This window comes from Dermochelys coriacea, chromosome 6 (genome assembly GCF_009764565.3).
Source record: "Dermochelys coriacea isolate rDerCor1 chromosome 6, rDerCor1.pri.v4, whole genome shotgun sequence".
Lineage (NCBI taxonomy): Eukaryota > Metazoa > Chordata > Testudines > Dermochelyidae > Dermochelys > Dermochelys coriacea.
The window spans coordinates 47,827,999-47,883,917 of NC_050073.1; the positions used below are offsets into that span (position 1 = coordinate 47,827,999).

Consider the following 55,919-nt stretch of genomic DNA (forward strand, 5'->3'; position numbering starts at 1 on the left):
TGTGTCTGCTTTTGCTCATAAAGCTAAAATTTTTATACAGAATTGTTTTTGAAACATGCAGTTCTATTGCAGCCCTAAGGGAACTTGTATTTCCAACCCCACTGCCTGCCAGCCTGTTATCTTTTTAACACATGGGGTGTAGTCCTGACCCTACTGCAGCCATTGACAAAACTCCCATTGATCTCAGTGGAATGAGGTGTTCACCCTCTGGGGTTAGAATGAAACTTAACCTAGTACAGCAGGCCCTTGTAATGGCCCTGCTCTGGATCACCTAAAGCTGACCTGCAAAGGACATAAATTGGCCTTGGACCTTTCTGGTACGAAGAATACTTAAGGGTTCATTGTTTATGGGCTGGTGCTGAACAAGACAGAGTCAACCCCCCTTATGCAAGATGCATTGGAAGAGCCAGAGAAGATCAGCTGGTGTTAATCAGCATTGTTCTGTTGAAATGAAGAGTGATAACCTGACTCAAAGGAGCCGAGGATCTGGCCTTTTTTCATCTAGTTGTAATTCTCCCCTTGAAGGAATGGAAAGGGCATCTCTGGGGCTAGGGTTTGTCAGGCACCCTCCCTCTCCCCACTTTGGGAACATCTAGTGGTTCCATGCAGGGAGAGTGGGAGGTGGGTTTGGGGTTGGTACCATACATGGAGTGAAGGGGACATCAGTTGCCACAACAGTCTGGCTGAAAGCCAAAGTGGAGTTGGAAAGGGAGGGTGAGGACTGTAAATGGTGGGGAAGGTGATTTGGAGGAGGAAGGGGGGGCAACAATGATCCTTTTAGCAGCTGTACCTGGGCTTGAGGCAGTAGCCAGGAGCAAAGCACTGCATATTTTTTTTCATAGACTCTTTCAGCACCTCGTATAGTCACATAGTTGCTGCTTGACAAATGCCAGCTCTTTCTGCACTTCTCTGGAAGGGCTCCATGGGCCTTGCCAGCAGCCCTTAGTTGACACGTAGGACATAGGGGAGGGGGTGTTTGTGTGTCCCAGGTGGTGGTGAAGCATCTACATTGCTCCTGCTGCTTAGATGTCACTGTCAGGGGCTCACTAATAAATTTTTAGCTTTACCATTCACATCCTCCTTGCAGCTGCCTCAGAGCAGTATGAGGAAGTGCTGCCTCGTATTTTGGAGTTCAGCTCCAGCTGTTGCTGCTGGCTGGTGTTGTTGACTCGGTCAGTGTATGTTTGTTTGAAGCTAGAGCCATTTTGGTAATCGCTACTTCCTGTGAAAAACAACTTGTCAGCAGAGTTCAGGAAACTCGTGATAGAGAGTGGAAAACAAGCCCTTTTCTAACACAAAAATGTGTCAGGAAGGACCTGGAGGTGGCGTTAGCTGCCCAAGTCTGACATTCTCATTGTAACTTAACTCAAAGGCACCCACAGAGTCACATTGCTGCTTTCAACCAACCAACCCCCCATTACATTCAGGGACTTTCCTAGAGTGCAGCGTTCCTGTAGCCCTCAGGGTTAGCCTCAGCCTAGAGCCCATGAAGTCAATGGAATTTTGACCGTTAATTCAAGAGGAGCAAAACAAAGGCACTGCTGAATGCTTTTGAAAAGCTCACCCCGCTGGGCCTCCTGGGCTGTCCTCAGCCCAGTGTGGATAATCAGATTCTTTGCCTTCATTTGGAAAAGGCAGGTGGGCCACCCTTTGAAAGAGTGATGGTTGCATGGCCACCCCCCAATGCATTTCACAGAGCACCTGCCCTCCTCTCTAACAGCCTTGGATTGACGATAGCAAGTGACTAGCTGGCCAAACACTGAGAAAATAATTACTAGGGTTTAGCACATGGAGCTGAGGGGTGGCAGCCCCGCTGGTCCACCAGCAATTTGACAGTCACAGTTTGAGAAGTGGTGCCCTATATTATTTTATGTTCTAAATGCCCTTTGTAAAGCAACAGCCAGCTTCGACTCTAGAGCTGGCTGCATTCCCTTGTTAAAGGGTGAAGGGAGAGTGCAGCTGCTGTAGACTCCTCAGCTATCACATACCCATGGCAGCTATCTTTAGTGCGTTCACTGGCCTGAGTGGGGTTTTTCCCTTCTAAAAGGGTCAGCATGTACCCTTTGTTGGGCCCACTGCAGCATGTGGCTTCCTCCCCACCATTTTCACCTATGTCACTTATGTACGCTGTAATAAATGGGATGGTGTTTTTGGTGAGTGCTGCCCTGCTTGTAATTCCTTCCCTTAGGAGGGTCCTGATAATGCACTTTGCCTGACCATCATAGGTCCCACAGCTGTAGCAGCTTGGTTGTATTATAGGGCTCAGCTGGTACTCTGAGGCCTAAGCCAATCCCAGCATTGCAAAGCTGAGTAATATTAGGAGAGTTGAAAATTACTGTCATGATGTGGAGAGTTATTGGCCTTCCATAAAAATTTCAAGTTGACCTGTGTGATCTGCCTCTGGGGAGGTGATACACAAGCTGAGTCAGCTGAGCAGCTGCATGCTGTCTCATCACATAATGATAGAGAAGGAAGATGGGTAACTATAGATCAGTTACAGCTGTTAAACTGGTCTCTACCCATAGTCCCTACATTAAAGGGAAAGAAAAATCCAGCTAATATAGTACCTTGAATGCTTTCAGATGGAAGGTGGAGCAATATCTCTTCCCCCACTCTTGTAAAAGAGCTATAGGATTTGGCTAGAACAATTAGCGGGTTTCCTGTTCATAGAATATCAGGGTTAGAAGAGACCTCAGGAGGTCATCTAGTCCAACCTGCTGCTCAAAGCAGGACCAATCCCCAGATCTCTAAATGGCCTCCTCAAGGATTGAACTCACAACCTTAGATTTAGCAGGCCAATGCTCAAACCACTGAGCTATCCCTCCCTTGACCCCAAGGTTGTAGCTCTAGTCAGGAGGCTTGAGAATTAATTCCCCATGAAGCTCAATGGGCTTCATCTCTATCCTCCAGTAAGTGGTGAGGCTGTAAAGCAGTAACCTGTCCTAGGTAGGCCATTAGGTGAGATGACAGTAGTCCCTGTTGCTTTTAAAATTGTAACCTAGAGCAGTTCCCTTCAGTACCCATAAGCACTACATTATTACTTTTGTAAAATGAAACCTTAAGTTTGTATAAAGGTGATAGGATTCCTAACAACACTGAGAGGCCCCCATGCTCAGAACTAAATCCAACACCTGTATGAGTAAACAAACCGATACTATTCCCCTTTGGCAGATGCATTTCATGGCTTACTGTGGAAGTGTATTTGCACTAACAAACTTCAGAGAACAGAATGAAAATTCAAGCTGCTGAAGTAAGAGCTCTTCAAACCTCTGTAGAACGTGAAGGGTTTGTGTGGGCTAGCCTAAGCAGACTTCATTTGAGAGCTGGAGAGATGCTGCCCCCTGCAGGCAGACAGTTCCTGCATCTCTCTGAGCAGAACAAGCCTTTGTTGTTTACTGGAACCTTGCCTCACTGGGTGACTGCAATGCACAGTAAGTACAGATCCAACAGCTGTTGCTGCTGCTCTGCCTAGGAACCTGTAGTTTTAACGCTAATTAAAATGGGTTAAAAGAAAAGGAGTACTTGTGGCACCTTAGAGACTAACAAATTTATTAGAGCATAAGCTTTCGTGAGCTACAGCTCACTTCATCGGATGCATTTCGTAGAAAATGCATCTGATGAAGTGAGCTGTAGCTCACGAAAGCTTATGCTCTAATAAATTTGTTAGTCTCTAAGGTGCCACAAGTACTCCTTTTCTTTTTGCGAATACAGACTAACACGGCTGCTACTCTGAAACCTGTTAAAATGGGTTAGTAGCCCATCCTTAATATTCTGGCATTAAAATACGACAGCAGTTGAAGAGCTCTCAAGTTATCTAATTGCTCCTCTGCTGAAGGAAGATTATCCCCTACTGTATGTCACTGATTGGCACAGAGTGCCTGTTTTACACTATTACATATCCACAGAATTGGTGTTACACCCCCACCTTTGGAAAAGTCTTGAGGAGGAACCAGTGCACCAGAGCCCAAGCGCTCTCACTCTTCCCGCACAGGGTAGGACAGATGGCTTCACTGCCTCCTTACACGGGATCCCTGCTTCACCCTGTAAGCTCTCTCAATTGGACTTGCTGAACAGACGCCTGATACATGCTTCAGGGATTAATGCACCTCACCCAGCATTTGCAGTAATGCTCAACAGGGTATATTAGTCACCTGGAACACAAAACACACAAAGTCCTTAGGTTAGCATAGGGAACTGAAGGTTAAAGCGGTTGTCCATTCTGGTTAGCCCAGAGCCCAGTCATGCTTTGGAGAACCCCTGCAGTCAAGCTCTGTCTCTTAATCTGACCTCCTTAGTCAGGTGACACCCCTTAGCCCCTACCTCACACCTTTCCAGTCCTTTGTTCTGGAGCTGGCATCTTTGTAAAACAGCTTTCCTGCTGAGACATAGGGAAATCCATCTCCCTCTGGGCCACTGGTTGCTAGGGTCAATGTCCTGCTCATTGGCTTTCCCATTGTTTTCTCAGATTCTCCATTGATATGAGAGGTTTCAGAATAGCAGCCGTGTTAGTCTGTATTCGCAAAAAGAAAAGGAGTACTTGTGGCACCTTAGAGACTAACACATTTATTAAAGCATAGGCTTTCGTGAGCTACAGCTCACTTCATACTCACGAAAGCTTATGCTCTAATAAATTTGTTAGTCTCTAAGGTGCCACAAGTACTCCTTTTCTTTTTTCATTGATATGAGGTCAGTCTCAGCCAGTCCTATTTTAAATGACTTGTTCAGACTCAGATAGCTAGGTCACATTCATACCTCTATCTCTTAGGCTATGTTACACTACCACCCATGTCCCTCAGGGGTGTGAATATTCCACCCCCCCAATGACAAATTATGCCAGCAGACCTTCTCTTGCTGACATAGGTACTGCTGCTTCATGGGAGTGGTTTAATTATGTTGATGGAAAAGCTCTCTCCATCGGCACAGAGTGGCTACATGAGAGATCTTTCAGCGACGCAGCTGCATTGGTACAGCCGTGCTGCTGTAAGCTCTCTAGTGCAAACATAGCTGTAGTCTGTTCTGAAAGCAAACAGTCTTTTCTCCCCTCACTGAGGTTCCCATGAAAAAAATATAGGAGAAACTGAGGCACACATAGGATTCATAGAAGTATGCCAGAGAATTCTCACTCTCTCTCACACACCACAACCACCTTTCTCCAGACAAAGAACAGCCCATCTGTCAAAACTGACGCTCCCCTAAATCTAAATCCATTCCTGTCCATTCCCTGACCTCTGTAAGACCGCCCCCCCCCCCCCGCCCAAAAGCGCAGCCCTTCCCAATTCACTGCCTAAACAGTGGGAGTAGTCTTACAATTCCATTCCCTTTAAAGCATCATCAATAAAATTAACATAGCTCAAACTGGAGGGCCCAATTCTGCCCTAGTGACACTTGCACAGCCAACATGGACCTCTGCACATGTGGCTCCCTTTGGCTTCAGTGGAAGTCAAATGCTCAGCACCTGTGAAAAATAGAAAGTAAATATCCAAATAAGAAAAGGAGTACTTGTGGCAAATTTGTTAGTCTCTAAAGTGCCACAAATACTCCTTTTCTTTTTGCAAATACAGACTAACACAGCTGCTACTCTGAAAGCTATCCTAATAAGGATATCCAACAACTGAGATGCTCAAAAATTATAATCCACTCTTGCAAACATAGGCATTCATAAACCAATTGAAAACAAGGGGTTACAAAAGGTGTAACTAGGTACAGAATTTATCCTGCAGGAAGAATGGTTACTTACCCTACGACAACTGTGGTCATTAGAGATGTGTCATCCACTTGGATTAAACTCTAGGTGCACATGAGCCCCACGCATGCGAGATGGGATTGTTTGGGCCAGCAAACAACTGTGACCTACATATCCTTGCATACCACTTGCCCCTCAAGCTTATAAGAGATAGAGTGGGCCCAACTGTCTTTCAGTTGCTTTGCCAGTACAGAATCCCAGAGTTAAGGGACTGCAGTAGCAGCAGAGAAGGAGAATAGCTTCTGGGATCCAAATGGGCCACACATCTCAAAGAACCAGTTGCTGTAAGATAAATAACTGTTGTTTTTAGAGTAATTGCACACATGGCTCCCACTCTAGGTGTCTGGCTAGCAATTGTCTCCCTGAGGAGGTGGCTGTTATAAGTTCTATGTAAATAAAGACTGCAGGACTGCCCTATCAAACAAGGCAGCAGATCTAGTAGCTGCAACCAGCACATGGTACTGAATAGAAGTATACTCTATGTGGCTGCTCTGCAAAGTTCTGATACAGGGACATTCAAGTGTGCCAAGGAGGTTATGTGGACCATAGAAGAATGTGGAGCTCATTTATTTAGTTAATAGGAGATTTTAATGCATTCTTATGTGTTGAGCATCTCTGCGTCAAAATTGCTTTGTTGCTAAATTCTATGAAGAATGTGAATGACTTGTACAAGGGCTTGTTCTATGGAGGTAGCAGGAGAGTGCCCTCAAGACACTGAGCATGTGAAGTCTTGCTTCTCCAAGAGTCAAATGAGGTTTGCGGGGAAAACCCTGGAAGACACACACACACTGACTCAAACGAAAGTCTGAGACCACTCTGGGTAAGAACTTAGGGTGAGGACTGAGAATCACCTTGTCTTTGTGTAAGAAGGTCCTGCCATTAATGCCTGAATCTCTCACCCTTAATGCAGAAGTAGCAGCCGCCAAAAGTGCTGTCTTGATGGAGAGGTGGTATGAAAGAGCACAATGCTCAAGACTCAAAAGGGGATCCATTAGGATCGGAAGGTCAAACTGCAGAGCCCCGGGAAGGGAAAAATCCCTCACTGGAGGAAATCCATGGATTAGATCTTTCAAGAATGTAGACATTGTTGGATGTGAGAACATAGTGTGACCTTGAACTGGAGGTTGACAGGCAGATATTGCAGCTCAATGAACCCTAATCAAGTTGATTAAGAATCTTGAATGTTTCAAGGACAATAGTCCATGGCTACCCCTCTGATAATACTCCAGAATGATGTCTCAGAGTTGAAGGTCACCCTGAACAGCCCCAGGAGAAAATCATTTCCATTTGGGTCTATACATTAGTCTTGCTTGGAATCAGAATGTCTTGTACCTCAGTGAAGCAGCTCCTATCTATAACACTTAATCAGCTAGCACCTATGTTGTCAGATGTAAAGATAAGGAGTCTGATTATAGGATGAAGCCCAGATTCTGTAAAACAACGTATGGGACAGCTGGAAGAGCCGAGCTGATAGAGCTTTCAGTTCTGAATGGCATGCTGGTGCTAGCCATCATAGCAGGGTTTGTCCAGTCTCACTTCTGTGAGGACTCCGGGGATACATCAGTTCTCTGTTCCACTGGATTTGGAATGGCTTTGACAAGGAGCCTGGGCTCCTGCCTCTTCAGGAGCAAAATGGCTGGCACTTCATGTTCAAATTGGTGGGAGAGAGGTCTGTGGTGCAAAGACCCCATCTGAGGAAGATTTGACTGAGGACAGAGTCTTTGAGGGTCCATTCATGACTAATGAAACATTACCAGCTGAGTTGGACTGCCAGGTTGTTCTGAAGATCTTGTTAGAGTAGAACTGTGAGATTGTCATGGTGTTACATGCATCAATCCTACAGATGAACCATTTCCTGACAGAGAGGGATGAGCTTGCTACACCTTGTCTGTTAAGGAAGTGCATCGCTCTAGCATTGTCTGTCAGGACTCGAATGGTGATCCCTTTGAGGAGTGGCAGGAAAGCTCTGCATACTAAACATGGCTCTGAGTTCAAACAGATTTATCTGCAGATAAGAATCTGTTACGAACCACCAGCCTTGAGTGTGAAGATGGTCCAGGTGTGCTCACAAGTCCTGTTTGGAAGCATCCATTACGAGAGTGTGGATGGCAAGGCGAATGGGATACCTCTGCAGACTTCTTGTGAATCCTTTCACCAGAGTAGCAAGGATAAAATATGTGGGGGAACTAAAACCTGCAAATTTCTGTTGTGCCTGCCAGGTTGATAAACTGATTTTAACCACGCTTGAAGAGCTGAAGGACAAGTCTGGTATCAGGCCTGATGAAAATGCACGTGTCCCAACAACCTGATACTCTCGTTCGCTGAAGTATCCCGATGATGGCAGAGATTTCAAATGAGGTGCATCATGATGCAAAGTCAGTCCCTCTGGAAATAAGTTCTCAGTAAGCTCAAATAGAAAATTGCTTTTAGGAATCCTTTTGTTAGAGAGAGTGTGAGTGGACGTCGCTTGATTGATCTTGAGTCCTCGTGAGAAGAGGTGGAGAACCATTCATACTGCATCCAAATCTGTCAGTCATTGAGGTACGGCTAAATGTGGAAGCTCTATCTTATGTTGAAAGTACCAGTGTAGCTGGTGCTGATATAGAAAGGTTGGCAACCAACCTCAATTGGCATAGTACCACAGAGTGTGTATCAGGCACCAGGGTTTATCCGTGGTGTGGGTCAGGCTTTGAAGAAAGTACCAAGATGAAATTAGAACTCTTCAGCTTTCTTTTTGATGATAGCGGGAAAAGTAATCAATGCCATGTGTGTGTCTTAGAACGGTGTTCCCTTCTGCCACAATCAGCAAAAGGAGACTGACTGACTCATGGATGTTGTACTGATTGTTCTCTACCTCTATGTGGCATCTGAGGCCTTTGGTAGCTGCAGAGATGTGGATACTAGGGGTAGCATCCCGGCTTACTGGAGCACTGGCTAAATGCTGTTTATGAGAAGATGAACAAGCTTTCAACTCAGCATTCTCTGAGTCAAAAGTGCCCTTCAATGATCGTTCAGGTTAGCTTTGTGGGCTTTCTGGGTCCATGTGGAGAAAGATCTACAGCTGGAGCACTCATCAGGAATGTGGCCATCTCCAAGGCAAAAAAGGCATTTAGAATGCCCATCATTCAGGGGCACTGCCACCACATAGTGAGGGCAGGACACAAAGGCTGGAGACTTTGCCTCAGCCAGGCAGTCGATGCACAAGTACAAGAATCCACAGATTTTCCAAATATTCATGTTGCCAACCGGCTAAATAAAATGTTAACATATTAATACTAATAAAGGAGAGCTACGAGGCTATAAGTGGACACCACTAAGATCTATCTAGCTACCATAGACAGCAAGAAGAGTGGGTTGAGCCTGCCCTATCCTTTACACTCTCCTGTGGAAGGGGAGTGAGGACATATATAGTGTGTCAACACAGCAGTGGGGAGGGTGTTTCTTGATACAGGCACACAGACACATGCTAGCTCTGTTCGAGTCATTGGCCACAGTGGCATGGTAAATGGCTCGGGCTAGCCACCAGAGTACAATCCCACCCAACCCACAATGTACATACTTCAGAAGCTAGCCCAAGCAGTTGACCATGCCGAGACACACCCTTCCAGCTGCTGTGTAGCCATGCCTACAGAGTGCAGGTATGGCTCCAGCAGACCCTGCTGGCCAAAAGAATCTAATCTCACATGCATGCAGTGCATGTGAACCAAGACTGGGATCCATGTGGACAGATACAAGAAGTATCTTTATTAGAGGTGCTAGTGGAAGAAATCCAGCTAGATTTTCTGATTCTAGGTTGAGGACATAAACCTAAAACCATATGTAACATCCACGTTTTCAATGGGATGCCATAAATCCTAGGAGTGCTGATCTTGATTTAAGGAGAATTAAAGAACAGCTGCCAGCCTGAACTATTTCTCTTATGTAGAAGGATGCAATAGAAACAAACCTGTTGTGTGGGAAACAAACACTAGCAAGCAGGAAAGAAATAAAAATAAAATAAAAGTAATATAAAATAAAAGTGTTGAGCCCTGTCAGGGTTCCCTCCCCACTCTGAACTCTAGGGTACAGATATGGGGACATGCATGAAAGACCCCCTAAGCTTATTTTTACCAGCTTAGGTTAAAAACTTCCCCAAGGTACAAACTTTGCCTTGTCCTTGAACCCTAGGCTGCCACCACCAGGTGTGTTAAACAAAGAACAGGGAAAGAGCCCACTTGGAGATGTCTTCCCCCCAAAATATCCCCCCAAGCCCTACACCCCCTTTCCTGGGGAAGACTTGATAAAAATCCTCACCCATTTGCATAGGTGAACACAGACCCAAACCCTTGGATCTTGGTAGCAATGAAAAAGCAATCAGGTTCTTAAAAGAAGAATTTTAATTAAAGAAAAAGTAAAAGAATCACCTCTGTAAAATCAGGATGGTAAATACCTTACAGGGTAATCAGATTCAAAACAGAGAATCCCGCTAGACAAAACCTTAAGTTACAAAAAGACATAAAACCAGGAATATACATTCCATCCAGCACAGCTTATTTTACCAGACATTAAACAAAAGGAAATTGAACGCATTTCTAGCTAGCTTACTTACTAACTTAAGGAGTTATGAAGAGCATTCCTGATCTATTCCTGGCAAAAGCATCACACAGACAGACAGACAGACCGACCCTTTGTTTTTCCCTGCCCTGCAGCTTTGAAAGTATCTTGTCTCATTAGTCATTTTGGTCAGGTGCCAGCGAGGTTATCTTAGCTTCTTAACCCTTTACAGGTGAAAGGGTTTTGCCTCTGGCCAGGAGGGATTTTATAGTTCTGTATACAGAAAGGTGGTTACCCTTCCCTTTACATTCATGACAAGCCCACACATACTATCCCAGGGTTTGAAAGAATCCACTCCTCTACTTGAGATTGAGGAATGGGATTTATTGGAGGCACTCCAGTGGCTGAAAGCATACATTTCTGCAGAATGTACATCATGGTTACCAGGTGAGCTGTGCCATAGAGTACTTTTGGTCACTTGAGTGCACCATCCTGTGCCTCACTCTGGGTGGAACCACATACTCCAACCATTCAGACTGGGTCTCTGGGCTGCAGCCCCTTGTTTACAGAACCATGTTATTCCAACAGGCCCGACTGTGTTGGGCACCTGTAACAGCAGCTGATTAAAGTGACTCAAAAACAGCATCATCAAAACATAGTAGTATTTAATTGCTCAAGGAAACACAGCATTTAGGAAAATGGGTTAATACAGAGTCCTACACACATGTCCTTACTAAGGTTAACCTCTCTAGTCATAGCTCAGGTAAACCCATCTCTGGCTGGGAGAAACAGTCTTCTTGCAAGCCTGACAACAGTAACTGACTCACTTGGCAATCCCCCACTCCTTCCCAAGGCCAGTATCTGTAAAGGTTTATAGTTCCATTTAATCCTAGGCTGTCAGGTTTTGGAAGAGGAAACTATGCTAGCCTGGTGGGAGCCAAGCAGGTGGCTTCTTCCCAATCAATGGCCCAGCCTTTGTTATCTTAACTCCTCTGTAGCTGTTCATTGCCAGGTATCTTATCTTTGCCATTATTTGGTTTTCTATTTGTTTTCCCCTCCACTATTGACTGAACGCTGGCAGTCAGGTAGGTTAGCAGATAACCTGTGGGCAAAAAGGACATTTATAAAAAACAACACATAACTCCTTTTTTCTCCACACTTTGCAAGCATCCACAAAGAAGAGCATCTAGTTCTCATGGTAGTAAAGAAAAGCTACCGAACACAGCCCTGCTGCAGTGTTAGAATTTTCCGAGTGTTCAGACAACTCCAGTGCTTCAGCTAATGGCATCTCTAAGCAGCAGCCAAAGACTCTTGTCCATTTCTTTTAGTCTATTGAGAAAGCAATAGATCAGTGGGTCTTAAGCTTTTTTCCCATTTGCCGACCCCTAAAAAATTTCAAATGGAGGAGCAGACCCCTTGGTTTTGTCTGTTCGTATAGTTGTCTTACGTTCAGTCAGTTTTCAGGCTTAAATTTTTTGCAGACCCCTTAGACCTAGTCCACGGACCAGAGGTTAAGAACCACTGCAATAGATGGTTAACAAAGAAATTAACATGGAAGGCATCTTCACTATGCTGGGGAAAGCAGAACAGCAGCAGTTGTAGGCACTAGAGGATTCACATTTTTCAGAGCTAGTGTATTCTCGTAGCAGGGCTTTACTCATTTTTGAGTGAGCAGAAAGTGGGGGAATTTAATGGATTGTCTGCAGCTGTGAACACCCTGTAATTGATGAATCGCAAGAGTATTTATGCATATTACTGCTCCAAACTTTCAAGGGAGACTAGACTGTCATGGCAAACTACCAAAGAATGTTCAAGTAGAGCGTACATCCATATCACCACAGGCTATTACATAGCCAGGTCTCAATCTAAGTAGGGCGATACTGGTAATACTCAGATGAGAAACTCACAAGGAGAGTTACAGGAGAAACTCACAGTAACAGACGTCAAAGCAGTAGGTGTACATAAGTACATAAAGTATTGAACTGGATGGCACTTTGCTGAAGGTGTTCATTCAGATGTGGTGGTAACGCCCATCCTCCCACACAGGCTCATTACTTTTCATCCTTCCAATGCACTTCTTCTGTGAAGCCCACAAACTGTGAGCGTATAAACGCAACAATGATCTAAGTTAGAACCTGCTGGGTCTCCAGAGTGAGTGTTATGCTATGACTACTGTAAATTCTGCAGAAGAACTGATGCCACACAAGTACACTAGTGGCACTTCCCCCTGACCTTCTGTATGCTGCTCACAGGTTCAGTAACAGGCTAAATAATCACTTTATATAGTTCCTTTCATCCAACTCATTTGATAGTTACATGGCAAAGTGGGTCACAGAACAAGAGCTGGAGCCTGCACAGCATGAAACTCCTTGGCGTGTGGTAACCTAATAACTAACACCAAAAAGCAGCTAGCTCTGGGGCTTCAGTTAAAGACCTTATTTTGACAGAAAGCAAGTAGGCACCAGCACCAGCCTCTCCAACAGCTGAGCTGAAATCACCATATGCTACCCCCTACAGCTCAGAGAGCTGCAGGTTATATTGGTTTATGGATTAGCAAGAATAGCAAACTGGGTAGGGGATGACTCCACAATTCAAGGCTTGGACAGCAAAAAAAAATAATAATAATAATAAATAAAATAAAATAAAAAAAAATGAGTTTCAGCTTTAGAAAGCACTTTTGGGCCAAGACTGAGGGCAGAGGCATGCATATACACAATGTGGGTGCATAAACATTATTTGCACACAGGCTAGGGAATATGTACATGTAACTGCCTGTCTCTTTACCCGAAAAATGGCTAGATACAGATGCATGCATCATATTTTACTGCAAAAAAGTGATTATATTTCTCTTCCATCTACCTAAAGGTATATTATTACACATTTCCAAGTATGGGCAAAGGAAATAATGCAACAGATGAAGGTATCTGGAACCCCATTTCTGTAATAAGCAAATTTGACCTCCCCTTTTTATTACAGTTTGACAACGACTGGCTTTCTAGGTATATGATCATTTACAATTACATAGATAATGTCACATTAAATACTACATTTATAGTAATCAGTATGTTTCTTGCTAACAGTTTCTAGGACTCTTAAAGACAGATGCATTCTTCCAAAGAGGACAAACTTTAGAACCATTTTAGTATTTTAAAATGTTGAAAGTAGAATAATCTCCCCCATCCACCTTGAAATAAAGATGAGGAAATTTAGCATTCATGCAGAGATTAGGAGCACTGGTTTGAGCAAAGCATAAAGCAAACAGGCTGTGTCCACTTTGAAGTTTGGTGTCAAGGCTCCGCATAACGAACCAATCTCCATGATCTCTCAGAGCTGGGTCTCTGCAGTTGAAGTGCTTATCACTAAGCCTAACACAGGCTCACTTTCGTTTTAGCCCAGGATGTTCGCCTATAGGTTAAAGGTTAATTGCCTAAAGTAGGGCTGACCGTAACATTTTTCATAGCTCAACCCACATCAGAAAAAGGATGCCCAAGGCATGAGAAAAATACACAATTAGTACTGGAAAAGTTTAATGAGTTTATTTTAAAAAAGTTGTTTGAATGAAATAAGCTTGTGCATTAGTTACAAAATATATTAATCTATTGACACATTAGTGAAATCAGAGTGTGCGCGTTGTGTTCAAATGCAGATCAGAGCGCATCTTCAGTAACACTGACTAGAGTACTTGTTGTGCACCAAAGCACTAGTGCACATTTGATGAGAAAAAGAATGTCTCCTAGTAAGGCAAACAAAGGCCAACCATTTTGTTTACTACCAGATTTAAATTATTCAATAGGTAGGACCACTTGCTACCTAGCCAGCCCAGAGAATGAGTTTTTCCATCTCACAAATGTAATTGCCTGCATATACATCATGTGCTGACAATTTTTAAAAAGAGTTACTCCCCCTGCCCTGCAGGGGGACACTGAGCTAAAAAGGAGTCCCACATGCAATATATTATACTCAGAGAATTCTGAGAGCAGTAACCTTGCAAGTATACCCATACATAAAGAATACATAGCGGGTATAAGGGAGAGACAAGAGAGAACAAGTGGGTGTGTGGGGATGGGAGGGGAGGGAGGGGCGGGGAAATCAAATAAGTATCTTAGATGTCTGTACATTAATGTAAGAAGTATAGGGAATAAGCAGGAAGAACTAGAAAAGCTAGTTATTGAAAACAACTATGACATACTTGGCATCATAGACTTGGTGGGATACTACATGACTGGTGTATTGGTACAGATTGCTCAGGAAGGACAGGCAGGTGAAAAAGGGAGGAGATGTTGCTTTGTGTATATATTAAATGTACACACTTGGAAATAAGGTATGGATTTGCTGAAAGTCTCCTGGCAAGGATAAAAGGGATAAAAAACATAAGTGATGTCATGGCAAAGATTTACTACAGACCATCTAACCAGGAAGAAGGGGTGGGTAAGACTTTTTTTTAAACTAACAAAATCATTCAAAACACAGGACTTGGTGGTGATGGCAGACTTCACTACCCAAACATATGTCAGAAACATAACACAACAGGGCACAGATTATCCAACAAGTTCTTGGAATGTATTAAGCGATTTTTTTTATTTCAGAAGGTAGAGAAAACTACTAGGGGAGAAGCTGTTCCAGATTTGGACAAATATGGAGGAACTGGCTGAGCATTTGAAAGTGGAAAGCAGTTTGGGTGAAAGTGATCATGAAATGGTAGAGTTTGTAATTCTAAAGAATGGTAGAAGGGAAAACAGCACAATAAAGATAATGGATTTTAAGAAAGGCAGACTTTAGCAAACTCAGGGAGTTGGTAGGTAAGATCCCATAGGAAGCAAGTCTAAGGGGGAAAATGGGGGACTGGACTAGAAGATCTTTTGAGGTCCCTTTCAGTCCTACAACTTCATTATTCTAAGACTGTTTGACACAGGTAATAGAAATTTAATTTAAAAAATAGAAGAGGAAAGTAAACATAAGATCTGATTTTACACACACACACACACACACACACACACACACACACACACACACACTCTCTCTCTCTCTCTCTCTCGCAAAAGGACCAAGAGTCACAGAGAAAGAACTATACACAAAACCTAAATTCAGCACTTCCCTTAAAAAGTTAACAATTGGAAACTAGGCTAATCATTGCAACTCCACATTTGTTTTAGATTGCTTTATTCCAGAAATTTTCATAAATCTGTGGCAGTTGTGATCCATAATCCATTCTCCTTTTAAGTATTTTTCAAGATCATTCTTCAACTGTCATAGCATAATGATTTCTTAAAAGAGAAGAAAAACAGACTTCTAGGGGAAAAGGTGAAGCAAATACACTATAAAGCTGTATTTTATCATGGAAATTGAACTCTCAAACAATGCCAACCTCAAAGAGATTAAATAAAATAACATTAACAACTGAGATTGTACATACCTGGATGGCAACTCAATCCAGCATTTAAATTCTACAAATTTCTTTCCGTCAGCTGAAATTACATTCCCACATGTGTGATGTGACAGACAATTCTGGAACTGCACTGGTAGCAAAGATAATTTGAAAAAAAAAATAAGTAGTTGAGCGAGGTCTTCATAGATAAGTACATAAGGTTAGTAAGACAGCATACATTTGGCTGATATTTAACATATCAGCTCAGAAAGTCTCCCATGTAAGCTTTGTGGTTAAATCAGCTTGGTATTGGGTTAGAATTCCATAATGCAACCTTTAATAAGTACAAAAATATATACAATATCACCAGCAGCTAAAACTGTTAATGTTACAGTGGCAGAAAAAAATATGTAACATGCACCAACTTTTCTATTTCCTATTAGCCTGCGCTATTTTACATTATCCCAATTTAAATAATAAAATCTTACGTATACTACAGGGCTGCCACCACGCTGAATTTCATTTCAAGTCAAAAGTAGACTAGATTGAGATTTTTAAAAAGCAGATAGCTGTGCCTGGGAATTGACAGGCTTTTGTAAAAACAAATCTTAAGGATTTTGAAAGGGTAATGAAAATGGAACTCCTAGAGGTGTTAAGTTGGCACTTCAAAGACCCATATATAGAGGACAGGCAGATGGCTTTTTAAAATGATGCACTGTACAATTTACATGAAGAGGGGGATAGAGGAAGTAAGAGGCACCTGAATAAGTTAGAAGTTACCCCTTCTTTCTCCCCCGTCCCCAGAAAGAGAATCTGATTTTATTTCCTACACAATAAAAAGAGGAGGAAAGTGAGAAGCAAGTCTGTCCTTGGAAAAGAACGACAGTCTGAAAAGGAAGCGGAGAATTGGTATGTGTGTAAGTGACGATGCAACACCAAAAAACGCTTTACAAAGGTATATGACATAGGCCAGGGGACGGCAACCTTTCAGAAGTGATGTGCCGAGTCTTCATTTATTCACTTTAAGGTTTCGTGTGACAGTAATGCATTTTAACGTTTTAGAAGGTCTCTTTCCATAAGTCTTTAATCTATAACTAAACTATTGTTGTATGTAAAGTAAATAAGGTTTTTAGAATGTTTAAGAAGCTTCATTTAAAATTAAATTAAAATGCTGAGCCCCCCGGACTGGTGGCCAGGACCCAGGCAGTGTGAGTGCCACCGAAAATCAGCTTGCCTTTGGAGGGCATGCCATAGGTTGCCTACCCTGACATAGGCACATAAGCCTAGCGTTAAGAATGCTTCAGCTTTGTCTAAATACGGTTCTTGCTAAACTGTTTGGTAACATCATGGGCAAGAACAGATTTTGTCCCTTAAGCAGCAAACCCCATACATGCAGACACTCAATTCAAACAAGTCTGTGCTCACATTTGTCAGTATTTTCCATGGAGAAGGTGGTCTAGATGTGCAGAGTATAGCCACTCAGCCTGCAAAATAACATTCTCTCCCACACTCCATTCACATTACTGATTTTAGTAGACTGGGATGCCATGAAAACTGTGGTCTTCCAGGGCATAGTACATTTATGATCCCATGCATGTGGGCAAAACCAACCAACCAACCAACCAACCAAAAAGACCTGTTATAACATGGTGCTCCGACAATGAAGTTTGTAACAGACCGGGCCTTTGTATGTTAACTGTCCTCCCTCCCATTGTTGGTCCTTGCTGGGCTGCTTAGAAGGGGACTGATACTTGGGCTGCCCCGTAGCAATATTTACGCAACTACAGGTGAGGCAAACCACACTTGCCAGCTTCTCAACTCAGAAAAATACTCTATGCTGACTGGGAGATATTCATACATTTATGCATGGCCTGGTTCCATATTTTCTGTATCAGATTGTCTATATGCCTACCACTGGTAGCAGGACAAATAAGGCTTTTTTTTTGTGCTTTAAAAAAGTAATCTCTGTGTTTACATACCAACCTGAAGATACTGTAGAATTGAAAAGAATTCTATACATTAAAATCCATTATTTTTCTATTAGCAGCAGTGAGTTTGGACTAACCAGCTTCTAATGCACAAGACTACAACATTAACATAGGATGCAGACAATCAGTTTAGAAAAGCCAAGAAATAGGCACAGGAATCTCCAGGATTTTTTTTTTTTTGTTTTAAGTCAATGTAGTATTTGTGAAAGATGACACTATAGAAACTAGAATGTGCTTGTTTATTATAAGGACACATAGCAATGCAAGTTCACCAACACTGCCCTATTAGCGGGCTACCATCCTGTTCTTTTCTAGGTGGTGAGGGTGGCTAACCTACTATGTCCCGGAGCTCTCTAGTTCAACAAGCAACCATCACTTTGGGCACTATGTGGACAAATGTCTACTGAGAACTAGTGATAGACCCTCCACCACATTTCACACAGTGTCATTTGACAGGAATGATTTTAGATCTCTGGTAAGTTTGGCACAAGTCAGGTATGACCAAGAGGTAAAAGTTTCCATGATCCCTGAACCACCTAGTATATATCTTCTTCCTCTCTGTCGAACGTATCTCACACTAATATGATCTACCAATGCAGAACTTTAACCCATCCAACACTACCTTAGTTATAGTGGAAGAATGTCAGCCATGTTTTTACACAATTGCAAACAAGGTGAACACACACATTTTGTGAGGGGGGAAAAAAAATAAATAAGTTACAGGGAGGCCTAAAAGCCATAGTTTCTATCAGCATTTCTGCCGTGATCTCAGCACATTCAACAGAAATATTTGTTTAGCCTTCTCTGGGGCTGTATTGCATGGGTTTTGCAGAATGCTTTTCAGAAGTCCAAGATTGATTCATCATCATCATGCGGGTTCCTGTTTGAATGTTCCTGAACATAATTCCCTGGGAGGAAAAAGATAGAGAGACCGACAGATATCTAGGGACTGTGGACTAAGTCCTAACCTTACTTCATATTACAAAAGGAGCATGGTAAATTCAAAGTGCTGGAGTTTCCCTTGTTGCGCATTCCCTGGCTAAGCTATAAAGGCACTAAAATAGTCTGTATTTTTGTTTCCTTCCTCTATTCTTGCCATTTGGATTTAAGTCCATTTATAAACTGTCTATATTCTGAGGTGAATATCTCCTGAATCTGTAGCACGAAAGCACCTTCTATAGTTGAGCTAGTTCACTTCCACTACAGTATGGGCGTTGCATTCCCCTGGGCAGTGGTGTAGTCAAACTGGATCATCATTCTGGTACTATTAAGCAGCAGCTGTGGCAATGAAGTCGATCCACCTCTCTAGATTGCAGAGGAAACCCTCACTCTGAACTGTCTCCCTGTGAGCAGCCCTATGACACCGCCACATGTGGGGCCAGTCTGCTCACCAACCCCGCCCTGCTCAGCCCCTGCTCCCTACCATGTTCCTGCTTCTCTAAGAGTTTCTGCTGCCTTGCAGCAGCTGGTCACAATGGGAAGTGCTTTTCACGCTCCAGCCACTTGGTGCCTATCCCATTGCTGGCAGCCTCCTGGCAGCTTCATATCGATTTTAGTTAAAGCAGATGCTCAGCAGGGATGGTGGCAGGAGGTGCAGGGCAGCTCAGATGCTCCCAGGGACAAGAGACTGCTGTGCCTGGCCAGGAGCCCTCAGCAGCAGCAGCAGAGTTTTGACCCTGGTGCTTCAAGCCTCTGGCTGTGATAGGTGAGAAGGAGAGGGATAGACAAAGGGACAAACCAGCTGAGGCTGAAGGGCAGATGGGCAGAGAGCAGGACCTACGGGGGGGAAGGTCTATGGGGTAGGAGCACAAGAGGTCAATCAGGAAGACAGATGCACTTAGGCAGGTGCACAGGCACAGAATGGCTCCCACTGGACAAAGGGGCAGACAGGCATATACAAAGTGGTCAGCGGGGGCAGCTGCTAGTTAGCCTCAAGGAAGGGCAGGGAGGAGGATGGTCTCAGAGCACCAGATGAAATTGGGGCCAGAAGCGGGAGGTGCCATTTCCCAGGAGCAAACAGGAGAAACTTCCCAGGGATTCTGGGTCCTGCTGCGTTAACTCCCCAGGGAGATGCGACCTGGAGCAGACTGAACTAGTTGTACCTCTCTCTCATCCTGCCTGTGCTCTGGCACTTAGTTCCCCTATGCTAGACACTGCTAGCCTGAGCCCCAGATAATCCCCCTGCTTTATCCTCTACCACCCCCACATGACCACCACTCCTCCCACTTGCTTCCCCATCCTCATCCCCTGCTCCCTGCCCCTTTTAGTGGCTTTCCAATACTTTCATATTTAGGATACCTGGGGCATTCCGCTTCAATGCTCCACTTTCTCAGAGACTTCTAGAAGTGGAATTTGACCCAACCTCCCCCAGTGTAGGAAGAGAGCTGCTTCAATAAATTCTTACTGAAGAATTTCACCTTTGATAACACAGCAATACTTCCCTCAGTTAGCTTTATGCATTAACAGAGAACAGTAAGAAATATTTAATACATGACCCACAAACAGAGAAAAAGCTTGTATACCAAAGGCATCAAATTCTATTCAGTCAAATCAGCTGTATTAGCCTGCAGAATAGCATTGTTCAACCCAGATAACTGCTCTTATCATGAAGCTTTTCCCCTCTGGAAAATCCCTGCATTCATGCGCTGGTCCTTCCAATCTGTTGTGAAAGAACAATAGTGCGGGACTCCCAGACTATACAGCTCCATCAGTACTGCGAGGTTGAAAGCCCTCTCTCCGTACACTGTTCAAGTCTAAACGTGTTACAACCTCACAGCGCACCAGGAGAGTATCATCTTTTACATAGGTTCTTTGCTTCAAAGCTTGCAGGTGCATGAATGTCACATAACCAAAACCTTTTGGGTTGCGCTGGATTGCTGGTCTCTGAAAGGCTAGAAGCTCAGGTTTGGCTTCCATGACTTCTTCGTGATTTTGCCTTAAATGTCCCTCTGATTGATCCAAAATAGAAAGTCGTATGGTGCCCTGAAATGGCCAAGGCAGATGACTGTCATATTCTCCTTGCATAGTATGGACAAAGAGGGATATAAAGTTAGCACAGCGCTGAGAATTTGGTAACTGGATATGTAGGCGCAAACACAGTTTGTAGCCTGGTTTCCCAGTGTAGAAGCCAGAGCTGTGGATCACAACAGGTTTCTCTTCTTCTTGGGCTCTCAGATATGTGCTGAAGTTCTCAATCTTCCAGATATAAATGCCGTTACATTGTTGTGCCTCCATTTCAGTAATTTTTTCCTCTAGATTTTGGATAGTGCGTTTGAGGTCTCCCACGTGAGCGCTCTGAGTCTCCATTTTAGCAATAAGCTCTCTGATTTGGTGATCTTGTCTTACCAGGCGACCTTCCAACTGCTGAATGGTTTCCTTGAAGTTCTCAACTTCTGGGTTGCAGTCATATGTGGCAGGTGGGACATGTGAGAAGAGAGACGGCTCAAAGGATAGACCACTGAGGTAGGACATGGGAGTTGTAGTAACACTAATACTCCGGAGAGTCTGAGCCATCATTCTCATGTGAACTTGAGTGTACTCTTGCATATGATGTGCCAACTCATTCCTCTGCATCTAGAATTTAAAGAGACATGGCATCATAAACTCTTGAGCAGCAAAAACATTTCCTGAAACTAAACAACAAAATATTGGGCTTCAAAGATGAACTGCAGTACATAATAGAAATGGCTTTAGCTAACACAGATTAGCTGGAACAAGAACTAAGACAAAACAAGTGATGTGACAAAGTCAAGTCAAGTCCAGTCCAATTGAGGGGACTTTGTTTTGGACCAACTGTAAGATCAGACAACTCAGAAAAATAACCAGTTCAGGTGTCTGTAGAGACAAATAGCATTTAGGTCAAAATGGTTTGTTAAAATCATGATGTAAAAGGTAACAGAATTCCTGCACTACTTTGCATATATTTAATACTGCCACTATCCTGTTTGCAATCAGCAATGTATTCCCTACATTGCACAGCAGTAGTGGCACCAGAGCCCCGAATATGACAGTGTATTCAGGAAAGGCAAGGAGAGCAATCGGTTAAAGGTGAGAGAAACTTATCATTAAAAGGAAGTACTGTAATTAGAAAACTTGGAACTTCCCCCAAAATTAGCACTGTTTCACCAAAAATCATGAGTTTGAGGATCATGTGGATTTGAAGAATTTGCCAATTGTTTGCCCTAAACTACAAGAGTTACATACCTGGCATTTAAAAACTTTCATAAGGCAATATTACAGAAGACAATTGGTATTTAAGCTTAAAATCAACACGGGTAAGAACAGCAAAATAAAACCACCCCAGAAAACTATTAGATTTAGGGTGGACTTTGCTAAAGCACCCGGGCACTTGTCTAATCAAATTCTCATTACCTTCAACAGAAGCTGAGTCAGGTCAATGCTGGCAGCTTTTGAAAGTCAAACTGTAAAAATCAAGCCCGGGAAATTTGTGACATAGATTAGATGAGAGGTACTGAGGAGAGTTCTTCGTATTGATGTGCATAAAAGAAAGATTTACCTTTTCAGGACATCCAAAGGCACTGTATGTACATGGTACTGGGGCGGTAGGGCAGTCATTATTATAATGATTAGGCAACTAAAACCAAAATGAGAGTTAAGATTAATTTTTCTTTAAGATGAATAGTTTACATTCTCCTCTTTAGATCAAAGTCTTCTTTTTCAGAAAAGAAATTATGCCATTCGATCACAGAATATGATGAAAGAATTAGCGACTGTGTGTGTTAAGCACACAGCAATGTTCCAACTCTCAGGATCCAGCCGAAACACATGGCTGTATTTAAATACGACAGATTTCAACATTTTAATAGAATAATGAGCAACCACACACCACTAATTTGCACTTGAATAGGCACTAAATGTTAAAGGCCATTTAATAAATTATGCAAGGTAATGCAGCAACATCACTGCAAGTCACACCAATGTAATATTCCTTGATAATTATTATTCACCGTAAATTTGAGACTCCAGGAAAGACTGTGGTTCGCCGTTCCAGGCCAATGGGAGCTGTGGGAAGCGGCAGGGCCAAGGAAGCCCCAGGCAACTGCCCTGCTTTTTACCCCTTAACGAAAGCCATGGCTTTTATATGGAGAAAAGCATTTATTGTGGCACCGGTGGGCCATGGAGTTTTTAAATAGAATGCTGGGGGGACCTCAGAAGGAAAAAGATTGAGAACCTCAGATTTAGAGGAAGTTTGACATGTGAGGGCTCAGACACTTACATGGGTTACCATAAAATCTTAAAATGTTTGCACTAGATAGGTTAAATATTATTTATGATGCACTCCAACCTGACAGGCAGACATATGGCGAAAAGGTAGGCTCTTACCTGTTCTCTGATGAGCATTGTATTGCAATATTCACAAAACACATTTGCAAGTGGACAATTCTGGTCATGAAGCTTCATTTTTTGAAAAGGAAATAAAATAAGAACTATTAGTAACAATTAAATGATTATTAAAAGAGAAGAGAGTATTGATTAGCCTGTGTTCTAGATGTCTATGTAAAATTCTTGATCATTTATTTTTTAAGTTTCAAGCTTTGTATCTTTCTGGGTTTAAACGGGAAAATACCCCCATTCTGATTCCTGAATGAGTCTTTTCATTTTCTGAATTTTATTCTTGTCTCATCAGAAATTCAGTGATAAGTCCTATTTCTGATACTACAAAATTCTGATTCTGAAGTTGCCCAAGACATTTGTGACGTTTGGGTTTAATTAATTGTATTAAGGATGTAAACATTTTAAAGAATTTTCTTGTGAAATTGATACTAATGCATATATTAAGGAGTCTTAACATTTGACAAAAAGGGTCACAAACATGATGTGCATTAACCTGGGAATTTTCAATGGCACATTTTGAAGTGCTTTTCAGATAAGCCTAATATACGATAGATTATGTCTATCTACAGAGATAAGGAAATGAAAGCTCAACATACAGAAGCCAGATACTCAACGTCACCCAGGAGTCAGAATCAGAGCGAAGAACAGAATCCAGAAGTTTTGCTCCAACTCTCTTGTTCGAAGGAGAGATTTAGGTATTGGAGCACAGCTCTCCCTCTCTGCACCCATCCATGTTTCCAGCAGGTAACGGGTTTGTGAGCAGAACAAGAAAGCCCACCACACACCAGTATTTTTGTCCTATCCTGTTATTCTAGCCCCTCCCCTTTTTCTTTTTAAGGTCATTGTGGGATGCTAATGCTGCCATCTCTCTTTGTAAGGTCAAAAATTAAAGGTCCCTCTTATGCCAACTCTTTCACCTCCCCATGCACCCTAGGGTCTCCAAAAAAGGTTTAACCAAGCATGACCCCATCTTGACCCAAAAAAAGGGGGGAGCTAGTCTTCACCTGCCCAAGAGAGGACAATCCAGAGGTCACAACCTCCTAATGTCCAGCACAGCAGCAAAGAAAGCTGTTTCTGGATCAATTTACTATCCTGATGAACACCCTCCCTTGATATTGCATTAACAATTGAGGACAAATGTTACAGTATTTTTCATCCACTCTAATATTTTTCAGCACGTGCCTCTTTATCTTCATAAGCCATAGATGTGGCACAGTTTGGACAGCAGACCTGCCGCCGTGGGCATTCCAGCGTCATGTGGTTTTGAAGCTGGTTCTTCTGGAAGGAGCCCTGGCATTGTAGGCATTCCACAGAGCAGAAGTCACAATTCAACTGATGCTCCTGCAAAAGGGCAACAAGAGAACATGGTATTAGAAACCCCAAAAAGTGTTCCAGGTACCAGCTATTCATACATCTCCAAGATGGCACAAAATGGCTCCAAGAGGAATACAACTGGCAACTTCAATATTCTTTCACGCCCCAATCCTGCAAAAGCATTTGCCTGCATAAGCCCTTAAACCCAGAACCTCAATGACTTTAATTGCAGTCCATATGGAAGAGCTCCATAGCAGAACCAGGATTTGAATAGGACTATAAATTCAAAGCTCTGCACAAACATTAATACTGAAGAGTCATCATAGGGCTACTTTTTACAGCTTAACACACTCTTTAATTGGACAACTTCCAGGACTACTTAAAAATTGTTTATGTTTTATCCAGATTGCTTTGAGCAGGTATAAACTGGCATTTTGGACACTGGATATAGAAAGCTCAAATTTATAGCATATGGTTGGTCAAAATTACATGTGACAAAGACAGGCCAAAGGGAGACTAAAATGATGAAACTAATACCACTATTAACATTATAGGCACTATCGTTTGCTGTATGCAAGCTGTGACATATGGCTTGGGCTAAGGTAACTAAGATCAGCCACTTATTTCTTTCAGTTAGAGAAACAGAACCAGCTTTGATCAAATGAACAGTGGATTTGAAACCACAACCACCAATAAGATGAAGACCATCTTCAGAAAGTCATTTTGGAGATTTTTTTAATATTTCAAAATGGGAAACTATTTTCCATTTTTCAATGATCCTTACCTCTAGATGTCTCAGCTCCATCTTTAGAAGACAGCCCTTGTTGGGACATCTCACCTTCAATGAGAGGATTTCCCGTTTGGCAAAGTTGTCAGGGAAGAGTTGGTTTTCGAGTAGAATTTCATTGTCTACTGGACATTTGTGACCTGCATCTCTACCATAAAAAGAAGAGGATGAGGTGATATGTACACCCAAGAGGAAAAAATATCTAGCAAATCTCAGACTTCTTTCCCTACCCTTATTTTAAAGCCTTCTCTTACACTAATGAAAATTTCATAATAAAGTGTTAAGGCAGTCACTGAAAATAATGGCAGTTACACAGCAACTAGCACAAATTATACCATAAAATATCCTGATAACTAACGTTACCAGAATACTACATGTATGTAGCTTTCAAAATAATTCCATTTGTAGCAGCGTTCCTTTGGGTTAGAATAGTGTTATATTTGCTCAGATCCAGCTGGATGATTGCACTGGTAAGCATTCTGGGAATAAATCTGCAAGGAGGATACAGAAAGGCTAATAATTTAGGTTTCCATTTCTGCAGCCATTTCATGAACAATTCCTATTGAAGTTAATGGGTGTTTGTTCCACACACAAGAGAGATTTGGAATCAGACATTTAAAGAGTTCTGCAACTTTTGTCCCTTCTCCTCTCGCTTTTTTTTTTTAAATGTGAAAACATACCATTGTTACAAGTAACACCCACGATTACCATAATTAGAAATTGAGAAGCAAGTATTTCTATTTTTTCCAGTTTACTTTATATTTGACAGCACTTTTGTTTAGTCAGTTTCCCTATTACCTCTGTATAATCAGTTAGTCTCCTTTATTTTGGGTCTCTCACATAGCAACAGGAATGAGAAAAGCCACCAGTAAGAAGTCTTAAAAAAATGCTCAAGACTTAAAAACGAGGAGGGATTTGGGGCAGGTGTATCTGAAGCAATTTTAAGAAAAGAAATTGAAATTGACTAGATTTCAAGTGGTGCCCCTTAAAAGTTTAATGTATCATTTTCCTTGTTTTACTCTCATATATGCACAGGACACATTTAAAAAAAGAGCCACTATGTAATGCAATTCAAATAGGTATCCACCCACACTGTCCCCCATTCCCCAATTTTTGTCTGGAACAGCAGAGATTACCTGGTACCTGTTGCCTTCAGGTGTGAACCAACACATTCATATGGGAATGTACAAAGTTAAATAATATAGTTAAACAGAAGAATTCTGAATTTTGGTGCTAATGGACAATACTGCTAGTGTGAAAAAACGTGGATTAACAATACTCTGAGCAGGTTGAGAGTCAAAGGGCCTTTGCGGTTCAAAGATCATTGGATTTGGGGGTGGAGAGAGGTAGATAAATAGTATTGTTCATTTGACAAGAAATCTTTGGCCAGCACCTACTTTGTTAGCATTACTGCAACAGAAAAGGGAGGTAAGTTTAGACTTTAGAAAGAGACCATGACCTTTCTTTTTCTGGTTTTGCTTTCAGGAGATGGTTTGCCACAAGAATCTCACTCCTAAACAAACGGAAAAAAACAAAGCAGTGGCCTGCAGTTTCAGCTCTCATAGCTCCCCAGTCCAAACAGTGCTCTCAGTGTCACAATACATAAACATTCATTCTACTTACAACCTACAACTGGAAGCTGGTTGTTACAGGTATAATGTAGTGTAGTGCATTACAAACTTTCTGCTTATAATTAAGTTCATAGTTAGCAGCTGAACCACATTAAATAAAAATCAGCAATTTTTCATGGCCAGGGGAATGGGAATTGCCTCAGCTGTAAAATGGGGATAACACCCACCCACCCCTTTACAGTGACGGGATAAGGATTAGCTAATCAATGACTGTAAAGTAATATATAAATGCCAATTATTTACAACAAATATTTTAAGTAATGTATTCATGAATATGATGCACTTAACTGTTTGTGAATGTGACATCAAGACTGGTTAGAGCCAGGCTTAGTGTAGAAAGATGCTATACACACTTCCCACACACAGTTCAATATATGCACCCAGTACCAATTTGTACTGCTTGTTATTCCAGATTGGGGGCTTTCATGCAGAGACACTGACTTTCCGAGTTCCCTGGGGGTGCTCAACCCCTGGCTCCGCCCCCACTGCACCTCTTCCCGCCCCCTCCCCGGCCTCTGCCTGCTCCCGCTGCTCCTCCCCACCCAATGCCTCTTGCACACCGTTCAACAGCTGATCACTGGTGGGTGGGAGGCGCTGGGGCCATCAGTGGGTAGGAGGTGCTGGGGGAGGGGGAGGAGCTGGGGCCCACCAATGGACAGGAGGTGCTGTGGGGGCAGGGGAGGAGCTGATCAGTGAGGCTGCCAATGGGTGCTGAGTACTCATTATTGTTTTTTCATGAGTGCTCTAGGCCCAGAGCACCCACAGATTCAGCGCCTATGCTTTCCTGAACAATGACTGAGAATCATGGTAAGTTGTGCCACAATGAGTGATTCTTGTGATATGGACAAGAATCTACTAGCAAGTACATTGAGAATATTATATTCACTAGTGATCTAAATCCAAAGCCACAGCACCATCTAGCCTCTAAAAATTGCTCAACAAAGCTTTGCATGTCTTAGCAGCTTAACTGAGAAGTATAATGGTGACTCTGTACATAATTGCTTTATTCTGATTGTATCTTACATATGCCTATCAATGAATATTTACAGGAGGAAGACAGAAAGTGAACTAGCCTAAATAGCCATTGCTACTAAGGAAAGCTCAGTAAGATATTCAATGGCAAAAGTTAATTGGAGAAACGTGAAAAAGAGAAAAGGTAAGATTTACTTCATCCTCATCTTGCTATTTAAGAGAGTAGCCTGTTTAAGATTTTTTTTTTTTAAGCCCCAGTCACGTTCTGCTTAGGTCACAGATTTCCTTGACAATGGTTTTCCTAACACCACAGGCAGGCAGGCCCCTCACCTACAGCAGTAATTGAAACGTTAGGATTTTCAGTGAAGTTACTGAGTTAAAAACATTTTTAAAACTCTTCAGTGTTTTAAATGTCACTAGTAAAAAGTAGAAGCATTGTGTGTATTACACATTCAGATTCCTTGAGGAGTTTTAGATTAGCTTCTAAAGAGATTTTACGACTATTGCTATTATAGCTCCAGATTGGATAATATGGATGGATGCACTGACCAAGTTAGGCACGTCCCTTGAAGTACAGTCCCATATTAAGGATGTGCAAGAACATTTTAATCCTAAATTCCAGATGTTTTGTGGATGGGCTCTTGGACAATGTGAGCAATGATGCTGCACTGGAACACCTATAGGCTTGACAGCTTTGGTTTGCTGAATCCCCTTTGTTATTTTGCCCTATAAATAAAAACTATATGGTATGACCCCCTAACTTCTAGTGCTAGTCAAATATTTGCAAGTCATTTGATTAATTTTTCCTTTCAGCTGCTGAATGCATTATTTGCAGATATCTTTTTTCCTACTGTGCAGCTCTACAGATTGTTGGCAATTATTAGTCAAGTTATTTGCTGCTTTTGCTGGCAGTTTTTCAACCAGCTGTAGTGGCTGTTTCAGAGATGGCCTCTCTTTTCCTGTAGTATCACAGCACGTATAATCAGCCAAAATGCTTCTGCTTATGGTCCCCCAAACTGAAACAGGAGGGAAAGTGGAGGCACAGTGTTTTTCCAGTGAGGGGCATTTGACTGTAGAACTCAAGCCACTCATTTCTGTTGGTCCATCAGATGTATCATACATCAAATGTCAGAAAACTCCTCAAGTGCTACGCAAGTTTTGGCCTGATGAGATTATAAGGGACAGAAAACTGGAGTTATGTTTTATTTTTTAAATATTATATTGGTGCTTATAGATTGTTTTTGGTTAGCAAATTTTAGAAGTAAAAATAAAAGCTAATACCTCTAGTGTGGAAACACGCACTAACAGTCACCTAAAGAAGCAATTTTCTTTACTATTGTAGGTCAAATAATCCAACCCTGAATAGTACCTAAAGGTGTTTTCTAAGGCTTTATTTACAAAAAAGCCAACACTTTTTGAGAAGCAATGTAATTTACTGCGATCCAACCCACATGATGTATTTGTAGCCTACATGATGTAATTTAAAGTTCATTTTTAAAAGCTTCTAGCCCTAGATGCAGAGATAGTTTTCTAAATGTGAATTAAATGTAACCAAAGCAGTAACATCTTCCCAAGTCTGCAGAAAGCTTGAAACAATGCACTGAGATTTGAACTCCTCTGCCCCTTACTAACTGGATTAGAGTATTAATTCTAAAGCCCAATGATGGCACTTCAGTATCAACATTAACTCAGATGCACAGAAAAGGGAAAAACAGAGATGGGGAAGGACAAGAAAGAAAAGACAGAAATAGAGACGGCTTAAAGGGGAACAGATTTTCCCACTGAGTGATGACTCTGACAATCACGTACTAAACAGTTGCTATATAAAAGTCAGTTCTTCCCTTGAGCTCTGTGGGAGCCTCCTGTTGATATCAGTAAACAATGTGCTGTGGAAAGTATGCACCCTGAATTAATACCTTGACTGATGGGCCACAATTAAGCATGGAATTCAGCCCTGTCCTCCAAATGTTTGACACTTGCACTGCAAACCCCCTATTTTCACTGTCACTACTCCCCACTCAAACCACAGAGACAAAGTTCAATAGCAATGAATCAGAGAGGGATTACTGATAAAACTCAAAATATTATGGGGATGATCTGCAGTTTCCCAGATCTAAAAGATCTGGCACCTCTGTTTGATATTCACCGAAATAGTCAGTGCTGAAATGAAAGGAGATAGAAGTAGGAATTTAGTTTTCTGTGAAATAAAAGCCTTTTGTTATTAGTACCCTCTTACAGGTCAGTTTATACTGAGCAACTGCACTGTAGCTACAAAGAAGAGAAAACAATTCCCATGCACTGAGGTTTAGAATGGAAGTTTCTCCACCTGCCAGTAAATGTGTTTTCTTTTGAACACCTTATTTCCCCTAGTTCCACATTAAGCAATATGATGGCAAGCACCTATTAAAAAACAGAATTTGCGGTACAGTCATTAAGTGGTAGACTATAAAAGCACTTCAAGAGCAGAAGGATTGGAAAATAACCATTTTAGGTATGTAAGAATCCCAAAGTAAAGCGAATATGAAGAACCTCTCACCAAGTGAGAATATTTTTATGATTCCTATGCACGCCTCAGTTTCAGTATGTATTTTCAAAAAGAAAAGGAGTACTTGTGGCACCTTAGAGACTAACAAATTTATTAGAGCATAAGCTTTCGTGAGCTACAGCTCACTTCATCGGATGCATTTGGTGGAAAAAACAGAGGAGAGATTTATATACACACACACAGAGAACATGAAACAATGGGTTTATCATACACACTGTAAGGAGAGTGATCACTTAAGATAAGCCATCACCAACAGCAGGGGGGGGAAGGAGGAAAACCTTTCATGGTGACAAGCAGGTAGGCTAATTCCAGCAGTTAACAAGAATATCAGAGGAACAGTGGGGGGTGGGGTGGGAGGGAGAAATACCATGGGGAAATAGTTTTACTTTGTGTAATGACTCATCCATTCCCAGTCTCTATTCAAGCCTAAGTTAATTGTATCCAGTTTGCAAATTAATTCCAATTCAGCAGTCTCTCGTTGGAGTCTGTTTTTGAAGCTTTTTTGTTGAAGTATAGCCACTCTTAGGTCTGTGATCGAGTGACCAGAGAGATTGAAGTGTTCTCCAACTGGTTTTTGAATGTTATAATTCTTGACGTCTGATTTGTGTCCATTCATTCTTTTACGTAGAGACTGTCCAGTTTGGCCAATGTACATGGCAGAGGGGCATTGCTGGCACATGATGGCATATATCACATTGGTAGATGCACAGGTGAACGAGCCTCTGATGGTGTGGCTGATGTGATTAGGCCCTATGATGGTATCCCCTGAATAGATATGTGGACAGAGTTGGCAACGGGCTTTGTTGCAAGGATAGGTTCCTGGGTTAGTGGTTCTGTTGTGTGGTGTGTGGTTGCTGGTGAGTATTTGCTTCAGAGTGGGGGGCTGTCTGTAAGCAAGGACTGGTCTGTCTCCCAAGATCTGAGAGAGCGATGGCTCGTCCTTCAGGATAGGTTGTAGATCCTTGATGATGCGTTGGAGGGGTTTTAGTTGGGGGCTGAAGGTGATGGCTAGTGGCGTTCTGTTGTTTTCTTTGTAGGGCCTGTCCTGTAGTAGGTGACTTCTGGGTACTCTTCTGGCTCTGTCAATCTGTTTCTTCACTTCAGCAGGTGGGTACTGTAGTTGTAGGAATGCATGATAGAGATCTTGTAGGTGTTTGTCTCTGTCTGAGGGGTTGGAGCAAATGCGGTTATATCGTAGCGCTTGGCTGTAGACAATGGATCGAGTGGTATGATCTGGATGAAAGCTAGAGGCATGTATCGGAAACCTACTGACCGCTATTCCTACCTACATGCCTCTAGCTTTCATCCAGATCATACCACTCGATCCATTGTCTACAGCCAAGCGCTACGATATAACCGCATTTGCTCCAACCCCTCAGACAGAGACAAACACCTACAAGATCTCTATCATGCATTCCTACAACTACAGTACCCACCTGCTGAAGTGAAGAAACAGATTGACAGAGCCAGAAGAGTACCCAGAAGTCACCTACTACAGGACAGGCCCAACAAAGAAAACAACAGAACGCCACTAGCCATCACCTTCAGCCCCCAACTAAAACCCCTCCAACGCATCATCAAGGATCTACAACCTATCCTGAAGGACGAGCCATCGCTCTCTCAGATCTTGGGAGACAGACCAGTCCTTGCTTACAGACAGCCCCCCAATCTGAAGCAAATACTCACCAGCAACCACACACCACACAACAGAACCACTAACCCAGGAACCTATCCTTGCAACAAAGCCCGTTGCCAACTCTGTCCACATATCTATTCAGGGGATACCATCATAGGGCCTAATCACATCAGCCACACCATCAGAGGCTCGTTCACCTGTGCATCTACCAATGTGATATATGCCATCATGTGCCAGCAATGCCCCTCTGCCATGTACATTGGCCAAACTGGACAGTCTCTACGTAAAAGAATGAATGGACACAAATCAGACGTCAAGAATTATAACATTCAAAAACCAGTTGGAGAACACTTCAGTCTCTCTGGTCACTCGATCACAGACCTAAGAGTGGCTATACTTCAACAAAAAAGCTTCAAAAACAGACTCCAACGAGAGACTGCTGAATTGGAATTAATTTGCAAACTGGATACAATTAACTTAGGCTTGAATAGAGACTGGGAATGGATGAGTCATTACACAAAGTAAAACTATTTCCCCATGGTATTTCTCCCTCCCACCCCACCCCCCACTGTTCCTCTGATATTCTTGTTAACTGCTGGAATTAGCCTACCTTGCTTGTCACCATGAAAGGTTTTCCTCCTTTCCCCCCCCGCTGCTGGTGATGGCTTATGTTAAGTGATCACTCTCCTTACAGTGTGTATGATAAACCCATTGTTTCATGTTCTCTGTGTGTGTGTGTGTATATAAATCTCTCCTCTGTTTTTTCCACCAAATGCATCCGATGAAGTGAGCTGTAGCTCACGAAAGCTTATGCTCTAATAAATTTGTTAGTCTCTAAGGTGCCACAAGTACTCCTTTTCTTTTTGCGAATACAGACTAACACGGCTGCTACTCTGAAAAAAGTATGTATTTTGTATCGTTATCTGGGGATACAAAAGGGTTAAACACATGAGCTGCTGGGTCACCTAGCTGTCTGGGGTGGAATGAATGGGTTATTAAAGGACTGGCTGAAACCAACCTATATCAATGGAGAATGGAAACACAATGGAAGCCTGGAACCCTCAAGGACTAAGCAACTGACACTTGTGGGAATCTCTGGCAGGCAGAGCTTGTAAACTCAAAGCGGGCTAACAAGCTCTGGATAAGAGTTGGCTTTTGGGACGGGTTCAGCAGCTCTCACCTGGGAATGACCATGAGACAGAGCCACCCAGAGCCAGAAGCAGATTCCACAGCAGCTTGGCCAGATGGAAAGCTGACTTGATCAGAGTGGCCTATGTTTTAACCTTTATTTCTCTATGCTAACCTAAGGACTTCCTCATGCTGTGTTCCAGCTGGTTAATAAATCCGACTCTGTTTTGAAAGGCTGCCAGATGTCACTGCAAATACTTCCTGAGGTGCACTGGTCCCTGAAGAGCATAAAATTCTGACAAGAAGTCTCTCTGTTGGATTCACTGAGCAGAGCTCACAATGTGAAACAGCAGTGCTGAGTCCATGTGGCCTACCCTCAAGAGTGAGACCTCTCGAGGGTCTGACACACAGTGGTTCCTCCAAGGGTCCTGTTTAAAAGCTGGGACATAGCGGAGCTCTTGTGTATCCGTGACAGTGTATCCATGACAGAACTCCACTGAAAGAAAATTTTAATTAAAAAATTCTGCCTTTTTAATCAGTGAAGTTGTTTTTTCCTTGAAGTGGTTGGGAGACTAAGGCATTTCTAAAGCTCCATATACACTTTAGCATCTAGGTGACCTGCTTGCAAGATCAACAGATACTACATCCTCTTTAAGTGTTTTGATTTCTTGTGCAAACTTATTCATAAAATCCTAAGATTAGTTTAAGCAGAGAATATGTGCTGGGGCTACTGCACACAAGAAGACAGGCAGAAATAGATCCTGGAGTCCTGACTCCCAGTAGCCTGGCCTAAGTTCATATAAAAGCCTGGTATCGAAGACTTATAAGTTATCCAGGTATGTATTGGATAACAAACTCCGTTCTAGTGTGAATTGTATACTATATATAAATTGCACACAAGAACTACATTAAAAAAATTAAGATTGCAAACTCATGCACCCAAAAGCAAAAGAAGTAAGGCGTAAAGTATTGACAGTGAAGGTAATTAACCTTTGGGGCAATTTACCAAAGGTCAGGGTGGATTTTCCATCCATCATTGGTAATTTTAAAATCAAGACTGGATGTTTTTCTAAAAGCTATGCTCTAGAAATTATTTTTGGGGAAATCCTATGGTCTAAATTATGCAGGAAGTCAGACTAGATGATCACAACGGTCCCTTCTGGCCTTGGGATCTATGAAAAAAAAGCAAGTATTAGAATTAAGGTTATCTCTGCAACTTTGCATTATAAAACAGTCTTTAATTACATGGTCATATAGTCCCCGCTCCCGCACATCCATAAGTCCCTGCCATATTCAGTGCACAGGACTATCTGTGCTCATTTAATGAGCAGCTATTCAATATTTCATTTTATACCCGTTTACTGCTCACCATTCAAGTTCTGTTATGAATACAGAATTAAATTCTTCATGGCTTTTCTATGACTATCACCACTATAGTCCGAGTGCTTCACACACATTAATGCATCTATCTTCATAACAAATCAAAAGTATCCACTAATTTTGGGTGCCAAGTTTGAAAAGTGACTAGGATCTGATTTTTTCAGAGTTCTTGGAACTTTACACATTCAAATACAAATACAATGGACTTCAGTTGCAGCTGTGAGCATTCAACATTCTTGCAAATCAGATCCCAGGGTCTCAAGTCAGGCATCCAGAAAATGAGAGAAACAGTCAGTAGCCACCTGTGAAAAGTCTGGTTTAAGTAACTTAACCATTGTCACATAGGAACTCTAGCAGAGATAGGGATAGAATCCAAGTCTCAAGGGCAGCATTCAACTGCCTAAGCCATGAGACCATCCTTTCTCTCCCTGTAATCCCCCACCCCATTCACTATACACTTCCAACTTCTACAAGGAGTGAGGCCAGACAACAGCCTCATATTGCAACACAACTGATTAATTCCATGAGCATTGTCTATCCCATGCACAGAATGGGGCAGGGAACCTGCGGGAAAGACTGTATGTGATCATGTAATTAAAGACTGTATCATAATGCGTGCACACGAGGGTGACAAATTAAGGTGGCACAGGCAATCTTAATTCTGGCATTTACTAACTTCTGAGTGCTTGACTTTGCATTTTAATGTAGTTTTTATGGATGTTATTTCATAGGTTTTTTAAAAAACTAAAAAAATCCAGAAATTCTATCAGGTGGAAGCCCACTGATTTTTACAGGGTCATCTAAAGGTACTAACCCTGCTGATTCACAGCAAGGAGCTCAGCTACTCACTTTGCTTGGTGGCAGAGAGCAGTAGTAGTTTGTCATCCTCTATGTAGGATGGGCATATTTTACTAATTACTACTGTGACCAAAAGCACCCCTGTGTTCACACTCTACACACTGTGTTCACACCCTACACACCTTGTGAGATATCGTTTGAAAACTAATTACTTGCTGCTCAAGAATATTGTGAAATGTGTGTAGCAACATTATATGTAAAGTTATGAATTCCTCCTGTGTGATGGTGTTAGCACATGTTCAAACTCTCACAGCCGTGACTAGGCAAAAGTTGTTACGCAAGTCTATCCTAAACAAAGATATGTAAATTCAGGTAAATACACATTCAAGTAGTAAACAGGGTCCTTGAGCCAGCTAGAGGGGGAAATGGCAGGAGACAACCATACACAGGGGAGAAGAAAGAGCATGCAGCCACCTTCACACCATCAGCCTCAATGTTGCCTTCTTTACTGTTTGAATAAACTTTGCTTTGATGGGTAATCCTCAGAAGGGTGGCTGAACTACAAAACTGAGGGGCAAAACACCCCAAGGCATCTCTCCCTATCTCTCTCTTTTACCTAATATGACAAAGGAACTAGCCCCTGGACTTTGGGGTAGATCCTGACCTGAGAATTTGGTAAGCAATATTGTTGGGAACATAACGGTAAGGATTTTACCTTGTACTAAGTCTAGCTTGTTAAGTTTTAGCTATCAGAAAGCATTTTATCTTTATTTCTCTTGTAATCATTTCTGACTTTAATACCTCATATTTGTACTCACTTAAAATCTCTTTAAAAATAAAAAAATTATTTAGCTACAATCTAAACTAATCCAATGTTGTGTTTCAACTGAGCTGTTTGGTAATTTCAGTTAAAGTAGCCAACTGTTGACTATTGACCTGTCACATGGGCAATGGACCTCTAATGTCTGAACTGTTCAGGAGAGGGCTGTACAGTGCAGAACACAGTTTTGAGGGAAAATTTTGGACTGGGAGTGTGTTGGGGTCACCCAGCAAGTAGTAACCAAGGCTTCTGGAAGCCAGAATGTGGCTGGTGAGTTGCTGACAGGCTGCTGGGGTCAGAGTTGCTGGGTCAGGGCTGTACAGACACTCAGCGTGTGACCTGCATGCTGGTAGGCTGTTTCTGAGCAGCCCAGCAAAGCACTGTGAGGCACCCTAGGTTGCAGGGAAAGTGACAACTTCTCATTGGTCTGGACTGCACCCCGGAACGTGACAGTTCCACAGTTACTAGCTGATAGAGGAATACTGAGACTCAGGAATTCCGAGTTCTATTTCAGGTTCTAAGGCAAGTGTATTCTAATAGAAACAGGTTTCAGAGTAGCAGCCGTGTTAGTCTGTATTCGCAAAAAGAAAAGGAGTACTTGTGGCACCTTAGAGACTAACAAATTTATTAGAGCATAAGCTTTCATGAGCTACAGCTCACTTCATCGGATGCATTTGGTGGAAAAAACAGAGGAGAGATTTATATACACACACACAGAGAACATGAAACAATGGGTTTATCATACACACTGTAAGGAGAGTGATCACTTAAGATAAGCCATCACCAGCAGCAGGGGGGGAAAGGAGGAAAACCTTTCATGGTGACAAGCAAGGTAGGCTAATTCCAGCAGTTAACAAGAATATCAGAGGAACAGTGGGGGGTGCGGTGGGAGGGAGAAATACCATGGGGAAATAGGTTTCAGAGTAGCAGCCGTGTTAGTCTGTATTCGCAAAAAGAAAAGGAGTACTTGAGTACTTGTGGCACCTTAGAGACCTTAGAAATGCATCCGATGAAGTGAGCTGTAGCTCACGAAAGCTTATGCTCTAATAAATTTGTTAGTCTCTAAGGTGCCACAAGTACTCCTTTTCTTCATGGGGAAATAGTTTTACTTTGTGTAATGACTCATCCATTCCCAGTCTCTATTCAAGACTAAGTTAATTGTATCCAGTTTGCAAATTAATTCCAATTCAGCAGTCTCTCGTTGGAGTCTGTTTTTGAAGCTTTTTTGTTGAAGTATAGCCACTCTTAGGTCTGTGATCGAGTGACCAGAGAGATTGAAGTGTTCTCCAACTGGTTTTTGAATGTTATAATTCTTGACGTCTGATTTGTGTCCATTCATTCTTTTACGTAGAGACTGTCCAGTTTGGCCAATGTACATGGCAGAGGGGCATTGCTGGCACATGATGGCATATATCACATTGGTAGATGCGCAGGTGAACGAGCCTCTGATAGTGTGGCTGATGTGATCAGGCCCTATGATGGTATCCCCTGAATAGATATGTGGACAGAGTTGGCAACGGGATTTGTTGCAAGGATAGGTTCCTGGGTTAGTGGTTCTGTTGTGTGGTGTGTGGTTGCTGGAGAGTATTTGCTTCAGATTGGGGGGCTGTCTGTAAGCAAGGACTGGCCTGTCTCCCAAGATCTGTGAGAGTGATGGGTCGTCCTTCAGGATAGGTTGTAGATCCTTGATGATGCGTTGGAGAGGTTTTAGTTGGGGGCTGAAGGTGATGGCTAGTGGCGTTCTGTTGTTTTCTTTGTTGGGCCTGTCCTGTAGTAGGTGACTTCTGGGTACTCTTCTGGCTCTGTCAATCTGTTTCTTCACTTCAGCAGGTGGGTATTGTAGTTGTAGGAATGCATGATAGAGATCTTGTAGGTGTTTGTCTCTGTCTGAGGGGTTGGAGCAAATGCGGTTATATCGTAGCGCTTGGCTGTAGACAATGGATCGAGTGGTATGATCTGGATGAAAGCTAGAGGCATGTAGGTAGGAATAGCGGTCAGTAGGTTTCCGATATAGGGTGGTGTTTGTTTATGTGACCATCGCTTATTAGCACCGTAGTGTCCAGGAAGTGGATCTCTTGTGTGGACTGGTCCAGGCTGAGGTTGATGGTGGGATCAAGATCTACAACCTATCCTGAAGGACGAGCCATCACTCTCACAGATCTTGGGAGACAGACCAGTCCTTGCTTACAGACAGCCCCCCAATCTGAAGCAAATGCTCACCAGCAACCACACACCACACAACAGAACCACTAACCCAGGAACCTATCCTTGCAACAAAGCCCGTTGCCAACTCTGTCCACATATCTATTCAGGGGATACCATCATAGGGCCTGATCACATCAGCCACACTATCAGAGGCTCGTTCACCTGCGCATCTACCAATGTGATATATGCCATCATGTGCCAGCAATGCCCCTCTGCCATGTACATTGGCCAAACTGGACAGTCTCTACGTAAAAGAATGAATGGACACAAATCAGACGTCAAGAATTATAACATTCAAAAACCAGTTGGAGAACACTTCAATCTCTCTGGTCACTCGATCACAGACCTAAGAGTGGCTATACTTCAACAAAAAAGCTTCAAAAACAGACTCCAACAAGCGACTGCTGAATTGGAATTAATTTGCAAACTGGATACAATTAACTTAGGCTTGAATAGAGACTGGGAATGGATGAGTCATTACACAAAGTAAAACTATTTCCCCATGGTATTTCTCCCTCCCACCCCACCCCCCACTGTTCCTCTGATATTCTTGTTAACTGCTGGAATTAGCCTACCTTGCTTGTCACCATGAAAGGTTTTCCTCCTTTCCCCCCCCCGCTGCTGGTGATGGCTTATCTTAAGTGATCACTCTCCTTACAGTGTGTATGATAAACCCATTGTTTCATGTTCTCTGTGTGTGTGTGTATATAAATCTCTCCTCTGTTTTTTCCACCAAATGCATCCGATGAAGTGAGCTGTAGCTCACGAAAGCTTATGCTCTAATAAATTTGTTAGTCTCTAAGGTGCCACAAGTACTCCTTTTCTTTTTGCTAATAGAAACAGACTCCCCTGCCCTACTTCCTGCCCCCCAGCCCCAGCTTCCTTTTGTTCCAGTCCTTCCCACCCCCTAACTCGTCATCTAAATCCCCCAATGGCTTTGTCCCAGCCTGTTTTCTCACCACTCCCCATCCTTATCCCTCTGCATTCCAGGCAGGCAGCATCCTTCTCCTCCTCCTCCTCTCCTCCTCACTGCCTGGGTACCAGTGTTGGATGGGAGGGGTCAGGCACTGAAAGCAAAGTCATCTTCCTGCTCAATTCCTGTACCTGGTGTCACAGTGGCCCTTGACTATAGGAAGGAACTGCAAGTCCTACTCAGCCTCACAGCATGCATAACGCAGATGAAATCAGAATTTACTTGCCAAAGAAGTTTCTATTGAGCTTGTACAAACAGATTTTCAGAAGCTCATAACTTGGTCAAAATGGGCAAATGTTCACAGGGATGGCAAAAAGCATATCCATGACTCCAGGGTGACCTCTGTGCCAAATTTCAAGTCCTTGCTCCAAGGCAAGGAGGCTCTAGAGTTTCTCAACAAATTCTGAAGCTCATGGCCTAAACATCTTATTTTCCCCCCTAACCTTGTTCTGAGAAACAGCTGAATTGTTTTTACTCAAAGTTTCCAAAAACTTCATTCTGAGGCAGACACCAAATATGGAAAATTTCAGCCTGAACAGGTAAAGTCTGGAAAAGATATAAGCAACTAAAAATAGGGGCAACATTAACTATAGGCATTGCTAACTAGGCCATCCATAATATAGCATCTTCAAAGATGCTCAGTCATAACACACTGAAAATATAGCAGCAATAAGACACATAATTTGTCCTCACAAGTTGCACTTAGTTATGTTGCCAGAAAGCTATTACACTCAGGTCAACATTCTTCCTAAAATCAATTCCCATGAGCACTCCTTTACCTTATTGATTTGACAATGCAGCCTTTGCAAAACCGGTGTCCGCATGGCGTCTGCACTGCTTCCCGTAGAGCCATCAAACAGATTGGACATTCATATTTACTTTCCAGGGGGGGATCAAACTCCACATCATATCCTTGAGTCTCCTCCGTGAAGGAGTTGGGAAGGTTTCCAGTCCCACTGCTGACAGAGACACCTATGCTGTCTTCTTTAGCTCCAGCACTGCCCGCACTGGCCATGGCTGCACAGCAGCCAGTCTCCAGATCTCTGGCTCTATAGCTGTTGTCACTCTGTATCAAGCTCATAGTAACTAGTTGAGTACTGAGGAGACGATCTGAAAGAATGAAGATATGTTAAATCAAGTACTCTAAAAGCTGGCTTTCCAGGCATTCTCCCTCCAGCACCCAGCCCTTATCTTGGACATAAAAAGGGGGTCACTGGGTCCCGAAATGTAAAACCTTCAGCAGAGTTGTTTCAGCTCATGGACTACCTTTTTATTGCCCTTACTTCCCTTCTATCTCATCTCACAATCTTACAGCCTCTAGGGGAGAAGCAGCCTTAAATTTTTTAAACCACTCTTGCAGTCTGCTCTATCTCTGATTTGCCATGTTATTTCAATCTCAGAAGAAAATATTTTTTCTCCCTATTAAAAGGGTCTCTCTCTCTAATATTATTTACCCCCATAAAGCCTTCTGAGATAGTTTGCATGAAAAATGCTGTACAAAACAGCTTTATTATATGAAGCAATCTCAGCTTCACGTTCTGTGCCACTGTAAGTCATATTTGACATTTTTAGGAAAGTAGGATTCATGGTTTAGGTTTCAAATTATTTGATACGAGTATTCTGGACGTACATCAGTGAAAAAATAGTACAAGAAACAAAGTAGATGTTCAGCTGCAAATGCGAGTCAAACAATATTGCAATGCTGATAAGATTTTTATATCAGCAATAAGATTTTCAATTTAGTCAGAAACTACAAAACATGAGGCAAGGGTCAGATTTCTGCAGTACGATCTGGAAGGCTAGACACAAGCTAACAGTATTCTAAAATGCTTTCCTGCTCTCCTGTACCTCCTCCAATATAACTGGAAAGACAGCATCAAAACAGGAAATGAATCCTATTTACCTGCAGAAGGGAGAATATTGTTAGCAAAGTTAGTTTTTCAAATGCTGCTCTCAAACATTGAATTCATATAGCAATAAAGCTGATAAAGGCTAGGATAGACTACTTGGAATACTATATTACAGTAAGTGGTTTACAGGTTTAATTCAAAGTGCCAGTTTAATGTACAAACTACTCTATGATTTCAGGTTCAGACTACTAGAAAACAGTAACCGCACATGCACATACTTCAACCTGGCAACTGGGATCTACTGGGATGCTCAATTTAAGAGCACTGGATTTGTAGGACTAGGATTAGGGGTTCTCAGTAGGCCCTCATTTCTGGAATTCTCCATCACTGACAGTTTGAGTTTGACAGTGCTGAACTCAGAGGCACAAAGTCTAATCTAGCCAGTCAGTCAGTTGCCTTAAAAGCTAGGCAAGGCCAAGTTTGCAGAATAGGGTGTCAGAGTAGCAGCCGTGTTAGTCTGTATTCGCAAAAAAGAAAAGGAGTACTTGTGACACATTAGACACATAAATTTATTTGAGCATAAGCTTTCGTGAGCTACAGCTCACCTCATCGGATGCATCTGATGAAGTGAGCTGTAGCTCACAAAAGCTTATGCTCAAATAAATTTGTTAGTCTCTAAGGTGCCACAAGTACTCCTTTTCTTTTTTTGAGGATAGGGTGTGTAGTTCTCAAGTTTCAGACCATCTCCTGTGTGCTTTTTTATTTTGTACAGGCATGCCGAGTGCTGACAGGCAGATTCTGAATAAGTAGTAATGCTTCTAAAAGGGACTAGTACCAAACCACTTAAGATACAGACAAAATCAACGGTGTGATGGATCTGGAGTTTTCTGTAATAATTTATTAACATTTGGAATTGACCTGGTTATTGTGATGTTTAGTATATGCATATACTGAGTTAATATGCTGTGGAATTGTCAGGAAATGCACCAAGGTAGAGGAAGGGTGGATCCATACATAGGCTTCTCAGCACACACTTGAGGCACAATGCAAGAGCCATTCACCTTGATGCTCCATTGAGACCCACTGTTGGACTGGTCAGACAGGTTTTTCCAGGTACAAATCAGTACCTGTGAAGGGGGAAGGGAGAAAAATTAGAAGACTCAAGAGAGCTTAAAGAATCACATTCATGGGGACACAGGTTTTTGACAGCTTAAGTCGACATAAGTTATGTTGCTCAGTGGTGTGAATTAACAACACCCTGCCTCGAGTGACACAATTTATGCTGATTTAAGTGCCGTATGGACAGTGCTATGTCTGCGGGAGAGTCACCATCACTCATGAGGGGAAGAGGGCTGGAGTAATTAAGATGACTGGACTCTCTCGTGTCACTAGAGAGTTTACAGTGCCATGAGCCTGAGAAACCAAAGTCTGCTGTGTGGGGCCTTCAGGATTTAGACACCTGGCATCCCCTCAGAAGGGTGTTTAGGCTCTAGGTAAGCTAGATACAAGGGTAGCCTTTTGTTATTTTAAGATCCTTTCCTCTGAAATACTTTGTTCCTAGGGTTAAACAATACTTCTGTTTTAAGGCGGCTGTTTTGGGTCATTAATTCACTGGTCACAGATCCTGAAGGGAAAAACCACAGCTGCCCAAACCCAATCAGACCTTCAGGGTAAGGACGAGGTACTGTAGAGTGGTACCTATTTGAGATAATGAAAGGATCCACCCCAAGAAAAGGGAAGGCATGAGACCTAAGGGGGTGTACTCAGAAGAGACAAGGTAACAGACAGGGATGCAGCTAATCCTGTAACTGTGACACACAGGAACTCAAGAAGTCAAGCTGAAATGAAGAAAAGAAATAGAGTAGGCCTTGTGCTTTCATCACAATTATGAGTATTCCATCTATTTTATAGAGTAGAATCTGTTAAAGACAGATCTTTTCCTTGTGATCATCATTTTATCTCTCTGGAAAATCCTACTAAAGTAGTACTTAAGGAGAGTAGGATTTTATTCAGTATAATCCTAACAATTTATCATTTACAGCACTTTACAGTTTCTACAGGAGTTTGAAGCATTACACTTACTCCTCTCCAATCTGAATTGCTTTCCTGTAACCAGAGTAGCTATGAACCATTCAGTCTATGGGGAAAAACAACAGAGTCATCTTAATGGATGAGTCAATGCAACCAATCACCACCCTATTATTGCATAAAAAATCCCTAATTTAAATTATAAACTAATACTCCTCTCTTATATGGAGCTTTCCATCTGCACACTTCCAAAAGGTTTATAAAAGGTGGCCATCTCTTTTACCTCTGTTTAATGGGGAAACTTCAGGCACAGAGAGGCAATTCTTTAAACAAATAAATCAAGTCAGTTTTAAGTGAGTTGTGGTGGGGTTCCTTCCAACACCCAGTGACTTAGGGCACATCTTCATTAGCATGACCCTAGCATGGCTGTGTAGTCGCAGCAGAGCGCTATAAAAAAACCCCACCTCCATGAAGGGAGTAGCTCCCAGCGCTGGGAGCCACTGTCTACACTGTTTTTTCCAGCAAATGCATCCGATGACATGAGCTGTAGCTCACGAAAGCTTATGCGCTAATAAATTTGTTAGTCTCTAAGGTGCCACAAGTACTCCTTTTCTTTTTGAGAATACAGACTAACACGGCTGCTACTCTGAAAACTGTCTACACTGTCACTTTGCAGCGCTGAAACTTGCAGTACTGAGGGTGTGGGTGTTTTTTCACAACCCTGAGCAAGAAAGTTGCAGTGCTGGAAAGTGGCGGTGTAGACAAGGCCTTAGTTTTATTTTATCTAAAAGGGAAGTCCCTCCCCACATGTTCTTACATAAAATGGGAGATGTTTCTAAATCTTTAAGTTTACAGTGTTGCTGTAGATGAACAGCTGAAAATATAACAATTACTTAACCCTAATTTTAAACAATTCCTTCATGTGATTTAAAAAAAAACAACTGAGATCTTTTATACTTTGTGTTTGCATCTGTCTTCTCCTCCTCCAATACTGCACCTGTACTGCTACTCCTGCACAATAGCAGTACTGGAGCAGCATACCAGAGGGAGACAAACATAAACCTAATCTTTCACTGTAGGATCAGACACTTCTCTGTTGGCTGAGCTGGAGCAGACAATGAAATGAACAAACAGCAACTTAGTTGTGAAAGCAGTGCATGTGCACTAGCATGATTTATTATTAATTATTAGGATTAGGGGAATTATTAGTTAAATTGGAGAAGATGGGGATCAATATGAACATCAGAAGATGGATAAGGAATTGGTTAAAGGGGAGACTGCAACGGGTCCTACTGAAAGGTGAACTGTCAGGTTGGAGGGAGGTTACCAGTGGAGTTCCTCAGGGATCGGTTTTGGGACCAATCTTATTTAATCTTTTTGTTACTGACCTTGGCACAAAAAGTGGGAGTGTGCTAATAAAGTTTGCAGATGATACAAAGCTGGGAGGTATTGCCAATTCGGAGAAGGATCGGGATATTATACAGGAGGATCTGGATGACCTTGTAAACTGGAGTAATAGTAATAGGATGAAATTTAATAGTGAGAAGTGTAAGGTTATGCATTTAGGGATTAATAACAAGAATTTTAGTTATAAGTTGGGGACGCATCAATTAGAAGTAACGGAAGAGGAGAAGGACCTTGGAGTATTGGTTGATCATAGGATGACTATGAGCTGCCAATGTGATATGGCTGTGAAAAAAGCTAATGCGGTTTTGGGATGCATCAGGAGAGGCATTTCCAGTAGGGATAAGGAGGTTTTAGTACCGTTATACAAGGCACTGGTGAGACCTCACCTAGAATACTGTGTGCAGTTCTGGTCTCCCATGTTTAAAAAGGATGAATTCAAACTGGAGCAGGTACAGAGAAGGGCTACTAGGATGATCCGAGGAATGGAAAACTTGTCTTATGAAAGGAGACTTAAGGAGCTTGGCTTGTTTAGCCTAACTAAAAGAAGGTTGAGGGGAGATATGATTGCTCTCTATAAATATATCAGAGGGATAAATATAGGAGAGGGAGAGGAATTATTTAAGCTCAGAGCACCAATGTGGACACAAGAACAAATGGGTATAAACTGGCCACCAGGAAGTTTAGACTTGAAATCAGACGAAGGTTTTTAACCATCAGAGGAGTGAAGTTTTGGAATAGCCTTCCAAGGGAAGCAGTGGGGGCAAAAGATCTATCTGGTTTTAAGATTCTACTCAATAAGTTTATGGAGGAGATGGTATGATGGGATAATGGGATTTTGGTAAGTAATTGATCTTTAAATATTCAGGGTAAATAGGCCAAATCCCCTGAGATGGGATATTAGATGGATGGGATCTGATTTACTATAGAAAATTCTTTCCTGGGTATCTGGCTGGTGAATTTTGCCCATGTGCTCAGGGTTTGGCTGATTGCCATGTTTGGGGTCGGGAGGGAGTTTTCCTCCAGGGCAGATTGGAGAGACCCTGGAGGTTTTTTTGCCTTCCTCTGTAGCATGGGGCATGGTTGACTGGAGGGAGGCTTCTCTGCTCCTTGAAGTTTTGAACCATGATTTGAGGACTTCAATAGCTCAGACATGGGTGAGGTTTTTCATAGGAGTGGTGGGTGACATTCTGTGGCCTGCGCTGTGCAGGAGGTCAGACTAGATGATCAGAGTGGTCCCTTCTGACCTTAGTATCTATGAATCTATGATTCTCTGCTGGGGAATTTCCCTGCAAGGGGAATTTTAAATTGCTCGTAGTTCAGATGAAGAGGATAGATTTGAAAATGTAGGATATTCCCAACACCATGTCTAATCTAACCCTTTCTTCGCCACTTCACTAGGCATTTATTCTCCAGTCTAAAAGCCTCAGGAATCCTTCCCTGCTATTCAGCTCAAATTTTTATCCCCTTCCCGCCTGAACAATACTTCTCTGGTCTTGTTATAATTATATATAGTATATATTAGCACTCATATATACAGATTAGTTTGGAAAAACGCTGTTGTGTCAGTCATGATATTCCTTTAGCCCAGCATCACACAGTATAGTCATCAGAATAGCTTTGAAAGGAGGTGGTACCATCTCCCCAGTGATAAGGGCATAGAATTGAAGAACTGTTCTCTTCAAGTTTACCTACTCAATAAACATGTCCATAGACCAGAGCCCCAGAATTTGTCTGCAGTTTAGAAGTCTGGACAAGTTATGTGGAATGTTTTATATGCACACTGTGGCCTAAACTTTGGCCATTTATCCTTGGTAACTAAAGGCAATACCAAACTAAGGGCTTGTCTACACTTACATTTTATAGCGCTCTAACTTGCTGGCTCAGGAGTGTGAAAAATCACCCCCCTGAGTGCAGCAAGTCTGCACGCTTTAAAGCGCTAGTGTAAACAGGCTCCCAGTACTCGGAGCTAATCCGCTCGTGGAGGTGGATTACCAGGAGTGCTGGGAGACCTCTCTCCCAGCGCTCGTATGCGACCACACTTGCACTTCAAAGCGCTACCATGGGAGTGCTCCCGTGGCAGTGCTTTGAAGTTTCTAGTGTACCCATGCCCTAAGCAGTTCAGGCTATATTTTGTTAAATTAACTAAATATCTGAAACTAAATTGAAGTGCATACATATGTCTACAAATACACACAATAACTATTTCAAAAAAACAAAAGGGAATAAGCTGAGAATTAAATTCAGTAATGTTTCTCTTTTTAAGGAACTGTGTAGAGTTTTTAGCCTGTGTGTAAAAACACAGTAACTCCTCACTTAAAGTTATGTTGCAGTTATGTTCCTGAAAAATGCTACTTTAAGTGAAATGATGTTAAGCGAATCCAATTTCCCCATAAGAATTAATGTAAATTGAGGGGGTTAGGTTCCAGGGAAAAATGTTTTTTGCCAGACAAAAGCGGCTGTAAACATTCCCTGTGGAAACTGAATGTGATGATAAACCCATGTTATCCCACTGGAGTGCACCACTCCCTCCACTTTCCAAAGGGGGGGGGGGGAAGAGAGAAGAAAGGTGTGCATGTGTGTGTGAAAGACGCATTGCCCCTTTAAGTACGCTGACTCCACTCTAAGTGTACTTAGGTATACTGCCTTTTTAAGTAGATCAGCAAGTTGAGACAGAAGCTGCTGCCAGCAAGCTCCCTCCATCCTGAGCCCTGTCCTGTCCCCCCACCCCATGATCTGTGGAGATGGGGTACAGGAGTGTGGGGGAAGGAATGAGGGGGAGGGGGACACCCTGACATCAGTACTCCTCTTCCCCTCCCATCCCCTGCACAGAAAGCAGGAGGCTCCCAGGAGCAGCTCCAAAGCAGAGGGCAGGAACAGCACATGCAATGGGGGGAGGGACAGCTGAACTGTCTGGGGATAGCCTGCTGGGCAGTTGCTGCACAGGGAACTTAGGGGAGCTGATAGGGGGGCTGCTGGTCCACCCTGGTTCCAAGCCCCCACCAGCTAGCTCCAATGGCTGCTCTTTCTGCAAGCAGTGGACAAAGCAGGCGGCTGCCAAACAACATTATAAGGGAGCACTGCACAACTTTAAACGAGCATGTTATCTAATTGAACAGCGATGCAACAACGAAACAACGTTTACCAGGACGACGTTAAGTGAGGAGTTACTGTAAGATGCACTCAGATTTGTCTTATAGACAACCATTTGACAGGAGCCTGAAGACTTCACCTCTAAGGGGGCAGTAGCTGGAGAGATGCTTTCTGAGTTGGGTAGTCAGGCATGGCTTTTCCCCCCGATAGCTGCTGATGGCTGGGGCTGATTGAGTAAATTTGATGTAAATTGTGACAGACTGCTACCAATAGGGAAAGATACTCTGATAAAAATGGAGAATGTAATGCTGAACACTTCTCTGTCAGTCACATCCCTAGGTCCAGAGAACAGGCCCAGGCTACATTTTAGGACTCAAAGCAGGAGAGGCAATACTGAGGGGCTTTTGAAGATCAAACTGCAACTGAACTTTTAACCAGCAGGTAACTCGATGCTGTGAAGCTACTTGCACTATGAAGCAATGAGACTAAATGGGATATCTCAGTCAGACCAGAAGAGCTGGCTCTTACATGAACACCACATCTCTTGATTTACCTCCCCCTCCACCCCAAAAAAAGGTTCAAAATACCAATAGCCACTTCTTTAGACTATCTATGCAAGATAAGTGTCTACACTCAAACTTAAAAACTTTTGTAACACGGTAAAGGTGTTTTAAGCAAAACAAAGAAAACTCCAAGTTTAGGTAAAATAATTTAAATGCCCAATCTACAAGTCACACAACCAGTCCTAAATCTCTTTTGCACTCAAGACTCCTGTTGAAGTCAGCAAGTTATTTGGATGTACAAGGAGGGCGGAATCACACAGTAAATGGTTACACTTAAGAGTCATTAGCGAGAGAGAAAAAAGATTTAAGGAGACAACAAATCCTATTGCGCTCTCTCTCTCTCTCTCTCTCTCTCTCTCTCTCCACACATTGCATAGAATTTATATTCCCTTATATTCTACATATTTGATATGTACCTTGCTAGCCTTTCTAGAATATAAGAGATGTATTAATCACTATAACAATCTGAAGTCATGTATACTAGACACTAGAAATTTTCTATAAATTTTTATTATTTCTCTGCCTCATGTATAGGGATGACAAAAAGGAAAACTACATATTGACTAGTCATGATAAGGAAAATCAGAAAAATGAAAACAGACCGGAATAGTTATGGAACAATATTCTTCCAATACCATATTCCTTATATGAAGTTACTAAACAAAAATCTAACCCTCTGGTTTCAACCCTCCACTCCATACAATGTTGCCAGCAGAGGCAATTACTTGAGTGCAAGAAAGGAAATGGTCTTTATGTAGATACAGGTTTGGAAATCAAGAGATTGCCACTCTAATTCCAATCTCTGCCGCAAATTTGCCATGTGACTTTGGGCACTTTACTTAGAGCTCAATCCCATAAACACTATTACAAGACATATTAGTCAACGGGACTACTCACTACAATGCAAAGGGTGTTGCAAGTTTACACTAATATTTGTAATGCACATTGAGATCCTTACATTAGAAGGTGCTAGAGAAGAAAAATGGAATACATTCAAACAGAGCATATGAAGTGCAAAAAACAAAATTTCTGTTTTCTTAGCAATAGTTGATTTTCATTCCAAATTTTCCCTTGAGGCATAGGAGTTCTTTACTAGTGACAGTTAAAACTCCCTAATCGCTTGGCCAATAACAACTGTGATTAAATATTATTTAACTGTCAACCTAAGACTATAAAAAGGGAGAAAATGTTCTTGTTCAAAGCAGAAAAAAACCCCAAAAACCCAGCAATAACTGAAGCCTGTAAGACTTTCAGTTCCAGTCATTGGCGCTGGATATAATTGCTCTTTCTTTAGGCCCCTGGGAATTTCTGCAGCTTTCTAGCTAGTTTCTCTTTGCTTGGAGAGAATGTTGACAATATTTTATGATTAAGTAATTGCATAGTTAGTGTTACTTAGGAGATTAGATGGGAACTACTCAGTTATGCATGCAGTCTCTCTCCGGAGGGTGCATGTCCTGGTTAATCAAAACAACATTTTTTTTGTTTTGGCTTTTCTTACTTTAATAAGATTTTTTGAACAGGAGGAAAATTATGATAAACAAAAATGCATTTACAGTCCAAGGTAGAACACTAAGAAAAGGATCTTGTTTCTATTGAGTATGTTTTAAATGGTCCCAGGTGTGACTGCCCTTGAACATCAGATGGCAAATAAATAGTGAATGAGTGTAATTAAAAAAAAGCTTATTAAATAATTTAAAGAGCCAGTACATCTGTTGACACTGTTTTTTAATTTGGTTGAAATGCTTCTCAGCTATATTCTCAAAAATAATACTTTAGAGAGCTGGTACTGATATAAGTAAATACAGAGCAAGTGTCATTTATGATACACACAGGATGGTTCACCGATTAGGGTGCCAGCCTGGAATGCAGAAAACCAGGTTTAAATTTCCTGATCTCCTACAGATGTGTGTGACCCAGTCTCTCTTATGCCACAGTTCCCCATACTCAGAGGTGCCGTGAAGATTTATATTAAAGATTATGAGGTGCTCAGATACTGTAGTAAAGGGGATGATATAAGTACCTAAGATATGCTGTGCTTAAAGCAGAGACAGACACTCTTCTGATCCTGAAAACACTTTGTGCATGATTAGTTTTATTTATACAACTAGTCCTATTGACTTCAATGGGAGCAGCCATGTACTTAAAGTTAAAAATACGCATATTTTCAAGATCAGGGCCAAACAAGACTCCCAGATTCTATTTTTGGCTCTGACATTGATCTGCAGAGTGACCCTGGTCAAGTCTCAGTGCCTTATTTTAAGGCATCTTCTAACCTCATAAGATGGTCGTGAAGATTAGTTAGTGTTTGTACAAATGCTGTAAAACCTTTGGATAAGATGGGGCTAAGCAACCATACTATTGTTAAACAACTGAAGTATCCTTTCACTTTTTACTCTTATATTTACTTTTATTTCCCCTTTGGCAGGTGAGAGCAAGAGATCATTTGTGTTGCACTATGTGTTTGTACAGCCACTAACACAATGGAGCTCTGAAATTAATTTCTGGGCTTCTGGGCACTATTGTGATACGAATAAGGTTATTTTTTCTGGAGGTGCTGAATTAATTAAATTCACTGACACTGAACTGAAAACATGTACACTTCATGTCCAAAGATTTTCCATTAAATGGATTTTTAGTAGCAAAAGTATTTTCAGTATGATTTAAAAAAAAAAAAACACCAACTGCACAGCATATTAGTTTACAACATTAAAACCCGTGACCTACATTCACTAGTGCCTGGTGAAACTCCAGAAAAGTTTAATTGTGGGGAAAAACTGGAGACGAACATGGAACGAGCAGCAGACCAATGCATAGGTAGTGTGGGCAAGAGGCTCATTTGCTGGCCATCACCAAAATAGTTCTACTGTTTTATCAAGTGTACTTAATATGTGAATAAGTTCTCCGCATGGTATTGAGGCTAATTTTGTGGTCCTTTCATGCTACAACAAAAGTGGAACAACATGCATATAAAGTCATGGACTAGAAAACTATGGCTCGATATTAAATTTATTCACAGGATCTGTAGAGAAACACAGTTTGCTAGCACTCTTCTCATCATTTGTAGCTTCCAGAAGTGTATGGAAACAAGATGCTATAGCTTCAATGCAATTATAAGCAGAAAAATGACTTAAAGGGGTTCCATGTTTGGAACTTGCAAATCAAAAGGTGGCCTTCTAATGACAAGCACTGATTCGCAAACTATATTCTTTTTATCTTTTCACTCACTGAAGATGGCATTCAGAACTTAACCATTCTGTTGATACGAGACAGAACAGAATCCACATTGCTCATTAACAGATGTTGGCTGTGCAGTGCTAAAATTTGTCAGAGGCATATTTTGCCTCTGACAAGGTGGTTCTATTCTTAATCATTTTTAATATTATGACCACACTAATTCTCAATGATTACAGACTATCACTTAATAGGAGGAAGGTTTCCCGTCATCTTAAACAATGGATGCAATCCAAACTGGTCTGACAATCTGATCAGTTTTGCAGCTTTCTTGACTCAAATCTAAAGAGGCATAAGGTTACCTTGTTTGAGGCAGAATTTATTAAATGAAACCAGTGTTACTGCACTCATAACTTATTACATAGATGGAGAGAGATACCGGGTAAGGCAAGTTATACTAGGCAGGGTTTCCCTTCCCCTCCCCACACCACCAAGAATAATCTTCACATCTAACACACCGAGAGCTGTAAACTCACATATATACAGCTAAGTCAGTCTCTCTTTTTGAATACTGTTATTTGTGTTGCATTCTATGAATGTCAGAAAAATACTATAATCCCCATTAACCAGTCCATAGTTTAACAGATGAAAAGTTAGAAAAAGCTCAAAAGAGAATCTAGGACCAGTTTCTAGGCTCAAAGAACAAAACAAACAAATACAGGATGATCACTTTTTTAAAGCCAGCATTGGCATTAGAAAACTAATAGAAGGCAGAAGGGATCAGGATCAAGAGAGAAAACACCCAGTATCTATCCCAAGAATTTACCCCAAATAAAAACCCTTCAAGCTATTATACTTGGCAAGGAAAGTACTTAAAATATTTGTTATAAATACCAAATACTGCCCGTCTGTACCAAAGAGCAACTACCATTCTTGCAAGAAAATTGTATGCTCTCTCAGATCTCATTTTTAAAGCACTTATAATCAATTAATCAATTCCTAAAGCACTTAAAGTAGCTATTATCCCCATTTTACAGACAGGAAAATGGAGACAAATGGAAATCAAATGATTTGCCCAAGACTATACAAGGACTCTGACAGAGTTCAGGTAGAACTCAGGGATTCCCTTACAACTAGTCCTTCACTCAAGCCACTAGATCACACAAAAAGAAGTCCATCTGGATATCAGGAAGCAGAATCAATTAATCAGTGGCCATACATTCCCCTCACAAACAATACGATCCTAATCTCAATGGAACTGGTGCTTGCTATAAACAGTGAGGGAAGAATCTGGCTCACAGTGTCTACAAATGCAGTTCAGACTCACAGGTTTCAGAGTAGCAGCCATGTTAGTCTGTATTCGCAAAAAGAAAAGGAGTACTTGTGGCACCTTAGAGACTAACAAATTTATTGGAGCATAAGCTTTCGTGAGCTACAGCTCACTTCATCAGATGCATCCGATGAAGTGAGCTGTAGCTCACGAAAACTTATGCTCTAATAAATTTGTTAGTCCAGACTGAGGAATACTTTCCATTTAAAAAAAAAACCCACCATACTGCTTTAGAGATTCCAAGGCCAGAAAAAGGACCACTGGAATCCTCTAATCCAGTGGTGGGCAACCTGTGGCCCACAGGCCACACGTAGCAGTCTGGGTAATTTGCTGGTGGGCCGTGAGACAGTTTGTTTACATTGACTGTCCGCAGGGCATGGCCGTCCACAGCTCCCAGTGGCCACGGCTCGCCATTCCCAGCCAATGGGAGCTGCAGGGAGTGACGCGGGCTAGCCGCCGCTTCCCACAGGTGGGCAGCTGTGCCTGCAGACGGTCAATGTAAACAAATTTCAGAGTAGCAGCCTTGTTAGTCTGTATTCACAAAAAGAAAAGGAAGACTTGTGGCACCGTAGAGACTAACAAATTTATTAGAGCATGAGCTTTCGTGAGCTACAGCTCACTTCATCGGCTGCATTTGCAATGCATCCGATGAAGTGAGCTGTAGCTCACGAAAGCTCATGCTCTAATAAATTTGTTAATGTAAACAAACTGTCTCGCGGCCCCCAGCAGACGACCGTGAGAGGCAGCAGGTTGCCCACCACTGCTCTAGTCTGACCTTCTGTGTAACACAGGACACAGAACTTCCCCAAAATAATTCCTAGAGCAAAGCGTTAAAAACAACATCTCATTTTAGTTTAAAGCCCTGCCCGGGATGGAGAATCCCTGCCCAGGCCTGGCAATTTGTTCCAGAGGCTAACGACTCTCACTGTTAAAACTTGTGACAAACTCAGACAGGAAATAAGGCTAGGGTCAACTTCCAGTAACCACTGGAGCAGGTTATGCCTTTCTCTGCTAGACTGACGCTCATCATCGAACATTTGCGCCCCGCACAGATACGTACAAGCTGTGACCAGAGGGTCACCCCGGAGCCTTCCCGTTGTGAAGCTACACAGGCCCCCCCAGGAGCGCACGCCACGCTCCGAGGCGGGTCCTCTCATTCTGGACTCGTCCCCCTCTCGCGGCGGGTTTATCCACACGCAGGGTTTTGCCCTTTCAGCCTCGCGGAAGAGCCGCAGCCGGCGGGTCCGTCTGGAACCCAACTGCCCTCGGCCACGCTAGGCGCTCTCCAGCCGCGGGCGGCGAACCACGCTCCGAGCTCTCCCTCCCCTTTCCCGGCCCCAGCGTCCCGCTCTCTACGGGCCGGACCCCCCGCCCCCGCCCGGGAGGCAGGGAGACGCCGCAGGCCCCTTTCCCAGGCCCGGAGCGCAGGCAGGGAGCTACGAACTGGGCCCGGCGGCCCCGACCCCGCGTCAGGGCGGGGAAGCCGGCTCCGGGCGGGGCAGCCCGGGGAGGGGCTGGTGGGGCCCAGCGGTCCCCGCCCGAACACTCACCTGCGGCCGAACCGCCGCCTTCGGCTTCTGGCCCCAGCCAGGACACTCCTTCCGACTCCGAAGAAGGATGAGCGACTAGCGCGGCCAAGAGGGACCTGAAGGAAGGCGGCTAGCGCCGCGCAGCGCCCCCTGCGGCCGGTCCGCCCGGGCAGGGCCGCTCCCGCGGGTACTTACCCCGCATCGCCGGCGGCACTGCCCCGCCCCGGCAGCTTGAGATTTAGAATCATAGAATATCATAGAATCATAGAATATCAGGGTTGGAAGGGACCCCAGAAGGTCATCTAGTCCAACCCCCTGCTCAAAGCAGGACCAAGTCCCAGTTAAATCATCCTAGCCAGGGCTTTGTCAAGCCTGACCTTAAAAACCTCTAAGGAAGGAGATTCTACCACCTCCCTAGGTAACGCATTCCAGTGTTTCACCACCCTCTTAGTGAAAAAGTTTTTCCTAATATCCAATCTAAACCTCCCCCATTGCAACTTGAGACCATTACTCCTCGTTCTGTCATCTGCTACCATTGAGAACAGTCTAGAGCCATCCTCTTTGAAACCCCCTTTCAGGTAGTTGAAAGCAGCTATCAAATCCCCCCTCATTCTTCTCTTCTGCAGACTAAACAATCCCAGCTCCCTCAGCCTCTCCTCATAAGTCATGTGCTCTAGACCCCTAATCATTTTTGTTGCCCTTCGCTGTACTCTTTCCAATTTATCCACATCCTTCTTGTAGTGTGGGGCCCAAAACTGGACACAGTACTCCAGATGAGTACGATGAGTCCGGTACGAAACTGTGGAAAAACCTGAGAGTCTCTGGATTAAGTTTAGAAGTGTGTGCAACAAGAGTGATGTCATGGTGGGAGTCTGCTATAGACCACCGGACCAGGGGGATGAGGTGGATGAGGCTTTCTTCCGGCAACTCACGGAAGCTACTAGATCGCATGCCCTGATTCTCATGGGTGACTTTAATTTTCCTGATATCTGCTGGGAGAGCAATACAGCGGTGCATAGACAATCCAGGAAGTTTTGGAAAGTTGGAAAGCGTAGGGGACAATTTCCTGGTGCAAGTGCTAGGGGAGCCAACTAGGGGGAGCGCTTTTCTTGACCTGCTGCTCACAAACCGGGTAGAATTAGTGGGGGAAGCAAAAGTGGATGGGAATCTGGGAGGCAGTGACCATGAGTTGGTTGAGTTCAGGATCCTGACGCAGGGAAGAAAGGTAAGCAGCAGGATACGGACCCTGGACTTCAGGAAAGCAGACTTTGACTCCCTCAGGGAACAGATGGCCAGGATCCCCTGGGGGACTAACATGAAAGGGAAGGGAGTCCAGGAGAGCTGGCTGTATTTCAAGGAATCCCTGTTGAGGTTACAGGGACAAACCATCCCGATGAGTCGAAAGAATAGTAAATATGGCAGGCGACCAGCTTGGCTTAATGGTGAAATCCTAGCGGATCTTAAACATAAAAAAGAAGCTTACAAGAAGTGGAAGGTTGGACATATGACCAGGGAAGAGTATAAAAATATTGCTCGGGCATGTAGGAAAGATATCAGGAGGGCCAAATCGCACCTGGAGCTGCAGCTAGCAAGAGATGTCAAGAGTAACAAGAAGGGTTTCTTCAGGTATGTTGGCAACAAGAAGAAAGCCAAGGAAAGTGTGGGATCCTTGAAAGTGTGGGATTCATCCTTACTGAATGAGGGAGGCAAGCTAGTGACAGAGGATGTGGAAAAAGCTAATGTACTCAATGCTTTTTTTGCCTCTGTTTTCACTAACA

General features: G+C 42.6%; 1 protein-coding gene across 5 annotated transcripts; it reads right to left on the bottom strand.

Moving 5' to 3' along the window:
- Positions 1 to 20,097: 20,097 nt before the first annotated feature.
- On the bottom strand, positions 20,098 to 54,308 carry TRAF6 (TNF receptor associated factor 6). 5 transcript variants are annotated; one of them, XM_038405189.1, is made up of 8 exons: positions 54,163 to 54,308; positions 42,085 to 42,150; positions 39,953 to 40,283; positions 25,083 to 25,233; positions 24,167 to 24,325; positions 22,973 to 23,044; positions 22,146 to 22,223; positions 20,098 to 21,202 (listed from the first exon to the last, which is right to left on the bottom strand). In XM_038405189.1, exons 2-8 carry the CDS (start codon positions 42,095 to 42,097, stop codon positions 20,324 to 20,326), a joined length of 1,683 nt encoding a protein of 560 aa, XP_038261117.1. In that variant the 5' UTR covers positions 42,098 to 42,150; positions 54,163 to 54,308; the 3' UTR covers positions 20,098 to 20,323. The 5 variants fall into 5 exon arrangements, with proteins under 5 accessions (XP_038261117.1, XP_038261120.1, XP_038261115.1 ...); XM_038405192.2 differs by lacking the exon at positions 42,085 to 42,150 and having other exon boundaries at positions 54,163 to 54,297; XM_038405187.2 differs by lacking the exons at positions 42,085 to 42,150; positions 54,163 to 54,308 and adding an exon at positions 53,673 to 54,160.
- Positions 54,309 to 55,919: the final 1,611 nt, after the last annotated feature.

Coding starts and splice junctions, on each gene's coding strand:
- TRAF6 (XM_038405187.2), bottom strand. CDS start 53,769: ATGAGAGGACCCGCCTCGGAGCGTGGCGTGCGCTCCTGGGGGGGCCTG. Junction 25,234..39,952: donor TGCATTGTCAAATCAATAAG/GTAAAGGAGTGC, acceptor TTTTTATGGTAG/AGATGCAGGTCACAAATGTC. Junction 22,224..22,972: donor CAATGCTCATCAGAGAACAG/GTAAGAGCCTAC, acceptor TTTTGGTTTTAG/TTGCCTAATCATTATAATAA.